Source organism: Carya illinoinensis, chromosome 2 (assembly GCF_018687715.1).
Source record: "Carya illinoinensis cultivar Pawnee chromosome 2, C.illinoinensisPawnee_v1, whole genome shotgun sequence".
NCBI classification, from domain to species: domain Eukaryota; kingdom Viridiplantae; phylum Streptophyta; class Magnoliopsida; order Fagales; family Juglandaceae; genus Carya; species Carya illinoinensis.
Window position 1 is genome coordinate 34,113,516 of NC_056753.1, and position 61,487 is coordinate 34,175,002.

General features: G+C 35.4%; 7 protein-coding genes and 2 pseudogenes across 13 annotated transcripts; 4 read left to right on the forward strand and 5 right to left on the reverse strand.

Moving 5' to 3' along the window:
• Positions 1-1,379: 1,379 nt before the first annotated feature.
• LOC122301208 (MADS-box protein SOC1-like) lies at positions 1,380-8,181 on the forward strand. 6 transcript variants are annotated; one of them, XM_043112401.1, is made up of 9 exons: positions 1,380-1,782; positions 2,102-2,192; positions 2,434-2,625; positions 5,060-5,141; positions 5,857-5,918; positions 6,045-6,144; positions 6,239-6,280; positions 6,900-6,941; positions 7,850-8,181. In XM_043112401.1, exons 3-9 carry the CDS (start codon positions 2,444-2,446, stop codon positions 7,973-7,975), a joined length of 636 nt encoding a protein of 211 aa, XP_042968335.1. In that variant the 5' UTR covers positions 1,380-1,782; positions 2,102-2,192; positions 2,434-2,443; the 3' UTR covers positions 7,976-8,181. The 6 variants fall into 6 exon arrangements, with proteins under 6 accessions (XP_042968335.1, XP_042968333.1, XP_042968334.1 ...); XM_043112396.1 differs by having other exon boundaries at positions 1,392-1,782; positions 7,832-8,181; XM_043112397.1 differs by having other exon boundaries at positions 1,392-1,660; positions 7,832-8,181.
• A 2,715-nt stretch (positions 8,182-10,896) lies between these two features.
• Positions 10,897-16,330, forward strand: LOC122301212 (polygalacturonate 4-alpha-galacturonosyltransferase-like). The gene is made up of 10 exons (XM_043112404.1): positions 10,897-11,363; positions 12,355-12,389; positions 12,507-12,566; positions 12,689-12,817; positions 12,942-13,005; positions 13,151-13,197; positions 13,413-13,747; positions 13,851-14,208; positions 14,887-15,474; positions 15,722-16,330. Exons 1-10 carry the CDS (start codon positions 11,222-11,224, stop codon positions 15,995-15,997), a joined length of 2,034 nt encoding a protein of 677 aa, XP_042968338.1. The 5' UTR covers positions 10,897-11,221; the 3' UTR covers positions 15,998-16,330.
• A 722-nt stretch (positions 16,331-17,052) lies between these two features.
• LOC122301211 (UTP:RNA uridylyltransferase 1-like) lies at positions 17,053-23,428 on the reverse strand. Its single transcript, XM_043112402.1, has 6 exons — positions 22,001-23,428; positions 21,261-21,629; positions 20,462-20,685; positions 19,501-19,564; positions 18,045-18,241; positions 17,053-17,468 (listed from the first exon to the last, which is right to left on the reverse strand). Exons 1-6 carry the CDS (start codon positions 23,225-23,227, stop codon positions 17,258-17,260), a joined length of 2,292 nt encoding a protein of 763 aa, XP_042968336.1. The 5' UTR covers positions 23,228-23,428; the 3' UTR covers positions 17,053-17,257.
• A 959-nt stretch (positions 23,429-24,387) lies between these two features.
• On the forward strand, positions 24,388-25,868 carry LOC122295502 (probable carboxylesterase 9). Its single transcript, XM_043104540.1, has one exon. It carries the CDS (start codon positions 24,749-24,751, stop codon positions 25,712-25,714), a length of 966 nt encoding a protein of 321 aa, XP_042960474.1. The 5' UTR covers positions 24,388-24,748; the 3' UTR covers positions 25,715-25,868.
• Positions 25,869-26,097: 229 nt separating this feature from the next.
• LOC122301913 lies at positions 26,098-33,510 on the forward strand (annotated as a pseudogene).
• Positions 33,511-35,205: 1,695 nt separating this feature from the next.
• LOC122301213 (receptor-like serine/threonine-protein kinase At2g45590) lies at positions 35,206-37,467 on the reverse strand. Its single transcript, XM_043112405.1, has one exon. It carries the CDS (start codon positions 37,332-37,334, stop codon positions 35,349-35,351), a length of 1,986 nt encoding a protein of 661 aa, XP_042968339.1. The 5' UTR covers positions 37,335-37,467; the 3' UTR covers positions 35,206-35,348.
• Positions 37,468-41,931: 4,464 nt separating this feature from the next.
• On the reverse strand, positions 41,932-49,400 carry LOC122301214 (calcium-dependent lipid-binding protein-like). Of its 2 annotated transcripts, none has more exons than XM_043112406.1 (12): positions 49,054-49,400; positions 48,826-48,943; positions 48,242-48,343; positions 47,849-47,899; positions 46,834-46,954; positions 45,856-45,977; positions 45,597-45,695; positions 44,673-44,753; positions 44,485-44,570; positions 43,838-44,063; positions 42,778-42,942; positions 41,932-42,575 (listed from the first exon to the last, which is right to left on the reverse strand). In XM_043112406.1, exons 2-12 carry the CDS (start codon positions 48,928-48,930, stop codon positions 42,159-42,161), a joined length of 1,575 nt encoding a protein of 524 aa, XP_042968340.1. In that variant the 5' UTR covers positions 48,931-48,943; positions 49,054-49,400; the 3' UTR covers positions 41,932-42,158. The 2 variants fall into 2 exon arrangements, with proteins under 2 accessions (XP_042968340.1, XP_042968341.1); XM_043112407.1 differs by having other exon boundaries at positions 49,050-49,400.
• Positions 49,401-50,029: 629 nt separating this feature from the next.
• On the reverse strand, positions 50,030-51,320 carry LOC122301215 (blue copper protein-like). Its single transcript, XM_043112408.1, has 2 exons — positions 50,976-51,320; positions 50,030-50,737 (listed from the first exon to the last, which is right to left on the reverse strand). The coding sequence occupies exons 1-2, from the start codon at positions 51,187-51,189 to the stop codon at positions 50,316-50,318; spliced, it is 636 nt and encodes a 211-aa protein (XP_042968342.1). The 5' UTR covers positions 51,190-51,320; the 3' UTR covers positions 50,030-50,315.
• Positions 51,321-58,215: 6,895 nt separating this feature from the next.
• Positions 58,216-60,701, reverse strand: LOC122301914 (annotated as a pseudogene).
• Between the last annotated feature and the right edge of the window lie 786 nt (positions 60,702-61,487).

A 61,487-nucleotide genomic window follows, 5' to 3' on the forward strand; every position in this document is an offset into this window, starting at 1 on the left:
ATTTATATTTATAGAGTATGCAAATCTCGTATACTTCTTTTAAAACAATAAGTAAATACAAGATCTATATAAAAAATTAATTTTTTTAAATTATGGACTACTTTTTTTCAAAAATAATGCCCGGTACTTATACAACTCATATCTAATATTACTCATATATATTTATTTATTGTGAATCTATTTTTTTTTTTTTGTTTCCAATAACTTGCATGAATATTTTTAATCCTAAACTTTTATCTTGAATTAATCACGATTTACATGAAATAATCCTCACGATCATGTATTCTTATTAAATTAATTTGATTAAACAAAATATGGAACTCACTTTATTAATTAGTGTATAATTTCACCAAGGCAAGCAGAGCTAATACTATATAACTAATATTAGGAAGTTAAAGGTTGATGGCACAATGTTATCTGAATTGATTTTTCAAATAGAAAATTTAAATTCTAAACCTCTCATTTTTTTATATTAAAAAAATTACAAAAATAGAAATTAAGAATTTCAGTTCAAACCCAAAAAATTTATCAGTCGGTTTAAACCAAACTCGACAGATGAAGGAATCAATTAATCTTAATTCAAGAAAGTAAAGTAAAATTTTCCGAAATTTATATTATAAACTTTTAAATAATTTCTTATATGGTATTTTAAATAATATGTTAAATGGCAAATTTATTTTTATTTTTAAAAATTATATAAAATTATGAATTTATTTTTATAAAATCAGAAAAAATACATACTGATTTGACGTTACAAACAAAGGTACAACCGAATGCGGGGACTGATCGAGCCATAATTCTTACCAATTTTATGGCCTATTAAATAATCAGATGTAATGATGGCAGAGCGATGTGTTTTCGGCTTCTGATTGGTCTACTACGTACGAATGTGTACGGATGAAGTTGACGTGTCTCTAACATTGTACTCGCTCTCTCAATTTTAAGGCTGCCCGCGCTCCCCCCTTTTTTTTTTTTTTTTTTTTTATCTCTATTCACTTATCTAGTATTGAAAAGAGAGATTAGAGTTGCAGTTGTGAGAAGGTAAAGTAATTATTTTTAAATAATTATATATACAGAATTTATATTAAAGAAATTAATTTTTTAATAATTAATTTTATTAATTTTTAAAATAATTATATAATATTTACACATTTTATAACTATTTGTAATATTATTATTTTTTTTAAATTTTTGTCTGTGTGTATTTTTTCAGTCGTTTTATTTTTATTAACGATAATTTTTTATGCCAATAAATAAAGAAGAACAGAACATGAGTACCCATCGGCTGATAGTAAGACGCAGTCTCTCCGTATCTGATGACTTTTTCCTTCGCCGGTTTGCCCTATCTTTTTTATTCCATTATTTCTTTTGCCTTTTTTAAAAATAAAAAATAAAAATTGAGATCTTTTCGGATCTCTATTTGGGTCTTACCAAAACAAGCAAGGATGAGGTTTTCTTTTGCAGACCTTTAGATTTATAGTAACTATAATTACACATATACAAAGTGGGGTTCCAAAGAGAGATGGGCAAATAGATGAATAAGGAAAGGCGGGTGCGTATGTGTTTCGCCTAGTTGCTATGCAGAAAAGACTGGTAAACAGAATCAACGGCAAAACACATACCACTTCTGGGGCTTCTCAGTTTTGCGTTCTTTTTTAAGGTTTTGGTTTTTTTGTTTTTTGAGTTTTTGTTTCTGATCTCACAGTCTTTGGATTTTCTTAGCTCTTTCTTTTTTTGGTCTCTTCTTTCTCCGAGCTTACTGGATTTGTTTTTGCCTATTAGGTACGGTTTCCTTCTTCCCACTTTTAACAATTTTACTTTTCCTGAATAGTGTCTTCGCTGAGCTTCTTTCCCATGCTTTGGGTTGTCTTCTGGTATTTTAGTCAATCTATCCCCCCCAATTTGCATCGTTCTGGCCGGGTCTTTTAAAGATTCACTTCTTTGCTCAGAAATCTCAGATCAGTCTCCTTTATTCTCTTTCCTTTTTTGAACTACCACCAAATAGCTTTCTGGGTTTTTCCTTGTTGCAAGACTAATATCCTTTCTCATCGCACCCTTCTTCACCCTGACAGTACTTATTTTTTGATTAATTTGTTGACAGCTATTAATTAATCCAAGTTGAAGAAGATCTGTTGGTTTCTAACTTCTGTAATCTATTCCTCTGTCTGCTTGATTGCGTTAACAAACCTAAGGTATTGTTGTTCTCTTCTTCTCTCTCTCTCTCTCTCTCTCTCTCTGTGGAATCCTCTTCCTTGTTTCTCACCAAATAGTTTATGGGTTTGGCCTTTTTTGCTAGAATTTCTCACTTCCCTTTGAGTTGTGTATAATTAATTTGACCTTTTTATGAATTACATTAAAAAAGTCTACTCCTATAGGCATTAGAGATTCCTTTGTGTGTGTTTACGGTCATAGTGAGCTTCATTTTCTTCTCAGGGCTGTAGAAATGGTGAGAGGAAAGACTCAGATGAGGCGCATAGAGAATGCCACAAGCAGACAAGTGACCTTCTCCAAGCGGAGAAATGGGCTGCTAAAGAAAGCGTTTGAGCTATCAGTTCTTTGCGACGCCGAGGTTGCACTCATAATTTTCTCTCCCAGGAGCAAGCTCTATGAATTTGCAAGTTCCAGGTAGGACCATTGTTACATTTTCTTGATTTATTTTGGATTATTCATACCTTATATATTAATTTCAATATTTCTAGGATATGGGAAGGAGTGAATTCTCACTGTTATTGTGTTTATTTGATTAATAATATATTTCATGCATATGTTGATATGGGTTTCACTTTAGGGTTGTATGGCCTTAAGTAAACTTTCTCTGTAGACAACGTGGGAATCCTTGATAACTCCAGCTACTTGTTTATATCCACGGAGAAATATAGAAAATAGCAAAAGAAAAATATAGCTAACTAAAGCCAAATATTAACTAGCTTATTGCTATTTACCGCCACAAAAAATTAAAAAAAGAACAACTTATTGCTGATATATACTCGTTAAGAGCTTAGAGTTTATGTCACGAACTCCTTTTTCTGTGTTTTGGATCATATATAACACGTTCCGTCCTGATAAGATGCTTACAATGTCTGGCTCCTTTTCATCTGTTTGGGTCAAATACACATTGTACGTTGGCAACTCGGCAATTAATTCTGTTTGGTTCACAATTAGAAGAGCTTTAGGGTTCATTTAGTTACAAAAATTTAAATTATTTCATCTTATATAATTATTATAATTTTTTTAAATTTTTATACAAAATATAATAATCAATTCAACCTTTTCAAATTTCAAAACAAAACTAATATTATAATAAATATTTTATTAATATTTCATCTCATCCATTTTATTCATAACTAATTTTTTTGGTATTTGAATAAAGTAGATAATATATATAAAGTGTACTCTTTGGTCGATTTTGTGGAGCATAGTACATAAGATGTTTACTTTTGGACAGTGCGTCGGAGTGTACTAGCTAGCTAACTTGTTCTAATCACTGACATCTATACTGAAAGAGAGAGCTGATTGCTGTTTAAATTTATATAATATGTTTAGAGAGAGAGAGAGAGAGAGAGAGAGAGTAGTTATCAATGTTAATATTAACGTTAATCTCGCTTTTCAATGTTAAATTGGGTATGTGTTTAACTTTCTGACAATTTAGTTCTTGCATTATCAAGACAGCTAGGCTGCATAATTTTTTTTAAAAAAAAGGAAACTCCTATCTTTTTTATTAGTTGGTACTTAAAAAAAAATATCACATGGTTAGCTAGAATAGTCGGTGGGAATTAACTATCATTAATGATTAGTGATGATAAGGGTCATGCATTTCTTTTTTCATTATCTAGGACGTACGTTTCATAATTGATATTATAGACAGTTTTATGTTAAATACATGTGCTGCCTTGAAGCTGTGCTTTTAGGTCTATGGTCTGCAACGAGAGAGACATGACTAGCTATTATAAGATGAGACAATGGCGTTTTGGAGCATTGAATGAGGGGTGACCTTTCCAAAAGCAATTAGTTCATGATGACAATAACCATGACGATCATTTTCTCGTGAACATTAGTACAACATTCTTCAAGTGCTTGTTAGCTAGATCAGACCGTTAATTTTTAAACTGATCTATCAGTTGCATTTATACAACCAGAAAATATTGGGTTCGTCATTCACGTAGAACTGAAAGAGAAGGAATCTATGCGACTTCACGGCCTTGAATATACGTAGATGTAGTGATGTACTCGTACGTCAAGCTAGCACATCATGTAATAAATGGCAAGGAAGCTCCATCCATAAGTTAATCATCCTTTAATTAGAAGGATCTCACCAATCCTTGATTTCAGAAAGCAACGGCCAATCTTGTAGTATACTTCTTAATTATTAGTGTTAAATTTCATATAAGAAACATTGACCGGTAAAATTGATGATGATTTTTGTGTTTTAAGTTTGTAAAAACTGTTTTATGTTTGAGTATTTATTGGATAAAAAAAATTGAAACGGTATATATAAGCGTAAGTATGTGTGGCTATTTTTTATGGGAGAAATGATATTTGCAATCGTGGTTGTGCAAGCGGCGTGCTGTCGTTTTGAAAAAAATGAATTAATATGGGACCCACATGAAAAAAAAAAAACTAAAAACTTTTTAATCGTGGACCCCACTCTTTTTCAAAGTGATTGCGTAGCGTTTACAATTCCATGACTGTATGTAGCATTGCTCTTTTTATGGAATCGTGACAAACGGAATCAAGGCCAACTTTGTAACGCTCATGGGAAGTAGCAAATAATTTTGCCATTCTAAATAGGTCAATTGAAAGATACAATATTACAACATGCATGGAAATATTTAGAGAATTTATATCTTAACGGGTTGCACATTGCAGCATTATTTCAACCATTGTTGAACCCTTGATTGAAACTCCTAGCTTATTTCTAAACATGCACACACGCAGTTGTTCTGCTAATAGTAACCCTTTTATGATGCATTTCCATGCAATTGCTAGATAATCCTAGCTTGTTAAGCATTTGGAAAGAGTAGAGTAACTGAATGCAGTTATGTTGGGTTTAACTGTTCAGCATGCAAGAGACAATAGATCGCTACCGGAGGCACACAAAAGACGCTGAACCCATCAACAAATCGGTTGAACAAAACATGCAGGTTGTGCCTCATTTTCCTTGGATTGTACCAATTTTCTTTATTTTTTTGAGGAAGAAAGAAATGTTCAGAACAGTTTGTTGCAACCTAATTAACATTGAGACTGATATCAAATGACATCTAAAATGGCATGGTCCGAGTAGTACTCTTGTTGGCACTAAATGGCAGACATGATCGATTAATTCATCTATTTTGTCATGGTTTTCCTTCTAAGCAACATCATTGACCTGGCCGTACATATATATATCATTCATATATTTATCTCGCTTTTAAACTAATGATGATGGAGACCCTTATAAATAGACAAGTACTATATATACAGTCTCTTAACTCATATGGCAGCCTAAATACCTTCAGGCTGGTTCGGGTGTGCCGCTCCATAAAAGCAAATGGAAGTGTGTTACTCTTTGATTATGCTATAATGCTGCAATCTCAAGTCTCCTGTGATGCCTAAAATGATCAGATTTTATAGAGAACCTGCGTCTCATTGGATGTGAGAGACTGAGGAAGTTAATTGACATTGAACGTGTTAGTGCAACGTGTCTAGCTTTTTGTTTCCTTCTTCAAAGTTTTATATGATATTGATACATATGTATTCCTGTAGTTGTAAGATCGAAGAAGATTCCAGATTTTCTTGGTGTTTGTCATGCTGTTCTTGGTGCTCATGATCACGCTTCTCTTTTTGTTCTTTTTGTCTGATATCGATATGAAATGGCAGCATCTGAGGCATGAATCGGCAAACATGATGAAGAAGATTGAGCTTCTTGAAGTTTCAAAACGGTACTGCCAGGCCGAGTTTATTTATATTCATATATTTTTACCTTTGATTTATCATTTGAATTTAGTCTAATACTACGTACTAATTCAAGAATTATATGCACCTTCAATTATACATGAATGCCTCAGAAAACTCCTTGGAGAAAGTTTGGGAGCATGCTCCCTTGACGAACTACAACAGATAGAACAACAGTTGGAGAGCAGCGTAATCAAAATTAGAGCAAGAAAGGTAAATTTTAAAACCATCATAATTAATGAGTTTTCGCATACTTCATGAAATAAAAATTTAACATGCTTAATTAAATCTTCGTCTATATTTTCAGACTCAGGTCTTCAAGGAACAAATCGACAAACTAAAAGACAAGGTAAAATGTAATTTGATTGATAATTTGTAAGGCCTTACTATGATTCCATTCTTGTTTTTGTGTTGAGAATTTATGATAATTAAATATAAAAATAAAAAAATGGATTTTTTGGATTTTTCATTGATGTTTGATAAGTCCACTCTAGAAGGCTGGTTTATTGCGAAGGAATTGTATAAATGTTAGGAGGATCCACATTAATTCTGTGGTATATATATTTTTTGGGTGGTGCTACATGCACCTATGATCAGTACCGAAAGGTGAACTAATCAGTGTTATTTTTTTTAAAAAATCATTTGTGTATATTTTAAAAAAATATATTAGAAAAAACATACAAATCTTTAAGAAAAATACTAATCAGCACATTTAATCGGTGTACTAAGCATTGTCATATTTGAGTTTTACTACGTACAAACAAAGTGACGTACTAATCTGCGTATCAATACTGATTCATTCATATTCAAAATTTAAATTAGCATTATTTTCAATACAATCTATTTTTTGACTAATCACATTAGATTTGTGTACATATTAATACGTAGTTGTATTTGCAACTAGATTTTTCCTTTTTCAAAAGAGAGTGCTACTTACTTTTGTGCTTTATTTTCTAACTAAAATTCAGGAGAAAGCCCTAGTAGCTGAAAACGCAAGGCTATGTGAGAAGGTATAAACTTTTGTAATTATTATTTCTAGTTCTACTTTTTTTTTTTAAATTATTAATCATATTATTATTGATGTTGTTTTTTTTTTTTTAATCAAAGTCATGTTATTGTTAGTTAGTAGGAAGAGAAACACGAGAGAGATAATCAGGGTGAGAGTCCCAACAAAAATCGATCCTAATAAGATACATAAAATTCAAAAATTAGGAAAAATAGATTGGAAAATGAAACCAAATAAAATAGTGTAGTATCCACTCTTGCATCCTCAGTGCATGTTCTCATATAGGATGGTAGTTGGAGTACTGTATGGAAAAATGCCAACTCCTAACGAAAGAGCATGCAGCACTTTGTGAACTGGATCACAAGTGCTGTTGTGGCGCGCGGTGTGTGGCCCCTGGCCTTGCGCCTGTAGAAAAATGATCTGCTGGTGGTGCATGGTAGATTAGCGTAAGAGAAACATGAACCCATTTCCTACAAAGAGATGAAGGGGGCAGATCGAGAGGGACAGTGCAGGTTTTTTTCTTTTGAGAAGAGAGCGCTTCTGGCGGCTGTCCCGGGGAGAAGGGGGGGGAAGATCACTTCTCATTCTTTTGGGGAGAGTATATATGCACTCCGAACCATTTCCTTTCAACCATTATGTAAGGAAATGACAAACATTAATAGAAATTGGAAATCCTACAATTTTTAAAGTTGAATATTCTGATTAGAATCCTGTATATTAACTACAAATAAATCTCAGCTTGGCTTGTCCAGCTACAGAAATCAATGTAATACCACCTATAATTAGGGAGCTTGATCAGCAGCCATATTGGTTTATATATATATGAACTTGTATTTTGTTTTGTTTTGTTTTCTGTTTTTATTCTGTATTATTAACTTAAACTTACCTTTGCAGTGTGGTATTCAATTACAGCAAGGAGCAAACGAGCACAGAGAAATTTCACCTTATGAAGAAAGTAATCCAAGCTCAGATGTGGAGACTGAATTGTTCATTGGACCTCCGGAAAGGAGAACAAAGCGTTTACCCCCACCAAATTGATGGTCTTAACTATGCACCAAGTCCATCTTTGCAAATATAATCGCCATTACTAGTCACTCTTTCCAATAATCTGAACCAAATCGTTGCACGACTAAAATATTATTGCAGTAGTACTTCCTCATCAGGCATGCAATTGTACCACCTGACAGGTGATTGTAAGAACTTGATACTTTGTTTGCTGAAAGTAAAAGCTGTGATTTTTGATATTGGATCTTGCTGCATTTTGCATTTTATTAGACTCTCCCTCCGGTCTTTTTAAGCCCTTTTATTTTCATTAATTGGATTGTATTGTTTACAATCCGTTGGAGATCAGTTTCTCCAGTGCATGCCACCAACTACTAGCTAGCTAGCCGAGTTGCTGCCATGCATGTCTCTAGCAACCCCAGTACGTAGACAGTAGTTGAACATATGTGGAAAGGGTCTGGCACCTACCATGACCTAGCTCTAGTTAGTTACTGGGCGTTAATAATGCCAAACCCTAGCAATTTCGGAGTCGCAGAAAATCTGAAGTCTCCATGAACTCATATTTCTTTCCAGCGAGCGAGCGGTACTGGATATGCATGTCCCTGCATGCATTGCCCTGATGATCAAACAACCTTCCATTTTTCTTCCCCCATTAAATATTATTTCAAATCAGAATGTCCATGAATGCAACTGTGCTAGCTTTCTAAACTTCCTTAGATCTCCAGCTGGGAAAAAACGGAAAAAAGAAAAAAAGGGGAAGCAAGCAGCTGTGTGTGTATCCGATGTTACTACTATCTGATATTTTCAATTCGACAAACCCTTGATTAATGAAGCCAAGTCCCATGCATAATTACTCGGGTATAGTGCGTTTGGACTGGGAATGCAATTAATGCATGCAAGCCTAGCTACACGCTTTCATGTCGTCGGTCCAAACGCCTTAATTGAAAGGTTTTATATTAATAGAAGCATTCCCGCCCACTCCCCGAATCTATTCTAAGATCATCCCGCACCATTTGGAGTCTGGACTCCTATAATTAATTACAAAACCCCAGATTCAACATTCAAGTACTTTTTGTACTGATAATCTGAGAATTAATTGCGTTGAAATCTGTCTCCATTCCAAAAAAAATTTCTCCCTACCAGGAGTAAATATTATGAAGCATGAGACAGAGCCTATTAGCAAAGCAATTTCTTAAAATTCTTATAATTTTGTTTTATTTTTTTTATAATTTAAAGAGATATATAGACTGTAGACATATCATATGAATACTTCTGCGTTAACTGATGCCCACAGACAATACTAAATACATTGAAATCCCATGTATATTATGTCTTATCTTTCTTCAAATTATAATAAATATTTGGATAACAAAATTAGAAAAAACCCAACTGCGGACCTATGTTATGGACCCCCAAGAATTTTTAAAAAATTCAAAATATATCCTATATTTGATTTCTAGTTCTATAAATATAGCAAATCCCCCCCCCCCCCCCCCCCCACCCCACCCCAAAAAAAAAAATTTACAATCCCCATGGGCCCATATGTTCTCTAAAAATTTTTAAAATTTCAATATACCTAAAAATATATTTCTCCAATTTTTTTTTTCCTATAGTCCTGAAATTTCATATAATTTATATATATTATTTATTTTCAAAAATGTGGCCTCACCAAAATTAAATTAAAACAAAATTTAGGAAAAATAATTAACTTATTGATATAGATCTTAAAGTTTTTTATTATACAATATTAGACTCTGAATATGGGATTCAAAGTAAAAATACAAGAAAAATCATTTAAGGTTAGTAATTTACGTGAAAAATAGTTGAGAGGTTTTTATCCTCTAAACTTCATTGAGTAAAAAATATTTATTTAAGGTTTCAATTATAGCATTATATGTTTAATATAATATGAAAATATCTAAATTTTGCCTAAAACTTGATAAATTAGCTTACATGAATGAAAGATTACATTCTAAAAGATCATTTGATAGTTTTTATGAAGAAAATAAATTCTAAATATTTTATTGTCAAAAATTTGAAATATATATTAAGTTGTATTTTTTGAAATTTTATTTCCATATATATGTAGCAAATTATGAGATCTAATTTTATATATAGTTATATTTTTTATAATTTGTTAATCTCTTTTTATTTTATATAAACGTGTCACGTTAGGAAAGTTGCCCCTTCCTGAAAGTTTCTAATTCCACCACTTAAAAAACCCCTATTCATTGTCTCGACATACGCATACAAGCTAAACAAGCGCCACAAGTACCCCATGCACACGTTGTGTACAAGCATATGGTGAAGAAAATAATCAAGGAGGAGAACGTGGGCACCATCTTCGCAAAATCCGTCCGAGATTATATCGAGGCGAATCTAGACCCCCCTAATATTAGAGCCTTTTCCAGCTAAATATGGGCCGGAAAGGAGCGAAGAGGGAGGAGTTTTTCTTTTGGACTCGGTGAAGAAAGAAGGAACCCAACAAGAGTCCAAAATAGAATTTAAAAAGAATGAAAACATTAAGGCCACTGCTGGTGGCTTCCGCTGGAGGTCCTAATTTTTTTTTTTTCTTCGTTTTAATGATTAAAATTTGTTTTTAATATTATTAAAATTTTTTTATATTTTTTTAAAATATTAAAAAATAATTTAAAAAAATAAAAAATTATTTTTACCTAACGGTGGCTTCAGCAAAAGTCACCAACGGTGCATGTAGCACCACCTTAAAAAAAAAAAAAAAAAAAAAAAAAAAAAAAAAATTCATGAAGCTACCGTGATCTACTTACCGACTACCACTTGTAGAATGCACGCGTCAGTTTATATATATTCTATGATTATTGGTTTTCTTAATTAGGAAGGATGGAAGAAATCTCGGTCCGTAGAATAATATGGCTGGTACGGCCAAGTCATCATGACAACGACGTCGTCTTCGTGCCGCTATTAAAGGCACATGACACACTTCAATTATATTTGCCTGGAGCAAGAAAGTGCAAGAAAGCTAGACAAAATCCAAATCCAAACCCTCCAAAATGAGATCACTCTCTTCCCCCACCAAAACAAATTCTAGAACCATCTGCCTCTGAATTCACTCTCTACTCGCTGCATTTTCCTTCTTCCGCTTTCCTTTTCTGTCATCTTACGGGATTGCACCGGCAATAAGCACCAAAAGCCACCCGATTCCCCAAGATCTTCTCCCAATCCCACTCGTAATACAAACACAAGCATTCCCTCCCTCCCTCGAGTAACTTTTTCTCTCCATGTTCTAGGTTTTTTGATTCGCAAATGGCGATGAAGCGGGGACTATCCGGCGCGGGCATCCACAGGAACAAAGGCGGTGGATCTCGATTCCCTTTAGCAATTCTCATTCTCTTCGCAGTGCTCGTGCCCTTGGTTTTCTTCTTCGGCCGAGTACTCCACCCCACTGGTCAGCTCTAAAACCGTTTCTATATTTCTCACCTCCCAATTCCTACTGTGGGAGCTTAGTTTCCGGATCTCACTTAATTAAACTCTATCGCATACCTATTACTTGATCAAGATTTTGGTACTAATTGTGTTTGCGTTCTGCAAGCGCTTTTATTGCTTTTAAGAGCTCTATAATTGTTTCATTTGGGAATCTGGATAACTACTTTTCAAACTGCAAATTGAATATCAAGAAAATTTCCTCCAACTTGTTAGTGACATGATGAAGTTTTGGATAGTGAGTGTTTGTTTCTGAATATTAGACCATGATTACTCGTCTGTAGAAATTCAGTGCTGCACATTTCTGAAAAATTGGCCATGACACGGTGGATGACTGATATGAAGTTGATTGGAGCAATCTACGGTTTTCTGGTTTTGCTTTTGATAGATGAGAATTACTTCTAGTAGGGTTCAAGGTTTAGAGAAGTAATATACCTTGCTCTTTGTGCAATGCCTTTTGTGCTGTAGGTTAACTTTCTCCAATCCTTTAGTCTACTCCGAGGCAAATTTCTTGGGAAAATATCATATCCAGCCCTTCCCCTGATTGCAATTTTTGGTTAGAGGTTGTTTGAGTCTGGAAAGTTGATTATTCATTGATTTTGACAATAGGGCTTCAATGGATGTTGTGGATGGGGGCCTTTTGGAATGCGAATGATGCATGTTTGTTAGTTGCTGATACGAGTGTTAAAAACGTTATGGTTAATATTATTCTACTATGAGGTTCAGATGAAGTCCAAAATATTATTCCACAATGACTTAACTTGTACATGAAAATCGGTACACTTTCCAGCAAAGGTACCATAGTATACTACTAGCCTAGCATACCATCTTCTGGATCAGTTCTGGATGCTTGTAGCATGTATTTATATTTTTTGATAGGCAATTGTAGCTTGTATTTATATATGTTTGTATTCATCATTTTGTAGTTATAATTATTGTTGTTATTAATTGCACAGATCTGGATGATCTTGCAACTGATCCTGGTAAACAGGTAAACTTTTTGGGCAGTTCATTTCTAGTGCTGATTATATAATTTTTCTATAGTGGCTTCTTTCTGCTTCTTTTTCTTTATCTTAAAAAGAAGAAAAAATTTGATGGAATGGTGCAGAACGTGGATTGGAGAGAAAGACTGGCATTGCAGCATTTCAAATCTCTCTTCACAAAAGAGGTAAAGTGCAAGTTGATGAAGATTTAATTGTGTTATCCACATGTCTTATAATACAAGTAGTGGTAGTTATTTAATGTCAAGGTTTCCTTACTAGCTGGCACTTTTAAAATTTCTTGTTTTAGGTAATTGATGTTATCACAGCCAGCACAAGTGATATGGGGCCTTTGAGTCTTGATAACTTTAAGAAAAACAACTTGTCTGCCTCATGGAAAGTTGTTGGGACAGACACTTCAGTTGTTGACTCTTCTGAGGTTAGGATGACCATGCTTCTACTTGAATTCACTGTTATCCCTTTCACCTTTTTGATTTTGCAACTGAAAGCTCGTCAATTAATAGTTGCTGATTTATTGATGTGTTTTGGTTGTGGGTTCAAAGCCAAGCGAAGCAGATGCAGTTGTTGGAAAAGAAACACCCAAAGGCAACGAGGAAAATTCTTCTGGTGATAATATCTTTTGTTGTAGCATCTGCATATGGGATACTCTTTTAGTTGCCTTTCAATCTTGAAGTTTTGATGTTTTTTCATAGTGGTGCATCTCCAAATGAATGATGTTTATTATTTACCTTTCATATCGTGTCCTGTGCAGATGATCATGCTCAACTTATTGGCAAACCTGCAGACCTAGTCCGAAGGGTAATCTTCATCCTTGGATGCTTGCATGTTTTTGTCACAATGTTGGTCTTCCACTTCAAAATATTTTTTGACTTGGAGTAGTTAATTATTTTCCACTTATAAAATAAAGGAAGTAAACATTATCATTATAACGTTTGCTCTTCAAGGATTTTCCCAGTGTATTAACTTCACTATTTCTTGAGTTTTGATATATACTTCTCTAAGCTCTTTTGCAGCAATTGCGGGAAAAAAGACGCATAAAGCGTGCTTCTGAGTTGATACAACAGGATGATGAAGCAATTGTAAAACTTGAAAATGCTGCCATTGAACGCTCCAAATCAGTTGACTCTGCCGTTCTGGGAAAATACAGCATATGGAGGAAAGAAAACGAAAATGAGAACTCTGACTCGACAGTGCGCTTGATGAGGGATCAAATGATAATGGCAAGGGTATATCTAAGTATTGCGAAGATGAAAAACAAGGTTGATTTGTACCAACAACTGCAGGCTCGGCTTAAAGAGAGCCAGCGGGCCCTAGGTGAGGCCGCCACTGATGCTGATCTACATCACAGGTAATAAATGTTGGGCATGTAATGTCATTGAGAATGCCGCTTCTTTTTTGTATGTTGGTATTATGGCACTTTTTACCCTGTTCCATGTTTGATCTGTTTCTAGTGCACCTGAGAGAATGAAAGCTATGGGCCAAGTTCTGTCAAAAGCAAGAGAGCAACTGTATGACTGCAATTTGGTTACAGGGAAGCTGAGAGCAATGCTTCAGTCAGCTGATGAACATGTTAGGAGCTTGAAAAAGCAGAGCACATTCTTGAGTCAGTTAGCTGCCAAGACCATTCCAAATGCAATCCACTGTTTATCCATGCGCTTAACCATTGAATACTACCTCCTTCCTCCAGAGAAGCGGAAGTTCCCCAGAAGGGAGAATCTGGAAAATCCAAATCTTTATCATTATGCCCTCTTCTCAGACAATGTATTGGCTGCATCAGTGGTTGTAAACTCAACTGTTACAAATGCTAAGGTGATTTAGAGTATCTTATTCTATTTTGCTGACTTAAATGCTACCTGTGTGTATGTGGATGGCTTGGTGGGTATCCATCCAAAGCATTGAACATGCTCTGTTGATGCTCATTATCATTTTTGTCCCTGTTTGACATATTTGGGCTTGCCATCTCTGGTATGATTGGTTGCATTTGATATGAATTGTTATTTCTGCACTTGATACATATTCATTAACTAATTGTTAGGTTCTTGAGCTGATTTTGCAATTATGGAGTTCTTGTTGAGAAATATGTGGAGAATAAGCCTTTGAATCAGACGATTCAAGGCCATTTAGTGTTGCTTTGAGCTTTGCAGAATCCTTTTGTTTTGGTAGGGGAAATTTGCACAAACGGTTTCCCATGATTAGACATGAGAGAAGGATGTCCCATATAGCTGTGTTTCTAAATGCAGGCAAACACTCTGAAACTGCTTTGAGTCGCAACATGTATTTGGGATGCTGAAATGCAACATTAAGCAGACGCTTAAATTGTTGATCTAATGAAATTCTTCTAAGTAGGGCCTTTATCTTTATGTGGACCTGACATCATTGGACATATGCTACATATAACGGAGAATTTGTTCTTCTGAATCGGATCTGAGATGCAAGTTGCTTGTTTTCTCAGTTTTGACTAAAATCTGCTTCTTGGCTGCATTGCAGGACTCTTCAAAACATGTATTTCATCTTGTCACTGATAAACTCAACTTTGGAGCCATGAATATGTGGTTTCTGTTGAACCCTCCTGGAAAAGCCACAATCCATGTTGAAAATGTTGATGAATTTAAGTGGCTTAATTCATCTTACTGCCCAGTTCTACGTCAACTCGAATCTGCTGCAATGAAAGAGTACTATTTCAAGGCCGGCCATCCAACCACACTTTCATCTGGTGCTGCTAATCTGAAGTACAGGAACCCGAAGTATTTGTCAATGCTTAACCATCTAAGGTTCTATCTACCACAGGTTTATCCAAAGTTGAATAAGATCCTCTTTCTTGATGATGACATTGTTGTTCAGAAAGACTTGACTGGACTGTGGTCTGTGGATCTCCGTGGAAAGGTTAATGGTGCAGTGGAAACCTGTGGTGAGAGCTTTCACCGTTTCGACAAGTACCTTAACTTTACAAATCCTCATATTGCAAGAAACTTTGATCCAAATGCGTGCGGTTGGGCTTATGGGATGAACGTTTTTGATCTAAAGGAATGGAAAAAGAAGGATATTACTGGCATATATCATAAGTGGCAGAACATGGTGAGGCTTTGAAACCTTGCATTAGTTTGCATCTTTGTTTTATTTATTGTTCCATGTAGAGGCATTTTATGCATCTGACCTAAAATTGATAGAAATCTAGTGTTAAATCAAGTTTGTATTCCAAAACTGGCCCCTTGATTCTCTAGGACAATTTCACCAAATATGCTTTTATTTCAGTTGGTATAAAAAGCTTCATTTCATAATTCATTTAATTATTTTACCTTTTCCTTGTCTGTGTTGGCTTTAGAATGAAGATAGGGTACTTTGGAAGCTAGGGACATTACCTCCAGGATTAATTACATTCTATGGGCTGACACATCCTCTTGAGAAGTCATGGCATGTGCTTGGTTTGGGTTACAATCCAAGCGTAGATCGCACCGAGATTGAGAATGCTGCAGTTATACATTATAATGGGAATATGAAACCCTGGCTGGACTTGGCAATGACAAGATATCGGTCGTATTGGACTAAGTACATCAGGTACGATCATCCCTACCTTCGCACCTGCAACCTAAGTGAATGATCTTGGATTACTGGGTCGTAGAAAGCCATACGGTGAGATCAAGTCTCTTCTAACTAAAGCGTCACTTTTGTTTGCTCAAGCGCATGAGGGATAAGATTCACTTTTATTTGCAATGTTTCCCACATTTTCATTCTCTTTTCCACATGATTGCTTATTCTTCTTTGTAATTCATTGATTTCATTCCTCACCCCCATTGAAAATTTGAAACGTTGTAACTAATGCCTCATTGACCTGTAAAAACACCCCTATTGTATCTCACTTTGGAGTTTAGTCCAATTTGGACAGGAATAGGAGTCTGAGTAGCTGTCATTGAAGTTGCTCGGTTTGAACTAATGGATGTGTATGGATCCTGATGTCCTATCTACTCAAGAAGTTCGTAAACTAGCAATGTTGCGACTGACACCTTTCCATGGTAGTGTTTTTTTAGGTCATTCTGAACTTTACTGATTTTCAAACGAGTTATCAAATACAGAATGCATTGTGAAAAAAGGCATCTAATATGTTCATCTTCAATGCAAATTGAATTTCGTTTAATGGGTGTGGTAGACGCAATTCACAGGAAAGCATGCAAATTAACATTCTATTTACACGGCTATTGACCTGACCTCTCTTGGACGATTTGGTTAATTTACAAATGAGAAATTACACGGGTGAATTATTTTGCTATGTATTTTATAATCAGTCAATGTGACAATATCTCTTTATCCGAAAATATTAAAATGTTTTTAAGCTGTTTACAATTTGATTTGAAATTAAATTTTGCATAATCTTATCATATTTTTATTAGCTATTATTATTTGCTAAATGGGGCTTAAAATGCTGCTGATCCAACAACCAAATGTCATGTAACACAGGAAAAAATCACAATTAGGCGACATTTTAGACCACGATATTCAGGGATTAATAAATTGCAAACATGTATACCTTCAGGTTCCAATCGAAGTATTTTAATTTTTAACTACTCCAGCCACTTTCCCCAAAACTCCACAAAGCACAAGAAGTTGAACGCCCCTCAACTCATCTCCTCTCCGATGGAGAAAAAGGACAGACAGCGGTTCACTGATTTTACCTCCGTTCTCGAAATAAAAGGACGCAAGATTCCTTGCACTTCAGGATATTTACATAAAAGCCTAACAAACTAAATTAAACTACGTACATCGTGCGAGGACCAAAATGAGAAACGCTAAGACAAAGATGTGGGGACTTTACACTCTGTTTGCTTTACCATAATAATTACATATCCAACCAAGTAAAGGCAACTCAACCATGACGGTAGGGTTCAAAGAGCTTCCCACAAGGATTTGGATCATACTGCATGATGTCGGCTGCACGTTCAAACTCCTCCCTCAGAACTTTTATGCTGTACTTGTCCACCACCCGACCCAGGTCGTGAGATACCTGAAAGGGATCCTCTATGCATATCAGATGGCGATCATTCCCAATTCTCCGAGTCCAGTCTTTCCCTTGCTTGCTGAACATGTTAACAGTGAACGTTATTCGGTCAGTAACGGGAATAGTGCCGGCTAAAGTTTTACCTTCAATAAAATTAGTCGAGTTTTTCAACATGCCATTTCTAAATTCAGCCTCCGATCAACCATCTTTTATACACATCTCCCCGTGGACAAAATAACTTTTACAGGTTAAACAAAACTGCCTTCAAAAACTGAAGCAGAGTACCTTGACTGATTTTGTACACACTTTTTCAACTTTCCAATGTTCATGTCATTGCTTGCTAAAGTCGGCACTAGTATATACCATAAAAAAGGACGGTAGCATACATATTAACCACACCTTCAACATGTAGAACAGACCTCAAAGGGAGGGATTAAATTCAGGGGCAACTATAGGGCATGAGTTTTTGGGAAAATGGCATGTTAATATATCTTCTTATTCTTGTAACCACTGAAGCCACAATGAGATTGAAAAACAATTACAGCACACAGATTTATTAAATTTCCTATATTCATTTCCTTTTGATATCAAATGATAAAGTTGCAAATTTGTATGCATCAGAATTCTAATATAGCTACCATATTTTAAATCCAACCTGATTATGTTTCTGGTACGAATGGATATGACAGAATTTGCATAATCATGATGATATGCCCAATAATTGAAAAATGCCCACACCAACTGAGACATAGTTTCATTGTTACAGGATCCAAAATCCCGTAGCTTTTCAACTTGATCAAAGAAAGCACATTCAACACCCTCTACAGTCGCAGAGAAGGTAGTTTCCATTTCCTGAAAGCGAATGAACGGGGAACAAATTAGAGAATAGCCTGACTAAGTCTATGACAGAAGGTATTAAGCATATAGGAAGAGCTAACATGTCTAATATAGCCCATGTACAGTTATTTAGGGCCGTATAAGTTCATATCTAAGCAACAAAAGCTGCTCCAAAACCAGTTGTTGAGGACGCTCTTTTGTCATATTAAGACCTAAAATGTACATGTAATGCAGAAGCGCAAATAAAAGATGCAAAACTATTGTACTGATGTGGCAACCAGCGGTCCAGCAGTTGCAAACAGACATGCACAGGAATGGTTCTGTATATTATCTGTGGCATAATAATAAAGCTTCCATTTTACGTCTAAAGTATTTTTTGCACTTCTTCCAGTTTGGACGTAAAAGGCCAAACTATGATAGCAATATAATTGATGTAAAACAACAGTCCACCCTACAGAAAATTAATTTATAATTCAATTTTCCCATGGCAATCCCGAACAGAAGCAACATCCCACCAACATAGAGATACGACTGAACAAAACATAGCAGTTGTCAAGTTTCAGCCTTTTTCATGAATCACACGAATTGCACTTTTCTACTTTGCTTCATCACAGAGCAAATTTCTATGCTATCAAATATTCAATTTTTTTTTTTTTTATCGAAGTTGAATCCTCAACTGTGATCTCAAGTATTTTGACCAGGTAGCAGACACATAATAAGGGAAATGATCAAAATCCTCTAGATTTCTTAGAATAACTACTCATGAAAACAAAGGATTTCTTAGAATAACCCCATAGTAGAGTTCCTAAAATCCAGAGTCATTTGTTAATTAAATGGTTCAGGTTTTATCATCTCAGTACAAACTACATGAGATGCAATAATAATGAACATTTTTAAAGATTCTCAAAAGATATCAAATATTGAGATAGCAAAATCTAAACCGTTTAAATGAAAACAATGGTCAGAACTTTAAGAATTTGACACTGGAGTTATCCTAGAAAATCCAGAGTATGCTAAGGCATTCTAAATTAAAACCAAACAAGGAATTCATCAAATGATTGGGGACAATTACAGGTACGCTCTCAATGGGAGTAAAAAAAAAAACTACATATAGAATGATCAAAGTCAACAAATCATCAATTTATGTTGCTATATTGGTAACTGGTAGGCCATCATAATACATTGTTACAACATAATGGAAACATGTCGGCAAGTAAATGAGGGATGATATGTGCCTTGCATGCTTGCAACTGAATCAAATTATGAATACAGACCTGTAGGCAGGGAAGGATAGCAGGTCTGCGCTGTTGTAAGAAATGTATGCACATTATGACATACCTGAAACAAAAGAAATAGTTTTTTTTTTTTTTAGTAAGAAGAATTTATTAATGCACATAAATAGGCAATGCCCAAGTACACACGAAGTATACAGGAGATGAACCTAATTACAAGCTAAGTGCTGTGAAAAACAGCATAAAAGTCATTAAAACTAGTTCCATTCAATACAATAGCCGAAGCCCAAAGTAACAATGTATGAAAAAAAAAAAGTCCCTAAACCATCCCGATGAGCATTCCCTATTATCAAAACAGTGACCATTTCTCTCATTCCAAGTACACCACATTAAACATTGAGACACCATCTTCCAAACAGCCACAATTTGATGATTGCACCAAATTACTCTCCAAAAGAAATAGTTGTAAACAATTTTTAATTAACGGAACATAAAAATCTCCAAAACATGTCATCATAAGGATATTGACTGCGATTAAAAATCTCCAAAACATGTCATCATAAGGATATTGACTGCGATTCTGAGAGAGAGAGAGAGAGAGAGAGAGAGAGAGAGAGAGAGAGAGAGAGAGAGAGAGAGAGAGAGAGTACACCACATTAAACATGTCTCATTCCAAGCACACCACATTAAACATAGAGGCACCATCTTCCAAACAGCTGCAATTTGATGATTGCACCAAATTCCTCTCCAAAAAAATAGTTGTAAACAATTTTTAATTAACGGAACATAAAAATCTCCAAAACATTTCATCATAAGGATATTGACTGCGATTTTGAGGGAAAGAAAAAAAAGAGTTATCGTGTAGACCCCACCTAATAGGTAAGTTCTCATGCTTTTGTTCATATTCAAAAGGGTTAAGCAGCCTACAACCATTATTGATAAAGGTTGCTCAGTTTTAAGTGGTAAGTTTCAGAATATATGTGAATCTTAGGAGCTAACTTACGCATAGCTGGACAGGGTTCCTTGGTAAGTTTCATTGACACCTCTTGACTTGGCCCAATGTTTCACAATAAAAGCCAACTGCCGTAATCTTGCATCTATGAGAGCATAATCTCGAAGAAGCTTGGTATTTACAACAGCCAAAATGTTGTTAATACATATGTCACAGGAAAGCCCAGTCACTGGATCCATAAGCTTCACTATGGGGACCCTAGCACGTGTCAGCGCCTGTGAACAAAACATGAATCAAGGACCCATAATGAAATTTACTTTAAAATCAAAACAAATGAGTTAATGATGTATTATGCATGAACAAATGAATGTTCTTTCACAACCGCCCTGTGCATGTGTTTTTTTTTTTTACAAGTGCTTGAGGAAAGTATATAAGCCAACAATCTTAATAATTTTCTTTTCAATGGTATTTTGTACTTGAGAACCTCATCAGAGGTATCATCCAAGTTAGAGTTTCTCAGGAAAAGCCTTCAAACTCAGATTTAGATGGGGGCATAACTCAGATTTAATTGATAAACTTATCACAAATTATTATTATTATTATTATTTTATAAGTAAACATAGTATAGTACTTAAAAGAATAGGCAAAGCCATGTTCAGTACAAAGAATGTCCTAACTATGTAGGAGAAATAGATAAAATTATCACAAATTAATTTAAGGGCCAGCAATCTGAAATCAGAAAATCCCGCATAAATCTTATTCAGGACATGCAACGGCACATACCTGTTAACATCTCAATTAAGTAAAACTTAAAAGTACCAATCCTTTGATAATCAGAATGATCATATACCTGCACATTCTGTAGATTATCTGACTGGAAAATATCCGCCAGCCTTAGTATGATCTCAGACTTGTTAACATCCATGTCTTCAATTGCAAGGCAAACATCAATATCACTTTTAGAAACTCCAAACGAGTTTGCGCATGATCCATAAAGATAAAGCCGAGCTTTAGGCCATTCCGTGCAAACTAGTCTCTCCAATAATGTCAACAATTGCTTCTGCTTTGCCTTCTCTTCCTCTGCAGGTATTAGGGACTCATAAATTGCAAGAAAAGGCGCATTTAATCTACCTAAGTCACTTCGACATTGGATCTGTCTTTTCATCATTCTCATCCTTTGGCTAAGTAGCCGATTTCCTCTACTATCTGACCTGGCATCCTGAAAAATAGCAAAAGGAAAACGTGAATCCCACATTTAAACCGCTTGTTTCTTTTAATTACCTTTCCCCTCCCAATTAATTCTCCAACAAATAGCAAAAGAACTCCAACATCTTTTTATTTATTAGAGATCTTTCTTTTTTTTTTTGGCGAAATTTATTAGAGATCTGACAATACGCAATGATTTACATATTCTCACAAACAGTTGCTAACCAGAATCCGGAAGTTTATATAATTTAGAATTCAAAACATCGTGTTTACACATCATGTTTATGGCATTTATCTACATTCAATATAAATTCCAAAAACTTAAGCCTATTTAAGAGCCATCATTTAAAGATAGAAGGAAATAGAACCCGAAAAAAGGTCGACCTTCTCGCGAGAACTACGATGTTGACTTGCGCTATTCTTGCCATCAGACTCATTCTCAAGCAACAATGAATCGACAAGCTGTTCCCCAAAATCATCTAGTTTTCCCTCCTTCAACCCGTGTCGACCCCGGTACTTATTGCCGTTCTTAAATTCATGAATTTCATTATGCAATTTCGATTCGGACTCTTCAGTATCTGAAGCCGATAGTGAATGGAGATTACTTCCCGTTGACGGCCCAGGACGATCAAGCTGTCTACTGAGGCCCAATCCGCCTGACTTTTCACCGCGAGTTTTACCATCTTCGATTGACAATCTCCTTATCATCTCATCCTCACCTTCCCAGGAAAAGCTGCTATTACCAAATTCAATATGATTAGTCCTTTCCTTATCCACATTTTTCTCAAATCCTCTCCTTACGTTCCGCGAATCCCAATTTCCTTTTCCGCTAGGCTCGCTCGGAAACCCCGGTGGTGGCGTGGGCTTAAAGTTCCCGTTGTGGCACTGCTTCCTCAATTCGACCCCTCGTCGCTCTTGTTCTTGAGAATTATAATTCCCACGCCGAAAAGCATCTGAATTTGGATCTGTCTTAGAATTCATCCGCGGCTCGAACGGCCAATTCATATCCAACCCATTATAGCTCTTGCTCCCAGGACCTGCTTCCCGCTCCTTCGAAGTGGTGAAATGTATATTGTCCAAAGAACTCCCAGAATTCCCACTTAATAAACCCTCAGAGCAATGAATTTCGCTAGGAAAAGAGCCGAACTTCAGCTTGTGATCTTGATGTTTCTGCTGCACAATAAAATTTTCGGTTCCACTATTGCCTCTAGTGTCAATCCTCGGAAGCCCCGATCTTCTCAAGTCGTCACCGAAGAGAGTATTATTTTCTGGAATCTGATTTCCGGGAAATTGATTCCGAGGAGGGGGGATGGGGTTTTGCGGTAACCCAAGGAAGTTTGATGGAAAGCCCGGGGGAGCAGAGAGAGGGTGGGGCCAAGGAGGAAGAACGTAAGGAAGATCGAGGCTGTTGGGAGTCCATAAAGGTGGAGCTAGGGGGAGAGTTGGGCCCACGGCTGCGACGGCAGGATCAACGGCCAGGGATTGCAGCTGCTGTTGTGGATGAGTCTGGGGTTGTTGATGGCGGTGGTGCTGCTTTTGTAGAAGAGAGAGTAAGAAATCACCGCCGTTAGAAGCAGGAGGAGGCGTCTGTTCACCTGCGCCGCCGGTCATTGGGAGTAGACTTTGCGTGAGGCTCTATACCACTTAACTAGCAAGTTTCAGCAGCTCTGTTTCATCTTGTACCAAACTCCTACTGCCTTACAAGTTACGGGAACATTATCGTGGCCGATTAAAGCCGGCCAATGTACGTCATACGATAACACCGTAACACAGTGACGCTTCTCCGTTCACATCCAGCCGAGGCGTCTTGATATTTTATTATTAAAGGAAATAGAATTCTTTTCATTTTATTTAACACCAATAATATCTATTTAATATAAAATATTTTAGAGTAATAAAATCCACATAATACATTTTATAATATATTTAATAATAGATATTATAAAATAATAATATTTTATGAAATAATAATATTTTTATAAGACAATTTATAAAAATATTTATTTTAAAATATTATTATGTAAATTATTGTGAAAAGTAAACGCGCGTTTGTTTCTTCTTGAGTTGTTATTCAGGGTGCTGTGTTTTGTATTATCTACAGCTGCTTTATTGCAATTAAATCTATTCATTCACTAATTAAAATATATATATATATATATATATACAAAATGGACTACTAACATTGAGTGTGTGAATTTAAAATGTGAAGATAATCTAAAAAAATAAAAAGAATGGAACTGAAAACTTAGCTATGTATATGGGTACAATTATTTTACAATTTCGTTTTAAAATAATGTTATTTTCATTTAAAATATAATTATATAAATGATTATAAAAAAAAATTATAATCATTACTCTTATTAAAAATATAGTTATACAAAGCTGCTATTATTATATTTATAATATGTTTTAACAGTTCTCGATCAAAAACAGTCTCTCCGATGTGGGAGGGAGCTGTGTGGATCCCATGTCTTAAATCAGGAAATAAATACATCGCTTGCCATTTTCTAGTTTAGCCCAGACAGCTTCCTATTTTCTTTATGTGCGCGCTTAATTAGAATTTCGAGATTTTTCCGGCCTAGGCAACAAGCTTAAGCTGGCATGTGTTAAACACTAGTGCGTACGACCTCTATGTCAGCCACGTGTTCAATTTTTTCTGAGATCGATTTAAATGAGAGGTTATGACATGAATTACTGTGCTACTCTCTCCTGAATTTAAGTTCTATAGCGACTCCTAAATTCCTAATGATTCTGTTGTGATGGTTCCGGTCATTAATATATATATATATATATTTATATTTGACGTAGTTCGTTTTCAACTGCCATCCAAATAAAAATTTAAAAAAAAAAAATCGTAAATGAAAACCCTGTACCTTTAGCGACGGAATAGGAACCCCCGTTGACATTTTCAGGCGTCAGAGGCACCACATTTTCTTGGTTCCGAGCCTTTTCTTGGAACTCATTTTCCGCGGTACACGGAAGGTTTGTTCGTGAAGAATGAAGACCATTTTTCGCGTCCAATGAGAGTAAAGACATGATCTCCAACTTATACGTACGCTAGCTTTCGTTTCGTGGCTTCAAGCTGAGAATTACGTGAGAGAGAGAAAACTGCTAATACCGGCCGGAACAGTTATGTCGAAGTTTGATCCCTATACTCACCTCAGAATCGCTCTCAACTCCGACGGTTCGATCACCCGTTGTCTCCAGCTCCCGAAGGTCAAGGCAAACCCTGTCGCCGGTCCAGATGACGTTGTGGTCTCCAAGGACGTCACCATCAACGTCGAGACAAAGACATGGGTCCGGATCCTTCTGCCAACGAAATTGCCTTCCATTGATCACAACACCGTCGCCCGGCTTCCGATCATCATTTACTTCCGCCATGGAGGCTGGGTCCTCTTCAGTGTCGACGACGCCTCCATCCACAGGGAATGCTTGCGCTTTTCCAGTCGCCTTCCGGCCATCGTCATAGCCGTGAACTACCGCCTCGCGCCTGAGAATCGTCTCCCGGCACAGTACCACGACGCCATGGACGCTATCTGCTGGGTAAAAAACCAGGCAACAAATCCCGAAGGCGAGCAGTGGCTCAGAGATTACGGAGACTTCTCGAGGTGTTATCTTTACGGTTGTGGATGTGGGGGAAACGTCGTCTTCTCCGCAGCTTTAAGGTCTTTTGAGCGGGATTTGGAGCCCCTAAAGATTGTCGGGCTTATAATGAACCAACCCCTGTTTGGTGGTCAAAAAAGAACCAAATCCGAGTTAGACCACGCCGCCGACGAGATCTTGCCTCTTCCTGTTCTCGACCTCATGTGGGAACTCGTTTTGCCAAAAGGGCTCGATCGGGACCATCGGTATTGTAATCCGATGATCATGGGTCCGCACAGGAGTCTGATCTGTCGGCTGCCCAAGTGTTTGGTGGTGGGATATTATACCGACCCAACGATCGACCGGCAGCAGGAGTTTGTGACGATGCTGGCAACGTCCGGGGCGAATGTAAGTGCATGGTTCGATGATGCTGGGTTCCATGCTATTCATCTTCTGGACCCTCAGCGTGCCGCCGAACTTGTAGATACGATCAAAGCATTCATTATTGGATGTTAGTTTGTTACTTTTAATAATGCAGTGGTGTTCTGTTTTACCACCCCAACCACAAATGGATATTCTTCTAATCTTGAGAACCTGTATCTTAATATTACATAATGGATTTCCTTCCCAACGTCGAATAAAAAAAACATAGACCAGTCATTTTATGGAATAGCTTGCTGCACCTGCATGCATACTCTCCCCATAATTGATATCAATGTCATTCAGAACCATCATGCAGTTTATGCAATTTCTTTCCCCTAGCTTTCTGAGCCTGCTGTAATCATGTAATTTGAAGATTAGTCAAGTTTCTATATGAATTTAATTAAGTTCAATGCGGCAACACTCTTCGGGTATTGGAGAATAATGAAAGAGATGCTCTGAACTCTGTCGTGCGGCTCATGCCAGCTTTTGTCACCCTGAAGGTTGGTGGGGTTTGGATAACTATTTCACGTATTCTGGTGAAAGTGAGGAAGTTCTGTTCGTCAATGTTTGTACAGTTTAATGGAGCTCTAGAGGAGGACATGATATCTGGATGGTAATTACTTTCTTTTGCAACCCACAACTAGAATGGAAAAAGACAAATTTTTGGCAACGCCGTAGTCAATTCACAGACTGATACCAGATGGGATCGAGTACCTGATGTTCACAAAGATTGTTATTTCTTGTTTGCCTCCGGCTATATGCGAAAGTGTGGACGACACTACTTGGACAGGTGAAAATAAGAAAGCTGATATATCCATTGTAAAAAAGAAGTCTGCAGGTGCGGTCCAATATTTCTATATAATAATGGAATTGCTTAGATCTCAGCGCCGGTGGCAAAATCTATTTATTCTTAAATGTGATCTTCGTGCCCAAAGTGGGTCTGTGCCTTCGACTACAATGCAAAACAGAGATGAGGTTATAATGCAGTCTCAAAAACTACAGGGTTTTTCTGTTGAAATACACCCCCACGAATGATCCGGAAAAACCCTTTCCACGAATGATCCACGAATGGAACTACAGGGTTTTACTATAATGCAGATTCATAACTAGAAACTCATATATGGGCCAAATAAGAATCAGTTGAGAATTAAAATGTTTTTTTTTTTTCCTTCCTTTTGGAGCAGGGTTAATGAGCAACATAATTTTAGCTATTGGATGCCAATCGTAACATAGTAAAACTTGCACTTTTCTTGGTGTCGTGTACCAGTCAATGAAAAAACCAAACAACTGCAGATGCCACGAAAATAACATTGTATGTTCCATCTCTAATTGTCATTCGAAAGACCTGCAGAAGGAGTACAAAGTACAAACACCATTTAAAACCATCATTAAAATATCAAATCCCTTGCCTCAAGTTCTCTTCCATGGGCTCTAAAATTTTCACCATGAAATTCTTCTGATCAATATTAATCTCTTTCATTTACCATCATCCAAATGGCAACAGCCGGACAAACATCCTCTCGATTTTATAGTCCCCAAACGCCACCACAATTGATGGAAGCTTCTTCAAATTTACTGGCATGTGTTTTCTTGTCAAGACAGGACCTCTCCACAGCTTAGGTCTCAAAAGTAAGTTTGGTTGAATTCCCAGCTATTAACGGGCAGAGTGTTTCCTATGCTGTCCTTCAATTGCAGCCGGCATCACTAACCCGCCTCACACTCATCCTCTCTCTGCCGAGCTCCTTGTCCTGCTTGATGGTACCCTTTAGGCAGGGTTTGTTTATACAACGAACAAGCTCTTCACTCAGACGCTACAATTGGGTGAAATGTTTCTGTTTCCTAAGTGTAATATGTATGTCAATACATTTATCTGTTACGTTTTTATTTAATCTACTAATGTGCTCTTTTGAAGCGTTTGATTAAAGGCTGATGAACAAATGGCCAAATCTGAATCGTTGAAGTTGATTAATACTGAGCTGATTAAATCACGTGAGAAGCTTGTGCTTCCTTCAGAAGGCTTAAGACTTGAGCTGCTAGATTGCTTACACGTGTTGGCATCTCTTGTAACATATATATATATATATATATAAGCTATACGGTGTAAACCCTAATTGCTTCATTCTGTACATATCAGCCGTTTTGAGAGGCAGAGCGTATGAGAGAGAGAACAGAGAGGGGGATTAGGGTTTCGGGGGTTTCCTTGTAGAGAGAAGAAATCAGAGTGATTTCTTGTGGTTTCTGTGAGGGATTTGTGACTCTAAATGTATTGAGGCTTTTCTGTGAAGTATTGTTCATCAATAAAAGCTCTGAGACCTATTCCTGCCGTGGACGTAGACCATTATGGTCGAACTACGTATATTGGTGTGTTCTTTCCTTGCTTTTATATTCCTTATTCTTCTTTATTGTTCATACCTGATTCTTGAGGCTTTCTTGCAATATTCTTGATAGATATTCATCAATCTGTTGTTTTGTATAACACTGTTTAATATCGTGGTGTATATTGGTAATCTGGTCATCTATTGGTATACTGCTATTTCTAGGGTTTTGATTAACATCAAACTGTGGTTATTATGATTATTACGTTTCTGTTTGGTTATAAAACAGAGGGTTTATCTTCAGTGCAAACAGAATAGTTTTATAAAATAAAGCTATAGATTATTATATCATAATAACATTAAACCTTTTGTAACTACAAAGAGGGTTATTTTATAACAACTGGTATCTAGAGCTAGGTTTTATGGGAACCATGAGGTTTGATATAGAGAAGTTTATTGGGGATAACGATTTTGGCTTATGGAGAATTCAAATGAGGGCACTACTAGTCCAACATGGACTGCAGGATGCCCTTCTTGGTGAGAAACAAAAGGGTTCTTCCTCGAAAGATGAAGAAAAGGAGATTGTCCATAAGGACATTCTCCAGAAGGCCTACAGTGGCCTAATCCTCTCTCTTGGGGATAAAGTCCTGAGAGAAGTGGCCAGTGAGGACACTGTTGTAGGCATATGGCTAAAATTAGAAAACTTGTATATGACCAAATCCCTAGCTAACAGACTACACAAGAAAACTAAGTTGTATACCTTTAAGATGGCCTCTGGAACACCAATAGGACAGCACCTTGATGAGTTCAACAAAACTATTTTAGACTTAGCAAACATAGACATTAAGGTGGAGGATGAGGATCAAACCATCCTTCTGATGAGTTCTCTGGACTCTTCATACCTAAGTCTAAAAGAAACCATGATGTATGGTAGAGATTCTCTGACTCTTGATGAAGTACAATCAGTACACTAGGGAACTACAACATAGAAGGGACACCAAACAGAATCATGGGGAAGGCTTGTCTATAAGGGGTAGATCAGAAAAAAAAAAAAAAAAAAAAAAAAAAAAAAAAAAAAAAAAAAAAAGAAGAAAAAAAGAGAAGAAAGGCAAATATGAGAATAAGAAACATAGGTCTAAGTCAAAGGGAAAACAATTTAAATGTTTTCACTGTCACAAGGAAGAGCATTTTAAGAAAGACTGCCCAGATAGGAAACCTAACCTTGGGAACAAGACCAAAGAGGCAGGGGATGCCTCTGTGGTCTTAGAGGGGTATGAGAATGCTGAGGTACTTACAGTGAGTGAGGTTGACTAAAAAACATAGTGGATAATGGACTCTGGTTGTTCCTTTCACATGTGTCCAATTAGAGAGTGATTTGAGACATTCACTAAGATGGATGGGGGGCAGGTAATTCTAGGAAATAATAAGTCCTGTAAAGTCATGGGAATAGGATTAGTGAGACTCAAAATGCATGATGAGATTGAAAAGGTGTTGAGGGAGGTTAGGTACATACCTGAACTAAAGAGAAATCTAATTTCTCTTGGCATGCTTGATTTGGCAGGATACACCTTCAAATCTGAGGCAGGGGTTCTTAGAGTTACTAAAGGCTCTCTAGTCATTATGAAAGGAGTAATTAAAAATGGGTTTTATACACTACTTAGGAAAACAGTAGTTGGGGAAGCATGTCCAGCTCAGAACATAGTAGAAAACAAAGCTGTATTATGGCATAGGAGACTTGGACATGTAAGTCAAGGGGGACTCTTAGAACTTCAAAAACAAGGATTGCTAAGTGATAAAAACCTAAGCAACTTACCTTTATGTGAAGATTGTATCTATGGAAAGGCAAAGAGGGTTAGTTTTAAGTCAGCAACCCACAACACTAAACAAATCCTAGATTATGTTCATTTAGATCTATGGGGACCAACAAGAGTGAATTCACATAGTGGAGGAAGTTATTCTCTTTCTTTAGTGGATGATTACTCTATGAAGGTTTGGATATACATCCTTAAAAATAAGAGTGACACCTTTAGAAAATTTAAGGAGTGGAAGACTCTAGTGGAAAACCAGGTAGGTAGAAAACTCAAAATTCTCAGGACTGATAATAGTCTAGAATTTCTGTCAAATGTTTAATTTGTACTGTCAAAAGAAAGGAATTCTTAGGCATAAGACAGTAAGGGAAATACCCCAACAAAATGGCCTAATTAAAAGAATGAACAGAACCATCTTAGAAAGGGTAAGGTGTATGTTGTCAAACTCAGGGTTGCCCAAAACATTTTGGGCAGAGGCTGACACTACTGCTATACATCTCATAAATAGATGCCCATCATCTACCATAGAGTTTAAAACACCACATGAGTTGTGGTCTGGAAAACCTCCCAGCTATGACTAATTAAGAATTTTTGGGTGTGTCGCTTATGCACACTCAAAAATTGACAAATTGGAACCTAGGGCACTCAAGTGCATATTCATAGGGTATCCTGAAGGGGTTAAGGGCTATAAACTTTTGGGTAGATAGACCTGGTAGGTATAACTGCATTGTGAGCAGGGATGTGACCTTCAATGAGTCACAAATGGCTCGGGTACAAGAGGAAAAGTGTGATCCTAAAACTGACCAGTCCCCAAGTGGATCTCAAATTGAGGTGGAGCAAGAAAGTCCCCAATCTGAACCTGAAATTGGGGAAAGTAGCAAACTTGAGGAAGAAGACTCAGGGGACAAAGATCTAGGTGGTGCTAACTCTTATAACCTAGTAAGAGATAGGAAGAAGAGAGTTATAAAACCACCTATAAGGTATGGGCAGGCAGATCTCACTATGTTTGCACTAATTGTAGCTGATGAAGTGGTTTACCAGGAACCTAGGACCTATAAAGAGGCAGTGAATAGCAATGATTCCTCAAAATGGATTCTTGCTATGCAGGAGGAAATGGAATCTCTTAATAAAAATAAAACTTGGGTTTTAGTATCTAAACCTAAGGGGGTAAAACTTATAGGATCCAAATGGATCTATAAGAAAAATGAAGGCATACCAGGGGTAGAAGGGACCAAGTATAAGGCTAGACTTGTATCCAAAGGGTTTGAAGGAATATATTTCAATGAAATCTTCTCTCCAGTGGTTAAACATAGCTCAATTAGGCTATTGTTAGCTTATACAGCTTATGAAAATTTGCATTTACAACAATTAGATGTTAAAACTGCTTTTCTGCGTGGAGAACTTGAGGAAGAAATTTATATGTAGCCTCCTAAAAGTTTTACAAATAAAATTAAAAGTAATCAAATGTGTCTACTTAAAAAATCTTTATATGGTATTAAACAATCACCTAGGCAGTGGTATAAAAGATTTGATACACACATGATTAACAATAATTTTAAAAAGAGCTGCTATTATATCTGTGTCTATTACAAGGAAGAAAAAGGAATATGTGTTTATCTCCTTTTGTATGGTGATGACATGTTAATAGCTTGTAAAGACACTGTTTTGATTAATCAAGTCAAAAGCATGCTGAAATCAGAATTTGAAATGAAAGATCTGGGCCCTACTAAGAAAATTTTAGGAATGGAAATTGAAAGAGATAGAAGTGCTAGAATGCTATATTTATTTCAGAAAAATTACATTTCTAAAATTCTAAATAGATTTGGTATGGAACATGTAAAACCTGTAATTACACCCTTAGGACAGCATTTCAAATTATCCTCAGATCAGGCCCCTAAAACAGACTTAGATATCAGTTTTATGCAACAAATCTCTTATGCTAGCATGGTTGGAAGTATAATGTATGCAATGGTTTGTTCCAGGCCTGATCTGACCTATGCAGTTAGTATAGTTAGTAGGTTTATGGGTAATCCTGGAAAACCTCATTAGCAAGCTATCAAATTGGTGTTAAGGTACCTAGGAGGCACTACTAACTTGGGTCTTAGTTTTGGGAAAAATGTTGTAAAGGGTTGTGAATTGGCTGGATTTGTAGACTCTGATTTCGCAGGAAGCGTAGACACTAGGAAGTCATTGACTGGTTATGTGTTTACTGCTTTTGGGGGAGCTATTAGTTGGAAATCACACCTACAATCTGTGGTGGCTTTATCAACCACAGAAGCTGAATATATAGCATTGACAGAAGCCATTAAAGAGGCCATATAGCTAAAAGGTATTGCTAGTGAGTTAAATATTTTCGATGGTAATATCACAGTTCACTGTGATAATCAAAGCACACTGCATTTAGCTAAAAACAAAGTTTTTCATGAAAGATCAAAACATATTGATGTGAGGTTTCACTTTGTAAGGGATGTTATAGAATCTAAAATAGTAGGTGTGGAAAAGGTCTCAACTGAGGATAACCCATCAGATATGATGACCAAGTCAGTCCCTTGGTCCAAGTTCAGACACTGTCTAAACTTAGTAGGTATGGAGTCTAGAGTTAGTCCATTTTAGGGGGACAATGCAGGAATGAGCCAATGATGTGAATTATTTTAAAATCTTTTGGTAAATAAATGTTTTGCCAAGGTGGAGATTTGTAATATGTATGTAAATACATTTATCTGTTACGTTTTTATTTAATCTACTAATGTGCTCTTTTGAAGCGTTTGATTAAAGGATGATGAACAAATGACCAAATCTGAATCGTTGAAGTTGATTAATACTGAGCTAATTAAATCACGTGAGAAGCTCGTGCTTCCTTCAAAAGGCTTAAGACTTGAGTTGTTGGATTGCTTACACGTGTTGACATCTCTTGTAACATATATATATAAGCTATACGGTATAAACCTTAATTGCTTCATTCTGTACATATCAGCCGTTTTGAGAGGCAGAGCGTATGAGAGAGAGAATAGAGAGGGGGATTAGGGTTTCGGGGGTTTCCTTGTAGAGAGAAGAAATCAGAGTGATTTCTTGTGGTTTCTATGAGGGATTTGTGACTCTAAATGTACTAAGGCTTCTCTGTGAAGTATTGTTCATCAATAAAAGCTCTGAGTCTCGTTCCTACCGTGGACGTAGACCATTAGGGTTGAACCACGTATATTGGTGTGTTCTTTCCTTGCTTTTATATTCCTTATTGTTCTTTATTGTTCATACTTAATTCTTGAGGCTTTCTTGCGATATTCTTGATAGATATTCATCAATCTGTTATTTTGTATAACACTGTTTAATATCGTGGTGTATATTGGTAATCTGGTTATCTATTGGTATACTGCTGTTTCTAGAATTTTGATTAACATCAAACTCTGGTTATTATGATTATTACGTTTCTATTTGGTTATAAAACAGAGGGTTTATCTTCACTGCAAACAAAATAATTTTATAAAATAAAGCTATAGATTATTATATCATAATAACATTAAACCTTTTGTAACTACAAAGAGGGTTATTTTATAACACTAAGGCTTGTGCACTTTGATTAATACAATGCTGGTGCAAAAAAACCAGCTCTAGCAATTTCAGCTATTGGAAGTGCAAATGCGGAACTGTTTCAATTCCCAAAACTCTGCTCACCACTGGCATTGATGACAATGTCTCGACTAAATCCTTCAAGGCCGACTTTGCCTATACTATTCAAACTCCTAAGGCTGGCCTTACTCCTAAACCCTGAAGATGACATTCTTTACTAGTAGCTATGATATATCATCGATGTTTTTTATATTTTTTTCCACGTCTCTGTGTTAATTCTTTTTAGACTAATTAACCTTCAAAGGGCAATATTTATCGTCCCATTTGTCATCATTAACTTTTGGTTCTTTCATCTATCATTGAATAATTAAAATCATTCGCTTTTGATCTATATTTTATGGTATGAGTATAATTATGTTGTACTAAAAACAGTTCAACACAAACTTTTGCATAAACGCATAATCATGCTTTTTCACATCATCGGATAGCAAATATATCATTAGAACGACATTGATATGCTAAAATCATATTTTTGACATTCTTATTTTCTCTGCAAATATTCTTTTAGAGGAACTTCATGAGTACGTACTTTTGTAAACAGCCTAAATTAACTAATTCTACTCGGTGTCTCATAAACCCAAAAAGCAAGGAATAAATCGAAAGACCAACAAACAAATTCTAGTTTCCTGCTTCATTCTGAACTGTTGCAAAGATGAACATATACATATAGTACTCTTGTTATATATCTTGTCGATCTTAACCTAATTATCATGGCAAGAACCATTTCGAAAAAGTTAAGCACGTGCTCTTGCCACCGAGGACGAACTAATATGAGTCAACAGTGTCCAACAGGCCAGCATGCCATACAAGGAGATCATGTAGAATTCTGCATCCCCCCCCGAGTTGTTGGGAACACACGAGGAAATCATACTTTCCCTTTGCGCGGTAGACTTTGCAATGTGTAATTTGGAAGCTTGAATGGTAGAAAGTAACATGGATGAGCATTTCTTAAAATTTAGGCATAAAGGGATGATGAACACAGTAGAACTAGCTACCAGATCGATGTAGTTACCAAGTTAGAAGCAGAAATTACTCATCTTTCTATAAACCCTGTTATTATTTTGAACTTACCTTTGATCATTTCTTTTATTGTATAGGGAATAAGTGCAAATCCAGGCAAGACGGGTAACTCAAATGTTGCTGGGATCCAATAGAAGTATAGTTTTTCCATTTACCAGTCCAATGGATCTCCCTCTTTAATACAGCGACAAAATAATCACTTTCCAAAAGATGACAAGGACCAAAGATTTGTCCCCTTTTACTGGAATTGATGTTGCTTGGGCGCCACAAAAAAAATCAGCTAGCTTTGAAAAGGTAGCAGCAACTTCTCATGAATGGGGGCCCCGAAGTCATAAAGTCAAGGTGGCCTCAACATCTCAAACGTAAAATAAATGGATAAAAGAAAGGAAAAAAATTTGGTTGTAAGAGATTTTGTGCATCAAGCGATCCAATATGATTAGTCAGATAATCAAAATTTAATGAAAATAATGATAATTTTAATTTTAATAAGAAGACAGTAACATTAGTAAGCAAATCGGTAAGCAAATTTGATAGCAAAATTAGAAAGAAAGTCTACCTGCCTCCTTTTTAGGCTTTCCCTAGAAAACATTGGATTCCTTAAACCCAACAACTCCTGGGGAGCAAAGGACAAATAGTGTTACTACTAAGTAATAGTTGCTCCTGTATGATAGGTCTCCGAAATTTCAAAAGGCAAGGAATCTGTAGGCCAAATAAGATAATTCAAATATTCTGGGTTCAGTTTTGTTGTAGAAATTTATTGTACTATTTGAAGCGAAGTGAATCATGAATCCAAAAGATAAATATATAACTAAAAATCTAAGATAAAAAGAAGGCCTGAAATTCATCAAATATAAACAATTTTTTTCCTTCTTTTTTTTGGCATCGATTTATGCAAAATAAGAGATAGCCAACAACAGTACATACACTCTACCCTCAATGAAAATAGGCAACAAGCTGATATCACCGGGCTTTCTTGCGTGTCTTGAAGCGTAAATTCGAAGGCGGTGAGGGTGAAAACTCAATTGGCAGAGGGGGTGGCTCAACCTCCCCTGTTAGCATCCCCACAATGTCTTTCATTGTGGGTCGCTTACTGGGCGATTTCTGCAAACACAGTAGTGCAATCGTAATGCAAAGCATAGCCCCTTCCTTATCCAATGAATGTACGGACACATCAACAAGCTCCAAAAGCTTCCCATTCCGAGCAAGTTGCCTTGTCCACGATATTAGATTGGCCCTCTCGTACTCCGACATCGGTGAGGCGGTCACTTGCAGTGGCCTACGCCCCGAAACAACAACCAAAAGCAGAACACCAAAGCTATAGACATCGCATTTCTCGGAGATCAGCCCCACACCACCACCGCCATATTCAGGAGCAATGTAACAAACGGTTCCTCTCATACTTGGGGTGCTACTGACACCGCCGCTCTTGGTTATCTCGGTTCCATTTCCCCATTCCTGACTATTTCTTCCCCCAGTTCTAAGCTCGCCACTCAATCCGTCCCACCACCTATCGATGCTGCCTCTACTCCTCTTGCTCTTCCTCTTCTTCATCTCATGCTGCACCACATCCTCCTCCTCAACCCCATCCTTCTGCCACCACAATTCACTACCGCTACTCGGCCCAGTCCCTCGTTTCTTCTTCTTCGTCTTCTTCGAGAGCTCCTCGCAAAACTCCTCCTTCCACCACTCCCTCGGCTTCCGATTCTTCTCTTTCCTTCTCGATATCATTTCCTCATCTGAGGCCCACCACCCCAATCTCTTTCTCTGCTTCTTATTCTGCTTCTGCTCAATCTTTGAACCCAACCCATCGTTCTCCACCGAACTCGGGGACGCAATCCATTCACTTTTGGTGGGCCTCTCCTTCTTAATCTCACTACCAATCCACTCCACCACGTAGTCCTTCACTCTACCAGACTCAGAGCCACCTCCATTGTCCTGCTTCCACCACCAATCCCTCTTCGAACCCCCTTTCTTTCTACTGTGACCAGCCAAATCTTTGCCGCTGTCGACGCTGATTTTATCGAAGCATCCCTCAGATGCGCTCGCTTTATCGATCCCAGCTTCCGGGGACACCGCCGCATACTCCGGCGACGCCTCTGAATCCAATATTCCAACCACGAAACTCTCCGGGGACCGATCGACAGCCATCCCACCGGCTTCATCGAACCCAGTCGTCCCGCTCTCTGTCTCCTCCAAAATCGACCCGTTATCCTCTGCAGCCTCAACCACTCCGCCTTCCCTCTTATCTACAAGATCCTCAGTCTTCAGCCTCGCTAAACCGAAATCCCCAATCTTGGCCTTGAAATTAGCATCCAGCAGAATATTACTGGGCTTAATATCGCCGTGGATTACCGGCGGGTGACAGGAATGGTGGAGGTAAGACAGACCAGTGGCAACATCAAGAACAATGTCGAATCTTTTCTTCCAACCCATGAGCTCCGAGCACTTGTTGTCTAGCAGCGCGTCCTGTAAGCTACGATTGGGCATGTACTCGTAGGCGAGGATGAGTTTGTGGCGGCGGGGGTCAGAGGAGAAGCCCAGGAGAGAGAGGATGTAAGGGGAGTGGAGAGCGGAGGCGATGGATAGCTCGTTGTGGAACTCGCGCTCGCCTTGGAGGGAGCCAGGGGAGTCCATGAGCTTTAGTGCCAAATACTGGCCCGAAGGTAGAGTGGCCTTGTAGACGGAACCAAAACCACCATGGCCGAGGAGGGTGGAGGAGGAAAAGGAGGAGGTGGAGCGGCGGAGGAGGGAATAGGAGAAGCGGCGCTGGTGGTTGTCGGATGGAGTGGTGCGGTTGAGGGAGAGCTTGCGATATAGGAGAAGGAAAAGGATGAGGGCGAAGAGTAGGATAAAAAAGAGAGATAGGGTGATGGGGAGGAATATAGGGAGGAGCGGAGGATGGTGCCTGTGGTGATCTTGAGGCGGTGGAAATTGTCGGGACGGCATGATTTTTGTAAATACAATGGATGTTAGGCTTTCATCTTTAAAGTTTAGCTAACAGGACAGCAAACACAGGAGAGAGAGAGAGAGAGAGAGAGAGAGTGGAGTCCCCGAGTGATCGAGGAGGAAAGTGAGCGAAGAAGACGCAGCAATTTAATATTTTAAATAATCTTATTAATAAATAAATAGAAAAAATAAAGGTGAAAACCAACCTTCTTGTTATTATTTTTATATTTTAATGAAATAAAAAGTGAAAGAAATAAAAACCCTGGCCTGTTTTGATTAGCACATAGAAAACTAGGGATGACTTTTTAGAGAAGACTGGCGGTCCATCGCCTAATCTACGAGTGCCATTTGACGATTAGCTTTTGAAATGTCAAGTCTTGTCAACTAAACCCTTTTTGATTGGCTATTAAACTTGGAAAAATATGAAGGGAAAAAAAACACTTTGAATTGGTATTTGGTATGACAAAAGTTTAGGTCTTACCTTTATATTTGGATTTTTTTTTTTTTTTTGATGTCTTCCGAGATATGATGGGATAATGTTATGATTTTGAGTGTTAAAATTTTAATCAAATTGCTATCTAATAGTTGTAGAGTTTTTGAATTAATGATTGAGTTTTTAATGATTGGTATTAAAGCAAAAATTACGTCACAAATTCAAGTCACGGAAGGGCGACATATAGGTTAAATTAAAATGTCTTGATATTATGTATGTGCATGATATTAAGTCATTAAATACTGATAAATGAGTGAGTCAAGGATTAATATTATGTTAATGTCAATAAAGTGGGCTGTTATGGATATTAAATTTAGAAGCGTGGTAAAATTTTATAATCACACGGTTTTAAAGTTTAACTAAATTAATATCTAATAATCCTGTAACTTTTAAATTAATGATTTAAGTCTTTAATAAATAATAATTATAAATAATGGTGATGATAATAATAATAATAATAATAATAATAATAATAATAATAAAAGGAATTCAGACTTAAGAAATTGCTATGAACTCACAAAATCACATACGAATGGGAAAAGGAAAAGAAAAAAAAAAAAAAAGGCATCGGTTAATTGAGAAATGGAATTGGCTTTTCACTTTTGTGAGCTCGTGGAAGGGATCTTTGTAAAGAACCAAAAGAGAAAACCTTAGCTTATAGCAGCTTTCTGAGAGGAAGAGGTCAAAGAATATAAAACAAAGGGAGAGAAACTGAGATCGCGTGAGTCCCACTCGTCCCCAGCTTTTTCACTCACTCACGAAATGAAGTCGAACCCACGCTTGTCGGGTGCTGACTCCTGAGGGCCTGAGGCTGATGTTTCCGAGGCCTGCTTCGTCGTTTTCTCTGAACAGTATTATATATTCACGTGGGAAATATTCATCGTTACACGCACACTATATTTTATTTTTTATTTTTATTTTACTCGTGAAGAACTTTTTTATTCAATTTCTATACATATCAGATATTTAATAATATTTTATTATTAAATATTTTTTATTTTTTACTTATTCTCTATACATATTCTATATCACATTTATTTTTATTTATTTTTTATTTTTTTATAATAAATATATAGTATATAAATGATAAGTTGAATAATTCAATTAGTTTAATAAAATAAAATAAAATAAAAATTAATATTAAAATATATAAAATATATAGTATGGATGATATCATCTCTCACTAAATAATAAATAAAATTTTTCATATTTATATATATATATAAATGCTTAATTATTTTGTAGGTCATTAATTGTAGTAATTATTCTGCAATTGTCTTATAAATATATATATATATATATAATACTCGACTATTTAAGATTTGGTTTCGTTTCCAAATATCAAATTATTCCTTATTCTTTATTTCGTCTCATTTATTTATTATAATTTTTTTAAATTTTTATATAAATATAATAAATAATCTAATTTTTTAAAATTTAAAAAAAAAGATTAATATTAAAAAATTATATTATAATAATATTTTATTTAACTTTTAACAAAACATCTTATCTCATCTTATCTAAACTGTGTAACCAAACGAGAATTAAAGATAACAGTTACATATGTAAAGAGATTATACAAAAATAAATCTATAAATTGATATAATTTTTGGTTTGTTAGACCTACTTTTCACTAAAAGTAACTTTACAATCTGCATACTGAATCTAGTTACGTCAGTTTATAGATTTATTGTTTAAAGTTATCGAATATTTTATTACATTTAATTTATTTAATTTTTCTTAATTATTAAAAAATATTATTAGTGAAATTATATTTTTTTTTAATGACTAAAGATGTTAAAAAATATTTATAAGAAAATAAACAAATTTTACACTTGTAATACGCCGAATGGTAAACTTTGAACGGCAAACTAACATTATTCTAAATCTATCTATAATAATAAATATCTATCGCATTCTTACATGAATGAATAGGAAATTCTAATTTTGTTTTTGTTTCCGTGTACATAGAAGATTTAGATACTGCTCCGTTTACATTCCGTATAAAACATAGCTGTTTTGGTGCGATCGTAGCCGTCGAATCCCCATCTTCCTCCCCGACCCCATCGACCCCACGAACCCTACCCTCCAACCGGCTTTTCGTGGCTAAGCCAATAGACGCCCGGTCATGCTCCTTTGTCAAAACCCACAAATACGTGGTACCGAAGGTCGCGTCCGGTGGATCACACGGGAACTCCGTTGATTAGTGGGCATTCAGGATTTTCATCGTAAAAGAGCCCCTACGCAACATCATAAAAGAGCCCTTCAGCTTCTCAACCTCCACGCCCTCCAGACCAAGTCTCAAGCTTCATGTTTGGAGGCAAAACAAAGCACAATTACAGGAGCCAAACATATCGCAATTCAAGGAGAAAAACAAGATAAAAAGTAAAGTTTTTACACCACAATAACAAGAACTACGTAAGACAACAAAGAAGAGGAAAGAATGTGTGAAATGAGGCTTTGGCCGACCTGCAGAGAATATAAACATAACAAAATGAAAATGCAAAAATGAGAAAAGATTTAATCAATTTTGCAGAAAATTATAGAACCAAAACAAGGATAAGTAAAAGGTAGAGATTACCAGTTGAAGAATGGTGGAAGAGAGCTACGACAGCTAAAGGAAGAAGAAGAAGGGAAGTGAACGGCGCTGGGAAGGAAAGAGAACGGCGTTGAGAAGGAAAGAAATAAAAGAAGAAGAAGCCCTAAGGCATGCCAAACGATGCCATATTGCCAAGGAGAGGGGGCTTGGTTTCATGGCCCACGGGCTAGGCTGGGTTTTCGAATGGACTTGGGCCCAAAATGAAAGGAAATATAACAACAATTTAGTGGGCTGGGTTGAAGACTCACGGGTTGTGTTAGGTTGAAGACTCACGAGTTGGGTTGGACCCAAAAGAAAAATAAAATACACTCAAACAGGCTCAATCCGAAAATAGAAGAGTTCAACAAAAGAAAAATGTACAATAAAAAAAATAAATAAGAGCCAAATAAAAACACTACAACTCAATATTAATAAAATAAAATAATTAAAGTCCAACATTAAACTAATTTAAAGTAAAGATCAATTTAAATGCAAAAAAATAATTAATACCAAGAAAACACATCAAAATAAATTTCACAACTTAAAATTCATAAAATAAATTTTTTCATTTCTACAGTTTCTATACTATACATGAAACATTTCAACTTTAAATTATAATAAAATAATAATTATTTTTTTATTTTATTTTTTTTATAAATTAATTATTTACACATTTATTCATTCTCTAATCCCATTAAATATCTAACATATAGGAGCATACTAATTATTTTTTTATTTTTCTTTTTTTGTAAATTAACTATTTACACATTTATTCATTCTCTAATCCCATTAAATATTTAACATATAGGAGCATCTGCTGTTTATAGAGACTATTGCAGTACAAGTTTCAGAAAAATAGTGGATGATTCAACTTGCTGCAAATCTAGAAATATTCAATCAGTAACAACACAAAAATTTCAATGTTCTCTCTATTGGCCCTGTGCAATATGACCAAGAATTACAATAATTATGAAAACAAAAAACAAAATTCTATTTGAATTTCTATTTTTTTATTCAAATTTGCTCTGAACAAATATTTGTATAAAACAATGAAAAAATACTACTGCACCTTTGGCCTCCACTAGTAGATATGAAAAATGTTAAACAAATCTATATATCCCACCAATAAAATCAACAGATATTTTTTTAAAATTTTTTCTTAATAGTTCAAAGAATTGATTATTGGTGAAATTATGTATTTAAAAAAGAGTTTTGCTATATACAAGCACAATCGCATACTAATCTGTGTACCACTACTGATTCATTCATACTTAAAATTTAAATTAATACTGTTTTCAATAAAATTTACTTTTTGACCAATCATATCATATTAGTATACAGATTAGTATACAATTGTGTTTGTAACTATATTTTTTCTGGTGACAAATGCTGGCATATTTTTCGGCTCATGAAGCCTTAGGTGACTGCCACGGGATGCAGTCCACATTCTTTGCCATAGAGAGCTCTCTCTCTCTGTGGAATCCGGATTTGCTGTCCCAATCATTCAAAGAGAGAAAATATCAAGATCAAAAAAATCCAGAGAATGCATATTCTGTTATCCAGAACCCAGTTGGGAATCTGGGATGAGACAGCTGAATTTAGAAAATAGCCAATAATTGTGCATCATTTTCCATGCCAGCAGATGGAGTAGAATTGGAGAAGATACAGTGGTAACAAGAGAGAAAAATATGTTGTCTATCCAGTCCTTAACCAGGTCAGCTCACACACTTCGGCAGCAAAGTTTGCTGGAAGACTACAGTGGCTTGGCACCACCATTTTCTTGGATACTGTTCACTGGAGTTGTGGAGCCACTCCTCCTGGAGTGGCTCGATTGCCCTGTAATGGTTCTGCCCATGAACTTTCCTGCTTTGCTTAGTCCACTGCCCACAGCTCCAAGGCCACTCCCAACAATCCCAACCCCAGTGCCAACGCCCGTTCCCACAAGCCCAACCCCAGCACCAATGCCAGTTCCCACAAGCCCCACCCCAGCACCAATACCAGTACCCACCATTCCCACACCATTCCCAACCAGTGATACTGCTCCATCAAGTGCATCCATCGTACTCCCAATGACTCCCTCTTGTTTCAGTTTCTTTCTTTCCTCTAGGATCCTCTTCTCTTCCTCTAGAGCAATCAACTGCTCATCTTTGTTAAATTCATGATACAAAACCTGAAAGTCATACATCAAAATTTTCTTAAATACAAACTCTTAAAAAATACATGGCAAAAAGGGAATTTACACGTTATGCATACATGATGACACTGAAATGAGAAGCAGAGTAAAGTTATCACTTTTTATCATCAAGCTCACAGTAGAAATTTTAGCACTCACGGGGTCATCAATTGATAAATTTTTTTGATCAAATGTCTACCTTCACCGTAATAGTCCCCCTATCTTTCTTATCTTTTATTTTCAGCATGTCCAGTGATGGTAGCAATCTCAAATCAAACTCTTTCATGCTTTCAGCTTCCAGCTCAATCAGAGGTAGCTTTACTATTCCCAGTCTCTTGTCTTGCCCAATGTCCTCATCACAAACCTGTTAGAAGAGTTCATGAACATTTATAAATGTACAGTTGCATGAGATTTACAGGTTAAAGGCAGAAACATCCTGGGTCAGATACAAGAGAAACGGCAAGAAAGGGCAGGGGATGAATACATGAAAATAACAAAAGAAAATGCTATATTTGGAGCCGTGAAAATTCGACTTAGGTGGATCTAAAACGTTATCTCTGACTATTAATGTACGTCCACGAAATAGTGACTCTTCATGCATGTGTCCTGTGACGCCTCTCATAGCATCTCTTGAAACTTGATTTAAGTCATGTTAATCTGGTCCTTGTGCAATATCCACAATCCATTCCCAGCCTTCATTAAAAATGCCAAATTTCAGGATCTCAAAAGTCGAGTCATCAACATACTTTGTTCTTTTTATTTCCACTACCCTTTCACTACAGATCAGCTGCCATTACAAACATACACTAGAAAATTTTATTACTTTTTTCCTAATAATATTTATATGTTCAAAATCCCAAAAAATGTGAATACACAAACATTTTAATTTATGGGTATATCGATCTTCTTCTATAAAGTGTACACGTGTCATCACTTTGCTTTTTTCCTTTTTTTTTTTTGTTTGGGGGGAGGGGGGGATGGGGACAACGAAGGTTCAATTCCAGTTGCATGCAAGAGCTTTTTTTCTAAGCAACATAGGTCAACAACTCAGGAAATATTAGGAAAATTTCTGAGGAAAAAGCTGCATTTTTCACACATTTATATTGAAAAAAAAAATCAACCGCAAAATAGTTTGTTACTAACACTGAACACTGCACCATAATTATGATACTATCCCGGAAATTATAGATTCATGCAGAATTAACACGTATAGATCTGGCTGAATAAAAAAAAAAAAAAGAGTGCTAGTGTATCAAAACCTCAAATACAAGGAATTGTGTTTCCTTGTCTTCTGCAATTAACTCGAATGTCTGATTCCAAACAGGATTGAGGTTGTTATCAACAACATTTGTTTTGACCTTGAATAGAGGCCGAATGTACACAATAACATAGGGATCAGATTTGCCAATCATTTCCATGTTCTTCAAATCATTTGCTTTCACAATCATCACGGTAAGCTTTCCCTGTGGTTTAAGCTCTAATTCACTGCATAAAAAACAAAGAGAAACATCACACTTGACTCTAGAAAGAGAGAGAATATTATTTAGATGTACTGAACACCAGAGGAAATAACCTAAAGCTCACTATTATAGACACTGAATATATTGACCATAATCGAGTGAATAGGAGAAAGAGTATCGACAGGAAAACTTTGTTGACCAAGTTTTGAACTCATCTCTCTCTTCCTTTCTCTTCCTTCCTGATATAAACATCTTACATAGTTTTTCTTACAAGTTGATATACCACGACATGGAGTTTTGAGGTAAGGAAAAATAAATAAATTTATAAGGTACCCTAAGAGTTTTGGTGTGGGCTTGGGCCCTACACTTATGGGCCTCGTTCTCCACTCCTTTTGTTCTCAAATTATCTTAATAAACAAAGACCAAAACAACAACAACATAATTACCTTGTATCAACAGGTATACCACCAATTGGAACAACAATCCTATGGGGCCATTGGAGCATATCCGTGACAATTGAATTCACTGTATCCTACAAGAGAGAGTGTAACCGCATAATGAGTGAGCCTAAGTGACAATGCAAAATCAATAAGGAGGAATGAAAGAATAAGTTCAATTCAACAACAAAACTTACATCAATCATATCTGAAAGTCCAGGGATAGCTGTTAAGCTTCCACCAACAGCCTTCAGAGTATACTCGATTCTAGGCTTCGGCTGATTAAAGTATATGAAATTAGTCCATTCTAAATCAACTAATGATAAAAGTGGTAGAAACCCATCATGTCATTTGATGTCATCTCACACCAAATCTCCAATCATTAGAAACAGTAAATTGAAGCTTAATATCCTGGGAGAAAAAAGGTGGGGAAGAGAAAAAAAATCACAATATCTGTTTGTGCATTGTGTTGAGAAAAAAAATCAAAACCTAGAATTTTCAGTGCAGAAGCCAGCAATTCGCTATCTTTTGCAAAAACTTTCCCTGTGCAGACCAGTCAATTTTACAACGGGTTAAGAAATTGATCAAAGTTCTCTTGTGTACACCTTGTGTACTTGGGCTATGCCTTTTTTTATTATCAATGAAATTGCTTTTACATATAAAGAAAGAATACTTGATCATTTTGTATGGACAAATATTAGTGATCACACTCATAAACAAAGATGTTAGACGTGGCAACTCCCTGAAAATTGAAAATGGCGTTCATAACGTCATGTCATAACCATCACTACCATAAGAAGAAATGATTCAAAATTTCAACGTAGAATACCGATCACCACCTCAACTTCCAATTCCTACTTTGTGAGACTTTAGTCATTCCCAGTATACTATAGCAATTGATTTACCCCTTGGTAACATCGCGATATGCATGGTATACAAGGATATTGTCTACTCTAGAAATACATCAACAAATGCTTTCGTTCAGATAAACAAATAGTAGGTACCTGTACAGGTTCAGCACTAGTGAAAATTATGCATGAACCGGAGTAAAGCACGTATACAGTAAGCCAAGAACAATTTAACAAAACCTTGTATATTTGCAGGAATCTTCACTGAAGTACCTCTGAAAGTAGGGCAACAACAACAGCAGAAATACAAGGTATCTCTTCGGCAAGTTGAAAGATAACACGAACAACAGTGAAAACCTGAAGATCCTTCAGCTGTGGCAGGTGGTACCATAACAGTAACTTAATTCAATACTCTCATATTCCATAAATCCATTTGCTATAAACAATTTTTTTATATAAGTAAACATAATGCTGTAAACATAAACCAATATGCAATCCAAAAGATACAGTTCAAAGTGCTTGATGTACCAACCTGAATGGGTATTGAAGCAACAAGAGCAGCTTCAACACCTAAAATGATGCTTGGATCGCCACCCCAACGGAAATCAATATCCATTGTAATTTGGCCTTTCTTAAGACTCTGAACACGAATACCTGCATCAAATTAAGCAATTGTACAGGCACATAACATGGAAAAAATGTATGATAAGGGTTGAATTTTTTATGTTATATGGACGATAAAAGTCCAACAACTACCTTGAACAATTTAAAGAGAACAGGAAATATATACAGACAATACTTATTGAAATAAATATATGGGAAAATAGTAGCAATTTAGTTACAATTGGCAAATGTAGTATAAAAGCCACTTGGCTGATGAAAATTTAGTACTTAAAGAAAAGAAATTTAGGAGAACTAAAACATAATTGCAAAAAAGCCCGCCATTGATCATAAGAAATAAAAAATAATGCACATCATGATGACCCTAAAAACTATAAGTGTATCTTAAAAACAATATATTTCAAGGACTATAGATCCTTGAGGCATAATTTCCCAAAAAGATTAAAATGTAGCATAAAAAATAATGCATTCTTGGGAAATCATGGTCTTTAATCTAACGAATAGATTTTTCTTGTTAAAATTGGCCCATTTAATCAGAAAAGCACTCGCTCTTCACAAAAACTTTTTTTATCTTACTTGTTATGGCCTTGCCCAAATAATTCATCATACTCCATAATTCCCCTTACTTTAAAGCCACCTTTGGCTGAGTTTGACAATCAGAGTAAAAACGTTTTAAGCAAATGGAAAACACATGGAAGAAAAGAAATGGGCAACAAGATGGATGGTCGGAGCGAAAACAAACATGAAAGTGGGTTTTCTACATTGAATTTGTGAGATGAGAAATACCCATCTTAAAGGTTGATTAGTTAATGAAGATTTAATTTTTATTAAACTGAATGAGGGGCAAGCAATTTGCGGCCTGATCTAAAAGCTAATTAACAGTTCATACCTTCAATTTTGGGTGCCACATTACCAAGAGACAATTTGTTGAACTTTAGCGAAGTAATTCCAGTTGGTCGGTATTCCTCCAGAAGTGGCTCAACAGATTCTTTTATCACCATTTCAGCTGCCTGAGAATAAAAAATCCACAATAATTCATAAATAAAGCCTCCACTATAGTTGATGAATTTATCTGTTCTCTTTTCCTCAGCAAGACATAATATCTCTGTCTCCACTTCATGATGGCCTCCTCCTCTATCCTAGGATGTTTGAAAGTGACCTTCTATCAATCACTTCGCTTTTGTTTACAAAATTTACATTTTCTTTTCACTTCTACATTTAAATCTTCAAACGAATGGTGAATTTCATTTTATTTATTATGACGTGGAACCTCACCAAGCAAGGTCCTTTGAACCTAACCCTAGGTAGTAAACCTCGAATACACGACACCGCCTGCTAAAGCTGTGTATCAGGTAGTCCAGAGGAACCCTTAGGGCATAATCGAACCAAAGATGTCCAAGTCTACAGCTCATTCCAAACCCGCCCTTTGACTACTAGGTTGCACCATGACAAGTTAAAAAGAAATGTTGGATTTTATAACTCGAGCTTCTACAAGCATCTTCAAATTTTGAGGTTTTCACAAAACTTTTCCCCAAAAATACTTCTATAAAGCCTCATTTGATCCAAGGGATATGTGACCATGGAGCCTAATAAAAAAATATATAATTAGTATAAAACAATAAATTTATCATACTTCATTTTGGAAAACCTAACTTGATCAAACTGAAAATAAAATCATTCCAAGAAAAATTCAGTCAAGACAAATGGAGACTTAAAGATATGTTCTGCAATAGCAAATTCACTGCCACCATGCTAACAGCAGTGAAGGGAACAAAGTGCAGCAATGGTGCCAAACTTAACACCTGCTTGGTTCTTTTACCTTCTGACCAAGAAAAGTATCCTAGAAGAACTTGGTACAATAATATGCATTTTATCTGAGTATGGTAGCAAGAAAAGAGGCTTACATCTGCAACAAATGGCCACAATTTGCTTAGTTGCTTGTTCAGCCATTTCACCTGAACTTGCCACAAAGTATGGCATAAGTAGACCAATAACAAAGAAATTTGCATAACATTGAGCTACTCTATAATAAATTCACAAATGAACACACCGCCTAGCATGGTAAGCACCAAATTACACAAACACGTGCCAAATAAAAGAAATCATATGATTTCCGCCTAGCATGGTAAGCACCAAATTACACAAGCACGTGCCAAATAAAAGAAAATCATATGATTTCTTGTGTCCTCTCTGTTCATTATATAAAAAGAAAAAAGAAGTTGAAAAAAATATTTCAAGCCTTGGTAGACAATGGAATAAACAAAATAATGAAAAATTGACATATAAAAAGAACCGACCTGTTCATAAACGGGGAAAGATATCCATTCAGGAAAATTTTCACCGCAAATTTTCCTTAAGTCATCTCGATTAAGAGATCCAAGAAGTTTTATATCGACAGCCTACAAAATAAAAGAATCGTACCGACGACTATTACACCAAGAGAAATGATATATGCAATACATCAAAGGCTCAAAGCACAGGTATGAAATGCCAGGTCCCACAGGTCTAAATGGTAAATATGCTTATCCAACTGGCTCTCATAAACAGGCCTGAGGTTACGCTCGGCATGGAGTCAGCAAGAATTGGCTTCTTGTGTGTATTTTCAAGGAATTACACTGACTTCAGATTAAAATACTTTTACAACCACGAATCAAGCACATGTATCTTTTACATTGAGTAGTAAAATGATAATTACAATGCATATACCTGAAAATGTATCTCAAACCAGAAGTAACAGGGATTGCCCACATTTTGTACTAATTTATGCATCACAAAATAATCATTTCAAGATACATTTGAATTGTTGTCCACTGGTCTTTCATGTAAGCTTTCCAAATATTTGAAAACTTTGAATATTTCCAACTATTCGTAATTAGCATACCTTAGCAACTCGCTTGGTGCTTCTGTACCGCATCATCTGTTTCCATCCGGCCATCAATGCAATCCCGAATATCATCCCCATAAAAATCCCCGAAATCAACCCCATTTTTCTTTTTTTTCTTTTTTCCAAATTCCAAACAAACAATGCGCCAATAAATAATTAAATCACTAAAAATCCAAACCCGATATTTCCACAACAAAAACAAGAGCGAGAGAGAGAGAGACTTACAGAGTGATAAGATAGGGAATAGATCAGGAAAAGAGAGACGTGGAACACATACAATTGGAAGCGAAACCAGTGCGTGACTTTCACGCTCTAGATTCTACAAGTTAAAAATGCTCGTATTGTGTGAGTTTCTCTCTGTAGAAAGGGTCTGTTGCATTTTACCAAGAATTCTGAATTCTGGCTCTAAACGTAGCTAGTCTCATACGGGTGCATTGGGAGCTATCGTGTCGGCAATCCTCTCCCCGATATTCCCAACAAAATGAATCGAAGCATTGAATTCAAGCTATACGTTACAATATTTGTTAAAGAATTTTGTTTGATTGCATACCTCCGGACGTTAGGTCCCTTCACGTACTGTCCCTTAACGTGCTGCGATAAATAAATAATTTGGACAGTTATCTAACGCCTAATTTGGACAGTTATCTATCTCATTATTATAATTTTTTTAATATTAAAATAATATTAATATTAAAAAATAAAATTCTAATAATAATTTATTTAACTTTTAATTTTTATCTAAAAACATTTCATTTCATCTCACTATTCAAATTATATCGTATTTATAGTAACATTCATGATTACTCTTTAAAATTTGATAATATTTTAAAGAAAAATCCTATCATTATTGCATTATTTTTTAATACAAAACTTTATATTATAACTCAATTTTTTTATGAACCATTATATATTATGTCAAAGTTATGGACAAGAAAGGAATGAGAAAAATATAGAACCAAATGGAAAGGTATTGCTCGAACCACATATTTTGTGCCTCTCATTCCGAATTCAATGTACAGACTGAAGAGCCCTCCTTGGGAGGATGCTCTTGAACTGGTAATAATTATAATTTATAATCATGTATGACGCCATTTTTATCGAGAGTAATAAAAAAAGGATAAGTATTTGCATACGAAAATTGTGAATGGGGCATGGAACAAGTCTCCAAAACCGAAAAGTTTATGTATTAGAGATTGCAACCTGGGCCAAAAAAATAAAATCAATAATAAACGAAAAATAAAATAGATCAGGTCCAATCATTCTTCCCTCTCAACGCGGGAAGTTTGTTTTATAATCCAGCAAGTATAGGAATAGAAAAGGAAAGGAAAATGTAAGCTGTCCAGAACATGCTCATCCGTGGAAATGTTCTCCTCACGCCCAAAACGAAGTTACCGAAACCGGCCGATGTGATTTTACCGAACTAGCACAAACATGCAAAATACCATCCCTATCCCAACCGGCCCAACCTTCCAGCCAAGTAGGGATATTTAGAACAGAACAGAAACGGTGAGAAGTGCACATAACACACCGCCCACGTTAGCGCCTCCTCTGATGGCGCCGTTCTGGGAGATGCTGACCGGTGGAGACTGAACGGAGTCGGGACCAGGAGGCTCTATGTACGGCGGCGGAGGCGGCTGGTTGAGGCTGGGCGGTAAGCCGAGGCCGTGTTTGACCTGGATCTCGAAGGCCATGCCCTGCTGGCACTGGACGCCGTCGTTGGCGTCGGAGAAGTAGTAGTTGGGGCCCTCGATCGTCAACGGCACCGCCACGGTCATCTTATCTCCGAACTGCGTGCTGCCTCCATTGTACTGGGTGGTATCATCGTCCTCTGCATCATCCATGGTGCAGCTCAAGTAGGTAGTATCGTTGTATGTCTGGATCACCGTCGTGTTCGAATTGGTATTGAAAACTACAGAAAAACAATAAGAAAGCGTCAAAATTAATCGATCGATTGGCAAAAGAGTTAGTGGAAATTGAAATACAGAAGCATTTGTGTAGTGAGTGAGACAATCGAGGAAATTCAATTGTTTTTGAAAATAGAGATTGCACTAAAATGGGACCAGCAGACCTAAACCCTAGGGCCTAATCATCGTCGCATCCTTCAAAAAGAGAAACAATGAACCGAGTGAGTCGAGTACGGAGCTTACTAAGAAAGTCTCCGAGATTGAAGGCGAGGGAGCCGGCCCAAGAGGAGTAGTTGGTGGCGGAAGTGTTAGCAGTGCCGTTGAAGAACCATCCGGCGGCGCCGCCCACGGTATGGTTGGTGTACCCGGTACCAGGAGGGGCGTCCGATGCTGCTGTAGCGACTGTTATTAGAAGCGCAATGATAGCCGTCAGATTCCCCAAGGTCGCCGTCGCCATCGCCGTAAGGCTGTCTGGGTGCCCTGAAGCCTGATGGCTTCTGCTTAGATTTGAAGGGGTGGGTGGCCCGGGTATGTTAAGTAACCTTTTGTTTGTTTGTTTTTGTTTATGACATGAGAAGCTTTGAGTTATTGCAAACAACTTCCTCTTTCACTTTAGTAGTTAAAGACTTCGTAAATATGTTTTTTTTTTTTTTTCCTCCCGCACAACAAGTGACAGGCTGACAACAGGATTTTTTAGACTTTGCTACATACAGTCGGTAAATACAGTCGGCGTACAGTCAGCTGTATGGAATAAATAAAAAAAAATTATAAAAAAAATTTTTTATATTCAATGAGACCTACATGAATAAAAAACAGTTATAAAAATAATTTTTTTTTTATATAAATTCCGTATTAATTCACTTTTTTACAGTCGACTACACGTCAACTGCATATGCCAATTGCAAAAAGTATTTCTGGGATTTTTTATCCTAAATATTTCTTATTAGTCAAACAAAAATCGACATACTCCGTTAATTTTGGAATAAACGCGAATTTTATAGTATCAAATAGTTTATGCTTCATTCATTATGTCTACTTTTTTAATTTCTTTTCATTATTTGGCAACAAATTGTACATAACTCGAGATTTTTTACAATTTTAGGTCTGCATTTCGAATGACTAATTCATCCTATGATCTATCCTTTAAAATACATAATTAAAACTCACTTTTTTCTATTTTAGATATTAACTTTTACAATATACTATATATCAATTTATTTATTTTTTCTTTATATCATTTAAATGTTATATTTTTTAATATTTTTTTATTTAAAATATTTCTTTAAACTATTAATGATATTTTCATATCTTTTAATATTTATAATACCTCGCCATGTACAAAATAATATAATTATATTCTATTTTAAATTAATCCAAATTTAAAAGCTAAATCATAATATAAATTGATTAAAAAAAGATTATATTTATGAGAATATTCTCAAAATATATTATGAAAATAGGAAAGACAATATACAAAACAACCCTTCTACTCTATACCCACCCTCTCATCTGAATAAGAACACCGGTATTGCCGTAATGGCTAAGTCAAGTCTTGGCTAACTTTTATTAAAGTTGTCTGTATCGGAGCAGTTAAAACTCTAATGCTCTACTTTAGAGCTATATTAAAGTTAAATAATTTTTCAAGTTTGGTTAATTACTATTAATATCAAAAATAATATTTTATTCTAAAATTGTGTTTGTTGAATAATTAGGTTGAGAAAAAAATAATTGAAAAACAATAATTTTAAGTAGAGCTAAAATCATTGGAAATATTAAACTCAATGATCAAATTTTGAACTTGATAATGGTTAGACCATAGAATGTAGCTACACTCGAAGGTATAGGATTTTATTTTTGTTTTTTTTACAGTGATGCCATGAAATGTTAAGTATTATGATATTTTATCATGAAAGTGCAACAAAAAGATCCAAAGAGAGCTTTGATGAGATAGGTAATCGGCAGACACACTCATGAAACCAGAGCTTCTTCAACATAAACACAAAAAAGTGTGTGAATGAGAGAAAGGGCCGGAAATGAAAATATGATAAGTTTCGAGTAGCGGGAAAAGAACGCTACTCAAAACTTAGAGGAAAGAGAAATTAATTTAAAATATTTTAGAGTTGTGAATAGTATAATTTACATCTAGCGAGATTATTGTAGCAAAATGTATGATAAAAATGAAATACAAAATCTATTGGAATAGACTTTTGAGTAACTTTCTTTATATTTTATAACACTAGGTAGGAGCAACGTGCAATACATGTTTATCTAGTTTAATGAAATAATTATTTAAAAAAATAGTATATATTTCATAAAAAAATTGATTTCAATCAATAATTTAAAGCATATGGAAAAAATGTGAAATGTAGCAAATTGGGGTAATGATAGTTAAGTATAGTATAATAATTACATGCTTGCATAAATTAAAAGATAAAAATATTAGTTCAAAATATGACATAGTCTAACACATATTTATAACATCGATAGTTTTAGCAAAGTTTCATGTGATAAGTTTCATACAAGCCCAACAAAAACATTAGTTTAAAACATAACATAGTCTAACACATTTATAGCATCGATAGTTTTATCAAAGTTGCCTGCGATAAGTTTAATACAAGTCCAACAAAAACATCAGTTCAAAATATGAGTTCTTTGATGTTTTTACTTCAATCCATCATTTTGTGTCATCCTGTACAGTATCAATAAAGACGACATTGAAATTCTTGTACTGTTTTTGGTTAAATTGATCGAGGTCTACTAAAAGTTCAATCATCCACTCTTTCTGTGAAACTTGTGCCACAAGATTTTTTCTATATGACAAATGTTCCTGCAAAGGAAATTTTTAATTATAATTGCATAATTAATAAAAATTTAAAATTAACACAAATTTTTGAATGCAATATTTTTAATTAAATTACTATGCATGTTATAAATAAAAATAAAATTGACATAATAGACAATTATATAAAAATCAATTTACATTATTTTTGTTATAATTTACTTTTAATATTTTTTTAATATAAAACTCAATGTATTTATAGATAATGTGTTAAATATGTTAAAAATTTTGAAAATCAAATTATCTTAATTTACTTCAAGAGTTTTCATAACCTTTTTTTAGCACTATTAAGACACAAAAATGAAATACTCAAAAATTTCTTAATGATTTCAATTTTTTTATGATAGTATAAGAAATATTAAAAATTAAAAAAGTATTTGATTTAACATTCTCACACCTGTCTAAGTAACATGGTAAAAGCCAAATTTTATATGTTTAAAATATTAAAAAGTTACAATTTATTTTTTTATGAAAATTTGTAAATATACTATTCCACTTATTATTACTACACTTAACATCTAAAATCGAAAGCATACTAACACTTAGATTTTAAAATTGAAAAATACAATAATAAATATTACATAATTTGATTGTATAATTATAATAAAAAAAATCTCCTTCTTTACGTTAAACAGAAAAAAAAAAAAAAAAAAAAAAAAAAAAAAAAAAAAGAAGAAGAAGAAGAAGAAGAAGAAGAAGAAAGAAACTATGCCACATTTGAAACAGTAAATGCACATGAAATAACATTACAAATTTGATGTCAGTAAATAAACAAAGATTAAACTTTCAAAATTATATATCTTCATAAATTAATAAGAATAAATCATTAAGAGATTGGAAAAAAGAAATTATATAAACAAATACAGATTGATCTTTTTTTTTCAAGAATTTTATAAATAGTTATCAATTTAGATTTATTTGGGAGAATTTTTTTACATGGCTCATTCCTAATTTTTTTCATTGAGCAAAGACTGTTCAAGAAAATTCATAACTCTCTGTTGGAATTAATTTTTGTTTATAAAGTATCCAAAAATTGAAACGTGACATTTTGTAGAGAAAAAATTCTATTTATAAGTCTTATACAGTATATAACACTTTTTTTATTATTTTTAAAATTTCTTTTCTCTTATTAAATTTGTGGTATATAGATAATTAGTAAAAAAAATTCAATTATTTTAAGAAAAATGAAATTAAAAAAAATTTAAAAAATAAAAAATTGTGTGATATGTAGTGTAAGAACTTATAAATAGCAAAGCTCTTTCTAGAGATTGTATGAATTTCGCACACATGCATATCAATTGTCAGAGGGGTAAAAGAAGATTACAAAAAAAAAAACAAAAAAAAGGCTTTACAGGAGTAGTACATTCATTACTGTCGACAAAGGAATGTATGAAGCCCTGCATATGGGTTCAAATTCAAAGAATCTGAACAAATGTTCCTAAACATATGTACTCTATACGGTGTCGTTTAGACAATAACCCTAGATATTTATTCTTATTTTTTCCTTTCTCTCATGCCTTCCTCTCTTTTCTCTCCGCCTGTCCCTTTCTTTCTGCTTTTGAGAAAATATATATATATATATATCTCTCTCTCTCTCTCTCTCTCTCGGATCCCCTGTGCACAGCCACCAAATCGTCGCTGCTGCCACCTCCTTCCTCTCCCGACCTCCACATGCTGACACAGCACCCTCTTTCTCCTTCACACGCTCTCTGTCTCCTTCGAATCGCAACTCAGATTTGTTGCCTATGCCCGCGCGTCGCAGCCCAAGACCACGCCGAACCTCCACGCTTCGGCCATACCCACCTTCTTCAGCCCACGCCGAACTGGATTCATGATTTTTTAGTAGCGGGTCTTTTAACTTATTTAATATTTTTGACGATTTTTGCCTTTTTTTTTTTTTATCCTCATCAGGATCATTTAATAATTTTTTACGATTTTTGCCTTTTTTTTTAAATCCTCATCAGGATCATTTCATATTTTTTTACGATTTTTGCCTTTTTTTAAATCCTCATCAGTGTTATTAAACATTAGATTTAAATATTAAACATTACCTGTACGAATGCACGGACCAAGACTTATACAAATCCTTATCAGTCCACCTATACACATTACCTGTACGTATGCATTGACCATGCACACAGGCTGTACTGATACAACTGCTTAATCATGCATTGAAAATGAACAAGAGTGGACTGACGGAAAGAACATGAGTGGACTAATGGAAATAGTACAACTCACTGGATTGGACTGCCAACAGATTAAAATAATTATATAATAAACACAATTCAAAGAGACTTGTACGGACAAAATGCACAAAAGCTGAAGAAAAGAGTAAACACCGAAATGGAATGAGAAAATGTATTGTTCATTCTTGTAGTAGTGAGACAGAGGCTTATTATTATAGAAAGAAGTTGTATTTTACAAAAGCTATTGTGAATCAAAGCACTGACACAACTGCTTAATCATGCATTGAAAAGGAACAAGAGTGGACTAACAAAAACAGTACAACTCACTGGATTGGACTGCCAACAGATTAAAATAATTATATAATAAACACAATTCAAAGAGATTTGTACGGACAAAATGCACAAAAGCTAAAGAAAAGAGTAAACACTGAAACAGAAACTGTTCATTACCGTAGCAGTGAGATAGAGGCCTATTATTATAGAAAGAAGTTATATTTTACAAAAGCCATTGTGAATGAAAGCACTAGTCATTGATTATTTATCTCATCTTTTAAAATATATCACAAAAATTCATTTTTCTATTTTACATATCGACTTTTATAATATATCATACATCAGTTTATCTATTTTTTCTTTATATCATTTAAATATTATACTTTTTAATATTTTTTATTCATTTCAAATATTTTATCTAACTATCAATAATATTTTCATATTTTTTAATATTTACAATATTTCCCCATATATAATCTCATATCATGATGCCTTATTTTAAATTAATCTAAAATTATAAGTTAGATCGAAATATAAATTAATTAAAAAAAATAAAAGTGGCTTTTGGTAGAGAAGAAAAAATATAATAAAAATAGTATCAAATGATATTATGAGAATGGATTGCTTTACCTTAGGTGGTCAAGCGAGAGACAAAAATGAAATAAAGTGACTTTTGGCAACCAAGAAAATAAGTAAAAATAAGAGATAAATAAAATAAAAATTTATATATTTATGTACAATATTTCATAGATGTATAGAATATATTGTAACAAACTGTAAATTAGTTATAAAATACATAATCGGTTGAAAAGTTGTTTTGAACTATTTTCTTCAAATTTTACTCACTGTGAGTGCTCTAAATTTGAGCTACATATTATATACTTTTTTATAATATAACATAAAAAAATTAAATCTATGACTATAACTATATATGCTAAATTAATATTGAAAAATTATATTCTTAAACTAGTGTGTTGAGCATATATAATAAAATGTTTATATATCATAATTTGATTTAAAAATTTGAATATTATAAATCAAATCTCATTATTTAAATGATATGGATAGTATGTTCTACATATTGGCTTAAGAATTAGATTATATTATTTACAAAATATTTAAAAATGCGGGATCAGTTGATTAAAGTCTATCGAATCATAAAAAGTATACCTAACACGATGCTGCTAACCGAGCAAGAAAACAACTATGAAGATGCTCGTCAGGTGGAGTAAAGGTTGGAACTTTGATTTTATTAATGTTGTCTGGAAACTCGTGGCCTGTTGTGAATGCTCGAGTAAACGTGTTCACGTATTTAAATGAAGTTGGCTGCTCTTGTACTCTAATGTCCTCTTCACGACTGCGTTCGAAAGTTAGAAACTATGGTCATTGGTTCAAAGAACCCTTCTTTTATTACGAAAAATGAGGTCCGTCCCCACAATAAACCCGTTAGTGTCGCGGAGTTGACCTGTTCCAAACCCAAAGATAATATTTTGAAAAAATTTAAATGCAAATATAACTGTACACTATCATATATATCAATCTAATATAATTAGTAAAAAATTAAATTTTATTAAAAATAATACTAATTTCAAATTTAAATATGAAAAAATCAGTATTGGTACGCAAATCAGTACGCGATTTTACTTATATGTAAAAAAATTCTAATATTTTTAGAGAAAAAATATTTACAACTGTGAATTGTGTAACTGTAGTGTAATCATTTTAAAAAAAGTGAATACAACATGAGATTTATGTAAAAAAAATTAATTTTTTAATTGTAAATCCCACTATTTTTCTGACACGCATATTACACATATTATTTAATACCCATCGGGAGCAAACATAGTGCATAAAACTTAGGCTGCGTTTGGATGTTGAGTTAAGTTGAGATGAAAATTGAAAATTAAATAAAATATTGTTAAAATATTATTTTGTAATATTATTATTATTTTGATATTTAAAAAAATTAAATTATTTATTATATTCTGTGTTACAATTATTTACCAATTAATACCCCTAGTTTCTGGACAATTATTTGTCCTGCAAAAGTTGTGGAACCAGTTCTCAGCAAATTCTATAATGTTGGATTAAGAAGATAAGAACTACCTATAATTATGTTGAAGATCTTTATGGAACAAGTTCATGATAATTTCTATTATTGAATTCAAACTCACAACGATGGTATTTACAGAGAACTCTTGGAAATAGCTCTGAGGGGCTGTGTCTTGTTTAAGCTTAGTCCAAACATTTCATTCATGTCCATATCTTATGGCTTCATATCATCCGCAAGCTTCCAATGGAATTGGTGGATAAAAGAGGCCAATATCAAGGGTAGGCCTACAACCTGGCCTGGTAAAGCCAGTTTTGTACCTGACCCGACCTACAAGATCTCATTTTAGGAGCTAACCCGGACAAACTCAACTCGAAAAAAACCAAACCGAGTCAAACCCGTATGACCCGACTTTAAAAGCAATGGCGTTTTCCATATGTTAGAAACGAAAACTTATTCACTCCAAAGCATGTATGGTGAGAAAACAGGTAGAGAGGAGCTGCATGGACGATGCTAGTGGTCACTTACTCCTGCGAGCACAACCATCCGTGGCCGACTTCTAGAAACCACCACTCGACGAACAAACCTATAAAGTCTGAAACCATCACAAGCGCCAAGCCCGAGCAAGAAGAGAAGTTCGTGGATCTAGGGGACGAGTCGTTGTTGATGGCGAGCGACGAGTTCAGTTGGTTCGGCGACATGGAGACGACATCTTCGACAATGCTCAAGAGCCCCATTTTTGTAGAAAGGAGTTCAAGCGACGCCGACGTGGCGATTTTTTCCCGATGAGGGAGGAGGACGAGTCGCTCTACGCCAATTTGGGGGAGCTGCTGGAGTGCTTTGTCGTCTTCCACGACGTGGGACCATGACTCGAGATTTGTGTATCTGAACCCACCCTAACACGTCCCCTCCCCCCAGTTTGTTGTGCGCCACGAGACACCAATCCTTCGTGGTGATTAAACCCGAGTTGAGCTCCTCGATCTTGTCCTGAATTGACTGCCATTTCACTGCAAAGACTTTGATTGAATAGGATAATAATATCAACGACAACAAGATTTCAAGGCAAGTCAGAGACAGGACATTCCGGTGGATAGTTTGGGCGAGCTTTGGTTTGGTTTTTCTTCACCCATTTTGGTTTTGACTGGTTTTCGAGCAAACCCATTTCCTGATTCAGTTGAGTCTTATGTAAAGGAAATCGCATCTCAGGACTGGTTGAGCTTCACATACTTGGAGTCTTGGAGGCTCCGGTTTGAGAAAATTGAAGGTTGTCGGTCGGTTGAACAATAAAATCTAACTTGTATTTTTATTGGATCGGTGAACCGATGATTTATAACCCGTCATCCATTGGGTCGATTTGATTCAGGTCACTCGGTTTGCTGGGTCATATGCACATGCCTAATCAAGGGCACCATCCTGTTAGCGAAAGACAATCCAGGGCATATCCTTTTTCCAGCTCCAAAAGGAATCAACTCGAAATCTCTACCTTTATAGTCAATGCTCATGTCCTTCTCTAGAAACCTTTCAGGCGGAAGCAAAGTTGGATTTGACCATGTGTTTGGATCTTGTCCTATTGCCCATATATTTACCATTATATGTGCATTCTTGAGCATAATGAAACCACACATTTCTACATTTGTCTCGGCCTTGTGGGGAATTAGGAAGTGCTTGGTGGATGCAAACGAAGGGATTATTTCACTATCGCTTGTAGATAAGTGAACTTTGACATGTCTGATTCTTGAACAACCCCACCCTTTCCAATGACTTATGCAATCTCTTCTCGGGCTTTTGCCATTTTTTCAGGATTGTGTAGTAACTCTACCATTGCCCATTCCATCATGCTTGATGTTGTGTTGATGCCCCCAACAAATAAATCCTAGTACAGGGTAGCATGGGAGATGAGTTAAGAAGTACACTAACAAAGAGAAAGAAGCTACACAACAGAAGTACACAGTAAATATATAATTGCCGAAATGATAACTACAATAGTATGAAAAAAAAGCCTTTCAAACTTTTGTCTGAACTTCCAACAATAAATGTGTAAAACCTATTTTACGTGTCTCTCTTCCAATTGAAATAAGAATTTAAGAGGATCTAGTCATTGTTATGAATAGTTGAAGAATATATATATATTTTTCTATTTTTTAAGACGACGACTATTATCCAAAGAGAAATGTTTTAGTCTCATAAAAGGAAATCTACAAATTAATATTACTTGATATGATATGTTGGATTGTAAAACTATTATTATTATGAAGTAAATTTAACATATCACATGAAGCTACATTAATTTATGAGTTTACTTTTATAAAATCTCTATATAACTATAGTATTTCTCTTATAAAAAAAACCAAGTGGGATAGTGACTAAAGTAACATTCCATAAATACGAAATTACTTTTATTTCCTATGGCCAAAACATAATCGAAGAGATGATGATTATAAATATTGCATTATGAAGGAAAGATTAAGGAAGGAAGTCAATCGATCACCATAATCAAGTGCTTGATATCGTCGTAGCTCAATTATGCATTGTCTTCGTCTATAGGACTGAGGGGGGAATCAAGTACATCGCTGCCTGCCTTAGATTTTCCTGACAAGGCTTTTAATTGCACTAGTCGTCATTCGTTGATGATGCCATTGAAAATACAAAAAAATTTCCCAATAAGATTTGTCATCCTCCGACGTGCACCTTGTGGATCAAGTAAATATAGTGCTGGGAGATAGTCTACAATATTAGTCCTTCCGGCTTCTTCTATCATTCCACATACAAGATCATGGAGCTCCTGCAACAAAATTGCACTATACTGGGCCAAATCGATGGAGAAAAAAGTGTTTGATATGGCATTAAGCACTATTGTGAAGGCTGCTCGACCAATATCTGTAACAGCCCGCTAGAAATTCAATTGTGGAATTTCTATTGATTTTAGGAACCTCGTGAAGATTCTATAAGTTTTCACGAATCCATTAATCATATATGTTTTAGTCTAACCACATAGTTAGTGTTATTATTTACTATGGTATTCGAAATTTGTTTTTTATTATTGGAGATAGTTAGAAGTGTCAAAATGTATTATGGTTTGTGCCATTAGACTCGAAGGGTTATTTAAGGTCTTATGGCGCAATAACACTTTTTCATATTTTCGGACGAAACGTCTGCTCAAAACTGTAGATATTATTGGATAAAAATATTTTGAGCTAATTTTTGTAGATATTATTGGATAAAAATATTTTAAACTAATTTTGTGGATATTATTGGATAAAAATATTTTAAGTTAATTTCATGGATATTATTGGGTAAAAATATCTTGAGTTGATTTTTGTAGATATTATTAGGTGAGAGAGTCCTACACTCCACTCTCACTTCGGGTAAGAGAGTCATACACTTAACTCTCACTTCAAGTAAAAGAG

Bases quoted from the DNA above. Each gene is read 5' to 3' on its own strand.
- LOC122301208 (XM_043112399.1), top strand. From the start codon at position 2,444: ATGGTGAGAGGAAAGACTCAGATGAGGCGCATAGAGAATGCCACAAGC. The intron at 5,142-5,856 runs GTTGTGCCTCAT...ATGAAATGGCAG, and splicing joins CGGTTGAACAAAACATGCAG to CATCTGAGGCATGAATCGGC. The intron at 6,281-6,899 runs GTAAAATGTAAT...ACTAAAATTCAG, and splicing joins TCGACAAACTAAAAGACAAG to GAGAAAGCCCTAGTAGCTGA.
- LOC122301212 (XM_043112404.1), top strand. From the start codon at position 11,222: ATGGCGATGAAGCGGGGACTATCCGGCGCGGGCATCCACAGGAACAAA. The intron at 12,567-12,688 runs GTAAAGTGCAAG...TTCTTGTTTTAG, and splicing joins AATCTCTCTTCACAAAAGAG to GTAATTGATGTTATCACAGC. The intron at 12,818-12,941 runs GTTAGGATGACC...GTGGGTTCAAAG, and splicing joins CAGTTGTTGACTCTTCTGAG to CCAAGCGAAGCAGATGCAGT.
- LOC122301211 (XM_043112402.1), bottom strand. From the start codon at position 23,227: ATGACCGGCGGCGCAGGTGAACAGACGCCTCCTCCTGCTTCTAACGGC. The intron at 21,630-22,000 runs GTCGACCTTTTT...GCTATTTTTCAG, and splicing joins ATCGTAGTTCTCGCGAGAAG to GATGCCAGGTCAGATAGTAG. The intron at 20,686-21,260 runs GTATATGATCAT...TTTTGTTCACAG, and splicing joins ATAATCTACAGAATGTGCAG to GCGCTGACACGTGCTAGGGT.
- LOC122295502 (XM_043104540.1), top strand. From the start codon at position 24,749: ATGTCGAAGTTTGATCCCTATACTCACCTCAGAATCGCTCTCAACTCC.
- LOC122301213 (XM_043112405.1), bottom strand. From the start codon at position 37,334: ATGCCGTCCCGACAATTTCCACCGCCTCAAGATCACCACAGGCACCAT.
- LOC122301214 (XM_043112406.1), bottom strand. From the start codon at position 48,930: ATGGGGTTGATTTCGGGGATTTTTATGGGGATGATATTCGGGATTGCA. The intron at 46,955-47,848 runs GTAAGCCTCTTT...TTTTATTCTCAG, and splicing joins TGTGGCCATTTGTTGCAGAT to GCAGCTGAAATGGTGATAAA. The intron at 45,978-46,833 runs GTATGAACTGTT...AATTTGATGCAG, and splicing joins TGTGGCACCCAAAATTGAAG to GTATTCGTGTTCAGAGTCTT.
- LOC122301215 (XM_043112408.1), bottom strand. From the start codon at position 51,189: ATGGCGACGGCGACCTTGGGGAATCTGACGGCTATCATTGCGCTTCTA. The intron at 50,738-50,975 runs GTAAGCTCCGTA...GTTTTTCTGTAG, and splicing joins CAATCTCGGAGACTTTCTTA to TTTTCAATACCAATTCGAAC.